General features: G+C 28.6%; 3 protein-coding genes and 1 long non-coding RNA gene across 4 annotated transcripts; 2 read left to right on the top strand and 2 right to left on the bottom strand.

Annotated features, from left to right (window-relative positions):
* Positions 1 to 788: 788 nt before the first annotated feature.
* Positions 789 to 1,244, top strand: LOC135923163 (coiled-coil domain-containing protein 86-like). Its single transcript, XM_065457759.1, has one exon. The coding sequence runs from the start codon at positions 789 to 791 to the stop codon at positions 1,242 to 1,244; it is 456 nt and encodes a 151-aa protein (XP_065313831.1).
* An 11,893-nt stretch (positions 1,245 to 13,137) lies between these two features.
* Positions 13,138 to 25,333, bottom strand: LOC135925434 (mucin-2-like). The gene is made up of 6 exons (XM_065460751.1): positions 25,189 to 25,333; positions 18,321 to 18,572; positions 16,641 to 16,718; positions 16,217 to 16,261; positions 15,711 to 15,797; positions 13,138 to 13,579 (listed from the first exon to the last, which is right to left on the bottom strand). The coding sequence occupies exons 1-6, from the start codon at positions 25,235 to 25,237 to the stop codon at positions 13,239 to 13,241; spliced, it is 852 nt and encodes a 283-aa protein (XP_065316823.1). The 5' UTR covers positions 25,238 to 25,333; the 3' UTR covers positions 13,138 to 13,238.
* Positions 25,334 to 31,568: 6,235 nt separating this feature from the next.
* Positions 31,569 to 33,562, top strand: LOC135924771 (uncharacterized). Its single transcript, XR_010571398.1, has 7 exons — positions 31,569 to 31,818; positions 31,861 to 31,977; positions 32,023 to 32,042; positions 32,090 to 32,175; positions 32,220 to 32,350; positions 32,397 to 32,520; positions 32,678 to 33,562. It is a non-coding gene; the product is annotated as an uncharacterized LOC135924771 (long non-coding RNA).
* A 5,707-nt stretch (positions 33,563 to 39,269) lies between these two features.
* On the bottom strand, positions 39,270 to 50,597 carry LOC135925477 (baculoviral IAP repeat-containing protein 7-like). Its single transcript, XM_065460819.1, has 7 exons — positions 50,121 to 50,597; positions 49,903 to 50,078; positions 49,666 to 49,850; positions 46,265 to 46,325; positions 44,394 to 44,566; positions 43,085 to 43,217; positions 39,270 to 40,581 (listed from the first exon to the last, which is right to left on the bottom strand). Exons 1-7 carry the CDS (start codon positions 50,465 to 50,467, stop codon positions 40,382 to 40,384), a joined length of 1,275 nt encoding a protein of 424 aa, XP_065316891.1. The 5' UTR covers positions 50,468 to 50,597; the 3' UTR covers positions 39,270 to 40,381.
* Between the last annotated feature and the right edge of the window lie 21,492 nt (positions 50,598 to 72,089).

The raw sequence follows: 72,089 nt of genomic DNA, 5'->3' as shown, positions 1-72,089 counted from the left end.
CTGGAGGGGGTGAGGCATAAGCGTCATTCGTGTAGAAGGGGAGGTTGGTGGAAAGTATTTCATACTTCAATCTCTAGCAATCTTCAAATTATTTTTTAAATTTTTAAAAGGGATATTAAATTTAAAAGCATTTAAAATTCATAATGAGAAATATTTTAAAAAGTTTGAAAAATTATTTTTTTATAAAAATGAAAAGAAAGAAAGAGATTTTTCAACATTAAGCGTTTGTGATAAATTTTAAATGAGCGCTAATTGTATAATATTAATTTTATAACAACTAATTATTTTAAATTTGATTTTAATAAACGTTTTCATAATATTTTATTTATTGTAATAGGAATCGAATAATTGATAATTGATGTTGTCAATTATAAATATTTTATAAAAAGTCACTATCCTTTACAATCTCAGCAACAGGTTCCACAAAAAAAATTTTCCATAAAGACTTTGTAAACTAACTTTTCAAAATAACATCTTTTTTAAATAAAATCCAAATTTTTCAGAGAGTTTTTTAATGGGGGGCTCGAGCTCCTCTGCCCTCCCGCTTAGTAATATTACTAAAAAGATAATTTAGGATGCGCTAATGCGTAGAATCACTTGTGAACTGTGTATTAAAATCTAAATAACTAACTTGCACACAAGAACTGGTTATAATTTTAAAAAATATGAATATACTAACGGAGTACAGTGGCTAAAATTTATTTTATTTTTCACATTCCCTATTGGTTGAATATATCACATAAAATAAAATTATCTAATTTACACATTTATGTGTTGGGCCTTTTACAATGAAAACTAAGAAATCGAAAAAAATTAAAAATCCAACGTTAAGCGGAATTATAAGTGATACGATTCAATCCGAACCCTTGATCAATGATAAAGAAAATAAAATTATCAAAGATAATCAATACTTAATTTACAAAAACAAAAATTGGAAGAAAAGTCTCCCTCAACCTAAATTTTCAACTATGAGATCAGGGAAAGCATTTCATTCTAAGTGGTCACAAAAAATGGAAAATAAATACGCATTATCCAAAGTCAAAGAAATACAAAAGCAAATCGAAGGAACAAGAAAAAAATCAAAAGAAGATGCTAGAAAATGTAGAGAATTAAATCTTCTGAAGAAGAAAGAAAATGAACGGAAAGGTGAAGTTGTTCAAATTATCAAAGATACAACCAAAATTAAAAAAATGAAAAAGAAGCACTTGAGGAATATTGAAAAAAGAGACATATTAAATTATTGATGTTTCTAAGGTATGTGATTTTTAAAAAAGCTGTGAAAATATATTGTAGACATTTTTTTAATAAAAGGTGCATATATTTGTGTTAAATTGTAATATTTGTTGATATGGTTATAATTTGTTTAAATATTAAATTATTTTTATAAAATGTTAAGAGTTTGAACAATTTAATATCATTTCATAGTATAACCTTATATATAATCAATATTAACAGCATTATTCCAATTTTTTTTCTCATATAAATTCTTGTTTTCAGTGAGAAAAAGGAAATTTTTATTAGTTGTTTGATTTTGTTAATAATATCTATACATATGTAATTGCAAGCAAGAGAAAATTTTGTCAGGGTATCCTAACCAACCATCAAATATTTTTAAGCTTTAAGGAATCAACTATTATTGTATTTAAAACTACATTTTTATTTTATGAAGAGATGTACTGATATTTCTGATATTAAATATTCAATTTTAGCAAATTAAAAATTATAATTGATTTATAAATATATTATTTTTTTTAGCCTACATTTAACCATGAATGGACCCTATTTCTTTCCCTTAAAAAAAATTATTTAACACCTTTGAAAGAAGATTTTATTAATTCTTTTTCTCATTTATTTTACTTTTGTAAATGATAATATTATTAAATTTTATAGTTATTTTTTTTCTGGACACCTTCCAGAAAGGGGGTTAAAATAAGAGGTATGTTGAAATAAAATATAAATCCAAGAACATGTATATGAAATTTAAAAAAAAAATGTTCTCAGACTTTATTTCCTCTAAAATATTTTTGACATCTCATTGGTTTAAATTGTACAAAGCCAGGGTCTTTAACAGAACCATTCATCAATAAATAAACTTGTTAGTCTATTCCTAAAAAAAATCCCGAATCCCTTATATTTTTAGAACCTCAAAGATAATCTCAGAACTGTCCCATATGCTATGAGTAAATTTCTCAACTGGGATTATACCTGTGTTGCCACTTTCCACACAAATACCAATAGCAGTGCATTCACCCCAAGCCGAAACACAAAAGGATAAACAAATACAAAATATTTGATAACCTTATTTTTTACTCCAATTGCCACATCCACCAATGACCATTTTGCCCCTAAAACCTTCCATTTAAAAAAAAACTGGTCAATAAAATACGAATCCACACTTTGGAAGCCAATGATTTTAAGATAAAAGTGGCTCAATTATGTTTTCAATAATAGTGTATCACTCCCTTAATATAATCTTGTTAGGGTTTAGTTTCTTTTTAATAGTATATGGTGTATAGTTTTTAATTGTTAATAAGTATATTTGAATATAAAAAAATATGATGTAAAATTTAAACCATAATGCCCTTTGAGATTTAATTGAAATTATGATCATCGATTTTCTTGTATGTTTATTCTCCACAATAATGTTAATCCCACAATAAAAATTCTTTAAAAAAAAAATTGGAAAAAGGATTAACTCCATCCCCCCTTTTTGTTCAACATCAATTTTCTATCCAATTATGTGCCAGCGGATTTGAGAAATCCGACACATTTGGATTATATTCAATAAAATAATAATACAGTATCATATGTTAAATGTTACGTATATTTTAATTGCTATTTTAACATAATAAAATATCCTTTGGAAGAAATTAAAAATTTGGCATTGGAAACCTTTCATATATAATTTTAATAATGATTGATTGATCTTTAAAAATAATAATTGTTTTGCTATTAAATTTTTTTTTATATATATATAATTTAATACTATGATAAAATAAATTGTAAAAAAAAACCAGATTCATAGCTAACACCAAATATCTATTTTAATATAATTTTTTTTATTACAACAATCATAATCAATAATAGCAATTTTTGAAAGAATTAGAATTGGTATTTTAAATATTTTTTTTTTATAATTATCTCAATATTTATCAGAGAACTACAGGCCCAGCCGCGCCTTATATTTTAAAACCGAATATTTGAAATCGCCATTTATTGGCTATAAAAATCAAAAAATAAATATAGTATATTCTTAAAAAATCCGGCCAAGTGCGAAAATCTAAAAACCGGGCCGGGCCGAAAAAAAATTTTGAAAAAAAAAATCCGGATCATGACGTGCCATATTATACCTCTGCATGTCTCCGATATTTATAACTTACTCTAAATATAAAAAGTATCTTTTTCTCAAAATATAAAAAGTATCTTTTTAAGTTTCTTTCTTTCTTTCTTTCTTTCTTTCTTAGAATAAGACCTCCCAAGACTATCAACGTCATCGCCTTTAAAGAAATAATCTGATTTATATTTTTTCCATAATTAAAAAAAATACCTTATCTTAATAAAACATCATCGCATTTTAAAAATGATTAAATTTTTTTTTGATTATGAATTTAATTTTATGAAAGGTTTTATTTATGGTTGGAACTAAACTATACAAATCAAAAATAGGTCTTTTTCAATGATGTCTCTCTTCCACTAGTGTTGTTAAATAAAATAGCCCGTTTTGGGCCGATTTTTTAAGATAGTCCGATTAAGATGTTAGCTAAAATAATAATATGTAAGCATCGAAATTTGGCATATAGATTAGAGATCTGCAAAAGGAGGTCCGGCCCAAAACCGGCCCGGCCCTAACGGGCTTTGGGCCGGGTCAGTTCGAGCCTTAGAATTTTTTTAAAAATATATCTAAATTTATCAATTTTATGGTTGAATTTTTTATGTAAAATAAAAATATGTGTATTTATAGAAAGTAGACGCTAAATAACATATATCGTTGATTTTGAGTTATAAAAATTAATTTCTATACTCGAATAAATTCGCGGGCCGGGAAAATTTTTTAAAAAAAAATTTCGGGCCGGGCCGGGTTTGAAAAATTAGGCCCGATGCAGATCGCTAATATAGATGTCCAAGCAGTTCTGCCAGATATGAGCAAAATCTTTAGGTTTACATAATGTTATTTTGGTTATTATCTTAATCGGGCCGGTTTTTAAAACCGATTCGAATCGGTTTTTTTAACGACACTACTCTTCACCGTTCATATTTAGCGCCCAGCCAATGTGCATTATTTTGGATTTTAGAAATACCCGAAGAATTGTATGATACGCTAAATTTGATGGCGGCATACAGACCCACCACAAATTAATTATAAAACAACATCTTTTAATTTATGATTTGATTCAATAATACGGGTCAATTGTCAAAATCCTCAATTTATTTATTAATATTAAAATAAAATATTAATTTTGTTATCCGAGTTAGTAAAAAAAAAAAATTAAATAAAGAACATATCAGCTCTTCCGCTTCATCCTAATTTAAATTAAAATGCGCGACATTCATAACTGACAGTCAGTCGATTTGTCGCAGATTTCTATGAAAGGTTAAATTAGCAAAAATTAAACGAAACTTACAAGATCCGTGCACCCCCACTATAGTCTCTACTTTCTATAACTACAAGTACGAAAATTTTTCTTATTTTTTTACAGGAAGATCGATAAAATTAATTATACCCAAAATGTTCAAAAAGCAGAATCAAAGTTTTCCGATTGGCTCTAAGTTCACATTTTTGGACTTTAATCCACTGTGCCACTTCCTCTTCCTCCCATCATGTCGAAAATTCTTTTTTTTTAAGTTTAATAAAAACAAAGTGAAAAAATAATAATCAAATAATTTTTATAAATATTTTTTTTAAAATGGATCTAAAGAATAAATCTTTTTCGATTAAACAAGTCAAATCATAATATTACGTAAGAATATTCCATAACGCAGTGTTGTTAAAGGAACGGCTAACTCAATATTTTAGCCAGAAAAAATATTTTTGAGTCCACCTCTGAGCAAAATCATGAGACTTGCATAATATTTTTTTCCTAATAAAATACTGAGTTAGCTGGTTTTAAATTATATGTTCTTATACTCATTACAAAAGTACTTAATAACAAATCCCCCTTAAACGAAAAAAATAATTTGATTTTAATAAATAAATTTGTATATTTGGAAAGAAGAAATAATATTTATTTGTTTTTTCTTGCCTTTTTTTTCTCCCTCACACTCATAATAGTGTTGTTAAACGGCTCAATTTGAGCCGATTTTTTCAAAACCGCTAATTCAACGGGTTATCAGGGGATAATGAATTGTTATGTGATCCAGAAAAAATATTACTCAAGCCTGAAGATTTAGCTCGTAGATGGCGCATTGGTCTAGACATCTATTAGCGAAATCTGGAGCCTTGGGAAACATTTCTTTGCAAAAATATTGAGTTAGCCGTTTAACAACACAACGTCATAACCATACCTCACCTCTAATACTATAATTGGATAAGCACAGCTCCACTCACTCATTTTTGATAACTATACATCTGGATTACAAGGCTTGTTGGTATCCTTTGAGGAAAAAAAAATATAATCGATATAATTATATGTATGGTGAGCCTCCATATAATTCACGTCCGCTCTTTGGGCATCTGTGACCAACGTAGAAGGGTAGATAAGATTAAGATCTAATTTATAAATCGATATGTCCAAATTTCTTATCCTTGATAAGAATAGTAATAAAAAATAAACAAATACATTAACATTGAAGTTGGCGCCCTCTCTCGGTTCAAATTATATTGTTTTATAAAAAAAAAAATTCTAGTGTATTTTAATCAGGGACCCAAACCGTTATTTATGATGGTTAAGGGTTTTAAGAAAAAATTTACAAAGGTTCGTTTTGAGATTGTATTTATTTTCCAAAATCTAAAAAAATCCCATAATCAATAATAATAATATTTCAGGAATTATTATATTCGAACTATTATACTCAAACTTTTATTTTCTTTACGCCGGGGTGGCCTAATGGGTAAGATGTAGGCTTGGAAACACGAGCATGAACAAGGACGCGGGTTCAATCCTGGTAAGAACCATAAAAACTTTCAAGTTTTTCTTCGATGACTGATGCGTAAAGACATATGGTATGATGAATTTCGGAGCTTAGAGATGACACCCCGGTCACCGACAGGCCTGGACAGCCGGGTGCTAAGGATACCTGTCCAATAAACAAAATGAAGGACACAAATGAAAATATGAATATGAAAGCTAGGGCGTTCCCTCCATGCGACGCGCAGGGTGTAGACCTCCATCCTGTGAAAAATAAAGTAAAGGTCAAAGCAAAGAAGACAAGACTGGCAAGTTTGAATATTGGGACGCTTAAAGGTAAGACGAGAGAATTGGCATCAATGTTGAACAGGAGAAAAGTTGATATAGCGTGCATACAAGAGACGAAATGGAAAGGACAGAAGACTTTGATGATTGGAGATGGGTATAAATTGTACTATAATGGACTTGTTAGCAATAGGAACGGTGTCGGCATCATCCTCAGTCAAGATCTAACCTCCTCAGTTGTAGAAGTCAACAGGATCTCTGATAGACTAATGAAGATAAAACTCTGCATTGGTCAATCAATACTACACATCCTATCAGTATATGCTCCTCAAACGGGTTGCAAGGAAGAAGAGAAAGATGACTTTAGAGCTATCCTTGATGAAGCCGTAATGGAAATCCCTAAGGATGACCTAGTCATAATTGGTGGTGACTTAAATGCGCATGTGGGGAAAGCAAGAGATAGCTACAAAAGGCATCATGGTGGTTTTGGATACGGAGAAAGAAATGATGAAGGAGAGCACGTACTGAAATTTGCGCAAGCCTTCGACCTTGCCTTAACCAACACCTACTATAGGAAAAAAGATAGTCATTTAATAACATATGAAAGTGGTACTAGGAAAACACAGATAGATTACATGCTAATCTCTCGCAGAAGATTAAAAGATGTAATAGACTGCAAAGTCATCCCAGGAGAAGATATCGCCGCGCAACACAAGCTACTAATCATGGATTTACAAATCTCAAATAAATCCACTCAAAATAAGATAAAACTGGAACCATGCATCAAATGGGGCAAATTAAAAACAATGACAGATGCCTTTGCAATCAATGCAAACATTGAAACAATAAATTGCTCACAAGTCAGTGAAAAAATATGGACAGACCTTTCATCCAGATTAATAGACACTGCAAAATCGACGCTAGGCTTGACAAGAGGAGGCAACAAATCACACAAAGAACTATGGTGGTGGAATCAAGAGGTACAAACCACTATACAGGAGAAAAAAGCCCTTTATAAAATATGGTACAAATCCAAAAATGCAGATGACAAGTCAAGATACAAAAAATCCAAGAGATTAGCTACAAAGGCGGTGGCTAGGGCCAAATCTATGGCATACGATGACATGTACGAAGATCTACATACCAAAGAAGGGCAAAATAAAATATACAGATTAGCCAAACAGCGAGAAAAGAACTCTAGGGATATAAACGGAGCTCCGAAAGTAATCAAAAATAAAGATGGGAAATTGATAATAAAGGAAAAAGAAATAATGAATAGATGGAAAGAATATTTTCAGGAGCTTCTCAACTTTAATTCCCACATATTGCATCTCGACGAACACTCCCCTTGTCAGAACCTTGTACAACCTATAACAGAACAAGAAATAATCACATGCCTCAAGCATATGAAAAACAACAAAGCTAGGGGTCCAGACGATATTCCAATAGAAAGCCTTAAAGCACTAGGAGATGATGGAATACATCTCCTCACAAATCTGTACAATAAAATACTTGGAAATGAAGAGGTCCCCCAAAAATGGAGGCAGAGCTATCTAGTTCCTATCTTCAAAAATAAAGGGGATCCACACAATTGTCAAAATTACAGGGGCATAAAACTAATGTCACACTGTCTAAAACTATACGAAAAAATAATAGAAAAAAGATTAAGAGATATAATCGAAATAGGAGAGACACAGTTTGGCTTTATGCCTGGAAGATCAACAACCGATGCTATCCATGCAATTAGGCAAATGAGTGAAAAATACAGGGAAAAGAACAAAAAGCTACACATGGTCTTTCTCGATCTAGAAAAGGCCTTTGATAGAATCCCAAGAAAACTTATCTGGTGGGCGCTACGCCACAAAAAAGTTCCCGAAAAATATATAAGAATAATAGAGGATATGTATATGGGACATACAACAATGGTCCGTAGCACAACAGGTACTTCAGCAGGCTTTACAATAGCCGAAGGAGTTCATCAAGGGTCGGCTCTCAGCCCACTTCTCTTCATTACAGTAATAGATGTATTAGCACAGTCTATACCTCAAACAGTCCCGTGGAATATGATATTTGCAGATGATATTGTGATACTTGCCGAATCCAAGGATGAAATGAAAGAAAGGTTAGTGAATTGGATAAATATCCTAGAAACGCACGGATTAAAAGTAAATAGAGAAAAGACGGAGTATATGGTGATAGGAGGAGATGAAACGGAGAGTATTGATATAAATGATTGGCAGATATCCGCAATTGAAAGCTGCAAATATTTGGGCTCCACTATACAAACAAACGGCACAATAGAAAAAGAGATAAAGAATAAGATTAATCAAGGGTGGTTAAAGTGGAGATCTTTATCTGGAGTGCTATTTGACAAAAGAATCCCACACAAATTAAAGGGAAAAATTTACAGTTCCATAGTACAACCAACTATTCTATATAGTTCGGAAACATGGCCAACCAAAGAATCAGACGAGAGAAGTCTACAAACTATGGAGATGAGAATGCTGAGGATGATTGCTGGGGTAACAAGAAAGGATAAGGTGCGCAGTACAAGAATACTAAATAGTTTAAAGGTAGTGCCCATTAAGACTAAGTTAATGGTAAACAGACTTAGGTGGTATGGGCACACAATGAGAAGGCCTATGAACTACATAGGAAATAAAGTTGAAAGATTGGAAGTGATGGGCAAACGTAAAAGAGGAAGGCCAAAACTTCAATGGGGCCATAAAGTTAGAGCCAATATAAAGAAGTATAAAATAGATAAAAGAGATTGTACGAATAACATAAAGTGGAGAGAGATGTTGAAGGAGCTTACCACCAGAAAAGGTGAAAGCTAAAAGAGAAAAAAAAAAAAAAAAAAAAAAAACTAATAAAAATTTAACAACTCAAAAATTGATTTCCAATAATAATAATATTTCAATACATGAAAAAAAATCAATAATATTTTTAATAATAATAAAATAAACAAACATATGCCTAGAACAGTTCGGTTAGGCTATTTATAAAGATTCATAATGGCTTATTACGGTTAAATTTTTTTTTATTGAAGCAACACCATAGTCTAATTTATTTATTATAAGTAAAGTATTTTAGAATATTTGAAGTAATGATACGAGTTTTCTAAATATAAAAATAAAACCATAAAGTTTTCTAATATAAAGATTGTTTATTTTATTTTAAATTAATAATTTAATTTTTATACTATATATTTTAAAATTTTACATTTTTTTTTTAAACTAAAAAAAAATCTGCTTTATATAACAATTTTCATATTTAATATATCAAAATTTATATAAAAAAATCGATCTATCAATTTATAAAAAAATCAATTTATATCAACATAAAAAAAAACAATTTAAAGGTTAGTATTAATCGGTCATATTAACAATAAGCATCTATGAATTATATACAGAAAAATATATAAAATTATAAAATAACTCATTTTTTAAATATATTATTTGAAACGTATAAATAATATAATTTCTAAATATAAATGGATTCATATTTGTTTGTTGTGACGATAACACAAATTTTAGCCCCGAAAAGGCCCTTTCTACAGAAACTTATGTTGCAGGCACCGCCAGTACTATAAGAGCAAGTTTATATAATTTTGGATATTCAAATTTTTTTTTGATTCCTAAAATATAAAAAATTGAACCGGTTTAACGTTTTTTTATAAAGGTTCTTTGTACTCCTTCATAAAGTAATTATATCGGTTCGGTTACGGTTTTGATATTTAAAACGGTTTCTAATGATTTAACGGTTCTTTACGGTTCACTTCGGGTCGCTGATTTTAATAAATGTGGTTTTGAAAGTTAAAAATAATTTCTCCAACGTTGAATTCATTTCTTATTGTTGCATTTATTTAAATGATAAAAAAAATAATAATTTTTTGAAGTTTTCTAAATTTAATATGCAATTGTCCATAAGGTTTACTCGTAATAGGTAAACAAATTTAGGAGATTTTATTCATCAATTTAAATTACAATCATATAAGAATTTTTTTTAAATTTTATTTTATTTAAAAATTATTTTATTTTTACTAAAAATGTAATATATTTTCATGCTTTTATAGCTTGTAAAAATCAATTTATATAAACGAAAAATCAATTTAATAATTTAAATAACCGAAAATTAATTTAAATCAAGTTTGTATCAAGTTAATAACGAAAAAGTAATATATATATAAAATTATCAGGTAATCCACCTATACATCTGGGTTACAAGGTTTGTTGGTATCCTTTTAGGAAAAAAAATAATCGGTATATTTATATGTAGGGTGAGCCTCCATTTAATAACGTTCGCTCACTTTGGGCAGATCTGTGACCAACGTGGTAGGGTAGATAAGATCTAGATATAAATCTATAGGTCCAAATTTCTTATCCTTGAAAGAATAGCAATAAAAATAAATAAATACAGTAACATTGAAGTTGGCGCCCTCTCTCGGTTAATTCCTTGAAAGAATAGCAATAAAAATAAATAAATACAGTAACATTGAAGTTGGCGCCCTCTCTCGGTTAATATTATATTGTTTAATAAAAAAAATTAAAATTTTTTTCTAGTTTATTTTAATAAATGCGGTATTTGAAAGTTAAAAATAATTTCTCTAACGTTGAATTCATTCCTTATTGTGCATTTATTTAAATGATATAAAAAAAAAATAATTATCTCAGTGTATATACAAAATCGATAAATTATCTATAAATATCTGACAATAAATAAGAACTTAAAACTCTTTCTAAAAATAACTGTCATATTGTTATATAATAGAAATATTAATAAATTAAAGTATTGTTTAATTATATAATTTTTGTCATTTAAAGTTATCTTATCTATTACTTAAAATATATTAATTTGTTTAATCTTTACATTATAGACAATGGAAGAGATAAAAAAAATCCTGTAAACATTATTCTAACTTATTTTTGTAATTTTGATTTAACCCTCGCATTATTTTATAATTTTTTTTTCTTATTCAAATGTTTTACTTTAAAATTTCATATTAAAAAGATATCTTTTTATTTTGATTTCTAGATATAAATTATATATTTTTATTTTGTAAATATTCTATCCTCCTAAAATAAAATCAACAAAATTAACATACATTTATATATATGTCGTATGAGATTCAGAATCTCTTGATTTTAAATCCTTTACATAAGGCGATTTAAAAAATTTTAAAGTCCGATTTAACCGGGAATGTATTTTCGCATGTGTAGAGTAATTACCCTTTAAATTTCAGCCGTAAACATTTTGGTATTTTTTTTAATTTATATGAAAAATCCGTATAAAAATTAAATATAAATTAGAAGTAGTTCTAAAATTCATTCTTCAGGTTTATCAAAACCCTCCTCTTAGGACTAGTGTTGCTAAACGGATCGTTTTGAGCCGATTTTTAAAAACGGCTAACTCAATATTTTAGCCAGATAAATATTGTCTAAGTCTCTAGATTTCGCTAAGAGAAGTCCAGACCTTTGCGCCATCTATGAGCAAAATCTTCAGGCTTGAGTAAAATTTTTATGGATAAAATATTGAGTTAGCCGTTTATCGCTCAAATCTTAAATCTATTTCGTACCACCACACATCTATAAGCTCATCTTCACTGAAATCTTATTTTACATTTATGGAATACATAAAATTTGAATTGGTTAAAAATAACCATTATTACAATTACAATTTTACTATGGAACAAATCTTAGTTTAACAAGTTTATAACTAAAACAAAGCAAAGACATAAATTCAAAACACCTTTTATTCATTTTTTATTAAGAATATAATATTTTATATATATATATATATATAATAATAATATTATATAAATCTTTAAAAATATTATTTTATTTAAAAAAAAAAAATTAAAACGGGATTAATATTTGTTGGCAAAAGATGAGTGGGAATCGAGAATTGAAAAAAATAAAATAATTAAAAACTTTAAATATTATATAAATGGTAACCAATATGGAAATACACATAATAATATATTTTATAAAAATATGATGTGAATTTGTTACATGTTAAAAAAAAAATCATTAAAAAAAGGAGGGGGAAAAAAGGCAATATACAAATATTGAATCATTGCGAATCACCTATTTAAAACATTATCTGAAGGCACAATTATTCAAATGACAGATCGAGAGAGATTAAATAGAGTAACAAATTATGTAGAAAAAAAAAGAAATTTAAAAATATGCATTATCTTAACATTATTTCTTAAAATCCATTTTAAAAAAAACAAGAATAATATATTTGTTATTTGAAGTATTAAAAAAATATCTATTCGATTATTTGACTTTTATTTTTTATATAAAGATATATTAAAAATTATATATTATATATATAATTGTGGGAAACTTTTGATTTAAATTTATATAAAGCACGCACTTAAAAATGATACGATGCCATAGCCTATAAAGTTTGCAAATGATGATTTTTTGTTTAAAAAAAGAAGAAGCAGATACTATAGCTCCATTTGTTCCCATTAAAGATATATGTTATATATATATATATTGCGACTTAAAATAAAATAAAATGTCTTCCAGTATTCTTTTCTTTTATAAAATAAATATTCGGTAGTATGGAGGCCTTATCGGTGAAAAAAAATATGTACGTAATAAAAAAGAAGGCAACTGGGGGGTGGGGGAATGGGAAAATCCAATGTGATTTAAAAAAAAAATGTTTATAATATTTAGTTAAAATAAGAGCTGGTAGATGCTAAAAGAACTCATTAGATCTTAGATAATACAAAAAAGGAAAATTTAAATGGATATTCACCGTTTAGATAGATAGATTATATTTATTTTTAATTTTTAGAAAACTGGAAAAAAAAGGAATAAAGACATTATAAAAAGTTCGTTTAGCATTATATTTTTTTTTCTCCCAGAGACTATCTCAAAATTGTCTATACCGGGCCGCGTTGGACCGGTAATACTTGGTACCAAAGTAAATGAGGGTAGATATGCCGGCCATGAGGCACATGCCCCCTATGAACGAGGAAAGGCTAAATTTGTTCTTACTGTTATGAGACGGAATAGCAGTGGGAGCCGTGATTGGGGTGATGGTGACATTATGGGATGGTGTTGCGGTGGGATTAGATGATGTGGTAGGGATTGTTGAGTTAGTAACGTTAGTAGGTTTGAGGGTAGTCACCGTGGGAACAGTTGTAGCATTGGTGTGGGAAGGAGTGGTGGTCGTGTTGGGGTTGACGGTAGTGTTTGTGACTGGCGTAGTTTCTGTTATTAAATATTAGAATTGTATAATATCAGAATACCTTTTAATTTTCCAATGTGTAGTAATTAATCGATTGTTGCGCTTAGCGAAACCTTTAAATTACTCACTTGAAGTGATGGAGAATTATAACCCCCCCCCTCCCCGAATTGGAATGCTATTCAAAATTTCTTATAGATTTATGAGCACCTTATCTTACAAATCAAAATATTTAGGTGCGAGAAAATTTAGGAGCCTGTCATTGTATTTAGGGCGATTTAATCATCACCGACCTCAAAGACTAATATATATTAAAAATTTCAATGGTAAATCCTAAAAAAATAAATAAATACATTTGATTACGTATCCCTTTAAATATTGTTCTTGGGGTTGAATCCCCCCCCCTACTGGTAATAATTAGGTTTAACAACTAGAGATGGATGTGATATAACAAAATGAGACATTTTAGTGAGTATATATATCAGTGGCGTATCCAGGATTTTCTTATGGGGGGGGGGGAATTTTTTTTGGGGACTTCGCCCTCAAACTCTCTTAGCTGGCTTTCGGCCAGCTTTTCCCGGGTCTTATGTTTTAGCTTTTCTATAAAATTATTCATAATTTAATAATAATTATATATCTATTTTTAACTTTTATTTACTAATTTGTGCATATCGATATTACAAAGCCTATTTTTTTATTATTTTAAGTTAGGTATGTTATATTTAATAAAGTTTTTTTAAATGTAAAGTTGAAATAAAGTTTAATGTCATTTTATTTTAAAATTTGCTTTAAAAACTAGCCTCAGCTTCAATTCTCATACAATATAAGTAGAATAAAAAATTTTTATTGTGCACAGTGTATAAAATATTGACTAGAAAATAATTTAAAAAGCAAGTTTTTATAACTTCTATCAAAAAGTTTATTAAACACTATAACTATAATGTAATTTTTAATTTTCGTGGATGTTGCCAATTCATCTAGAATTTCGTTCGTCGTTAGAACTAAATCTCTATGAATATTTAACATAGCCAATCCATTTAGCCGATATTCTGAAGTAGTACTTCGTAAAAATGTCTTCAGCCTCTCAAGTTTGAAATTGTCCTTTCATTCGTGCATATTGTAATGGGCAAACATGCAAGAATATAAAATAACTTCAAAATATCGAGAAGCCAACATGCTCAAGACATATTTAAATTTTGTATATCTTCTGTTCTAAAGAAAAATTAGATATTTATTAATAATTAAAATATTATTAAAAATAAATTTTAACTCACTAACTAATAATTTTGAATTTCACAAAATAAATATATTTAATAATAAATTATATACCGCTTGATTTCAATATCTTTGTCTTTGACTAAAAATTTCTCCATTTTTTATTAATATTTTTGAATGGAAATTTAAAAAAAAATTATTTATAAAAAATAAGTTTTATGTTGGAAAATTGATATTCAAATATTTGTAAAATTTTGTTTGGTGGGGGGGGGGGGGTGGGAGGGTGGAGTAAAATTTTATGCAATATTTAATATTTTACAGGATTGTTTCCGAATTTAAAATATTTATGAAAACAGTCAAATTTGCGATGGGGGGGGGATTTCCCCCTTTCACCCCCATTGGTTACGCGCCTGATATATATATAATAACGAAATAATATGTTCCTTAAAAACTCACGTAACAATAGAGGGATAATCCTGCCAAAATTAGATTTAAAAATTATGAAGAATAATATTTCCCATTTTAACAGATACTCAAAAGATGGAGAATACAAAACTCAAATAATTTTTTTTTAAAATATCGAATTTAAAGAGACGTTCCATCCACTCCTTGGGGACCCAAGTAGGAATTGAGCTTCAAGGCCAGTCACCACCTCGAAAGAAGGCTACGATAGTTTGTCTCGCTAACGTTAAATGATTATTTCAAAGAAGTGGGTTAGTTTTAATGGGATAGAAATGAAACAAAAACAGCTAGAAAGGATGGATGATATCAAGGCCGATTCTACAAACACTCAGCAGTCATAGAGTGTCTATTTACAACTACAATAATCGAAAGATAAAGCTAAATGTTGACTAAAGGAGACTAAATAAAAAAAAGTGCGCAATTGCAAAAAAAAAATGATATTTAGAATATATATATATAATTCATATCACGGATTTAAACTTGTCGTCATCGTCGGGCTGTCCGTGACATTAGCCTCAGGTATTATGGTAGTATTGACGGGCATCACGGTTTCTGACGTAGTATCGGCTAATATTATTTCATTCGCGATATTAAACAAAAAATGAAACCTAAATTTAATTGTTTTTTTTAAAAACTTATTAATATGGTTTCGGATCGAGATCCAAAATATTTCGATTAACCAACCCAAAAAAACAGCCATTTTGAGCCAAAAAAACCTGATCCTAAATATTATTTCCCTTTTTAATTTCGTGTTTATATATGAAAACTGATAAACGTCACAACTCAAAATGAAGATGCCAATTACACCTCAATGATTTTTCGCACCGCTATGTTGTGCACTATACATCAAGGAGGCCTTAGTTTAAAAAAAAATGAAGATGATATTTGTATACACATTAGTTATTAGTTCTTTCTTATACACATTCATACTAAATTAAATATACAAAAAAAAAGTAATTTTATTTTTGTTTTTGATCAAAAGATACCAGGTTTAGTCGTCTTGGTGACTTTGGGCTTGACGATTTCGGGACCTAGATTTCGATAAAGATATTAAAAAAGCATTTAAAAAATATAAATACTATTATGTACAATTGAAAAGAAAGAAAATTCTATTCAGAAAAAGAGGAAGAGACAGAGAGAATCAAAAGTAGTGCTGGTAAAGTTGATTAATCTAATACCCAATCTAAGATACATTAACTAACAAATATCGACGCCATTTTTAAATCTAAAAATCCTAAAATGAACATTTTTTTTAATAATAACTTCGTATAGCGTTAAAAGTAGCACGTTACATTGAAAAGTAACTTAAACAGTGGGTATTTCCCTCCTACCCCTTAATGATGTCAGATTTTTTTACAAAAAAATATCATAAAATAATAGGATATTCGATTTCTACACAATAATTTTTACATTTCGCCGTGTCATTTATGATCAAAGTTTCTTCGATGTGATCAGGGCATGGGACTTCTTGATCTTCCGCATGGCAAACTTTTCCAAAAAAGATTTATATTTTTTTTTAAAAGTATATATTATATTATCATAAAGTCTATTGATTGAATAATCCTAGCCTCGTTATTGGCTAAAAAAAATTTCGTAATTGCGTTCGGTTCAAAAACGAACGATGATTCGTTCGTATTCGATTCCCTTCAAACGAATCGGATAGGGTAATTTACTATTGGTAGATAATACGTTCAATCAGACGTGAATGGAGAATTTTCTATTTATTTGTACGAATACGAATTTGTTTAGAGAAGGGGGGGGGGGTGGATCAAAATTGCGGAAATACCGCTTTGACACGGGCAGTGTTAGATGCCAAATAAACTATAATTGTAGCGTGTATTCTTAGAGGTTGACAAATAACGTTCACCAAATTTGCGCGTAAACTTATATTGCCATTCATTCATTAATTATATTTTAAACGTGCTATTTATAGAAGTGAATTAAATTTAACTCCTTAAACCAGCTTAGAAAATTTGTAAATCACGTGATACATAGCGCTTTAGCCCTCTGACGTCGAAGGTTCAACAGAGCTACGCTAGGGTTTTTCTCAATTTCCATCTGATTGGAACAAATTTAATTTGGGAGAAAAGTACAAATACGATTGATAGAAGTACATTTCCGTTAAATCGGATTTTGTAAATTTAAAAAACAAACGCGTACATCACCAGAAGCCTCATTATTTAGTCAAATTAGGGGAGAAAAGTTTGATCATATTTTGGGGCAAGGCACATTATAGAGGCTCGGGTTTAGAACTGGAGGTTATAAAGGCGTTTTTTTATTGGTCGAAATATCGGCCACCAGTATTGGTCAAAATATCGACTTCCGGTATTAGTCAAAACTGGAGGTAGCCGATAACGATAATCGATATCGTGAATGACCGCGTGTATTCGGATTAATCATTTTATTATCTCGTATTCGTTATTAGTTTTTTTCATCTCTTTAAAATATTAAAATCGAGTTAAATGCAGTTAATATCGTATTTTTCAAATCGAATGCGGTTAGTAGCGGTTTTTACATTTTTTTTAAAACAAGCTTCAGTTCCGGTTTCAAAAAAAAATGAGAAAATCGAATCTTTAAAAATTATATATTCCGCGCCGGACCCAATAAACTCTTCAAGTTTTTTTTGCAATAAGTATGCTTTAAATAAAATGTGGTCGATACCATTCACCGATACTTTTTACTGTCGATACAAAATTATCTAACCATCTTTAAAAAAAAGTGTATAGTAGAATAACTTTTCAAAATTCAATATTTCGAGCTAAATTCTTTTTTTATACGTCAATATTTGGCGACTGAGATGGAAAACCGCTCCATTTGAGGCGAATTTTTTAAAACGGCTTAATTCAGAACATTATCTAGAATAATATAACGCGAATCGCGAAGATTTTTCTCATAGATTAGCACAAAGATTCGGACATCTATTAGCCAAATCTCGAGGTTTAAACGATTTTTTTCCTTGGCTAAAGTATTGAGTTAGCCGTTTTTTAAAAAACCGGCGGAGCGATTTTGCGTCACTATTCGGCAGTATCGGTATTCGGACTGACGTATTCCACGCTTTATAAAATATGAAATATAAAAAAAGTTACTCACTAGTGAACATCTGATTGCTGGCCTTGGCCTCGTAGCAAACCTTGAAGTGGCAATTGGAATAACTCTGGTACCCCAGTTTCTCGATCTCGTCAACCCTGGGGTTTTCCATGTGATCCCTTAGACATGATTGGCAATCCTGCCATTGGGCACAAAAGTTGGGCATAGTAGTGGTGGGCGAAAGGGTTGAACTTGGGGGTGAAGACGACACGAGTGACGAGGTTAGGAGTAGGAGCCATGAATAAGCGAGAAATTCTGGAGAAAAAAAATAACAAATGTCAGGCAAGTTATTATTAAAATTCTCAATTTGAAACCGGAAATAAAATAGAACCCTGGTTTCCGTTCTTGAAAGAAGGAGTATAATATTCAAGAGATTTTTAAACAATATGTATACGTCGCTTAAGTATTAGAATGTTCTAATTCCATCCGCTACTACATCCACAAATTATATTAACGAGGAGGAAAATTGATTTGTAAATTGGGTCGTCAAATACTTTTTTTAAGGCCTTTTTGTATTTATTCGGTTTTTATAGTGCGCAAAAATTGAGCGTTTACGTTTTGCCGTAATTCTTAAATTTAAAAAAAAACGTAACACGTCCTTTGTTACAATTTGAGGTTGTCTTTCGAAAATTATATTATCGTCTGCCTTCTTATTTCTTTAAATTTCTAAATATTCCTTTTTTTTAAGGATATATCAGTAAGTTATTTATATTACATATTTTAATTATATAATATTTACAAAAGCTAAGAATAAAACTAAAAAATTATTTAAAAAGCAAGCATATTAGAAGTTTTTGTTTTAAATGGTGGCTGACGCCAAACGGTAAATTGCACGAGGCCATTTGAAATACATTATTTGCGCTACGCAACATTTGACACGCTCAATTCGTTCGCACCCTTATGCGAGTTAATACATTTCGATTTAATTATTTTATAGGCCTCACGTACCGTAAAATTAATATATATATATATATGTATGTAACTAAATTCATAGAAAATATTTAATATTGTAAAGATTTTTTTTTGCTTCTATCCAAGTTCTCAACGATAATTAAAAGGAATAATCATTTATCCGTATCGCACCTGTGATTGCCTATTTAAGATGCGATAAATTCTCCTCTAATTTGATAGAACACTCTAATTCACAACCAACCATCGTTGTTCTGGAACCGGTTACCGAGTATTTGCCCCGGTTTCCACGGGGTTGTCAATCATTATAACTGCCCACCACCCCCATCCTCCTATAGCCCGGCTCGTTAAATAATTTTTTACATGTAAAAAATTCGGATGCCACGTGGTGCGGTCTAGCCCGAGAAAAAGTATCGGTCGATACTTTTCAAACGTTCGTTCCGCCAACCCCCCCCCCCTTTATTTTTTGATATAATCGTCTTCCCCCTACAGCTGCTGCCTTTCAATTTCGATGGCGAATCTCGAGTCATGCCCAAAGCCCCAGCTGGGTACAAGTGGGCGGTGCTATGCAAATTCAATTATTTTTTGGCCTAGGAGCGAATATTTTTTAAGACTTGTTGCATGTAAGGCAAATTCTAATTTCTCATTCTATTTTTGATAAAACAAATTGCAAAACATCATTTTTTTTCCTTAATTTTTCTTTAGCCGTTTATTAAAAAATAGAATTTTCAAAGATTTTTGATCTTGTTTTGTGGATTTTATGCACGAAAGATAAAAAATCTTTAATGATTTTTTTAAAAAAAAATCTCTCCAATTTTTATGGATTTTCAAAGATTTTGGGCGAAACAAGATATTACTTTGGTTTTTAATTTTTCAAGCTCGAGTCTGACTTAAAATTTTCTTTTAGAACTAATCCCGGATTAGGACCAACTGACAGCTGAATAAATAGAAAATTCAATAACATTCGAAAATGTAGGATATAAAGAGATTTTTTTTTAAAAAACCCAGCTGTTTTTAAATCATCATTCTCTATACCCTGTTAGGGTAAGGTCCATTTTTTTTAGCGAACGTAGTTAAAAACGGACTAAAAACAAGTTCATAGCCGATGTCACTCAACTTTGAAGAAAACATAAAATAAACTCGATTTCGATGTGTCCGTTTTCGACTATTGATCTTGATTATTTTGTAAAAAAAATCTTATTCCTTTACGGCTCAATATTTTCGTACGAGTTTTTCTGATCATGCGTACAAAATATTTTGCCCGGTGGCCAATCAGATAATAGAAAATATTTTTGAAAACGTTTCCGGCATCCTCGAGGCATTGGGCCAAACGGAGATCAGCTAAGCTTCAAGAGCGCCAAAACGATTTTATTTTCCTCTTCAGCCTCAAACCTTGCGCGAATAAAATAAATAATATTTATCAACATCATCTCCGAGTATACACAAGCGTGGAACGGAGGAAATAGTGTATCATATTCATCATTCATTCATTGATAAATCATAAAAAATAATAATTTTAAAAAAAAATTCATAAAATAAATTATGAGAAGGAAGTGAAAAATTAAATGCGATAATTTGTCTAATTGCAAATTTTAATATTTATCAAAGCAAAGCCTACAAAGATGGCCACAACCCTTTTTATCTTGACCACTTTCGATTTGGCCAGGTAAAACTGTTATTTTAAAAATAATGGTTCTTAAAGGGTTGACCCAAACCAACAAACACCCAACTGCCCTAAAGTGTCTGGTCATCTTACGGAGGTCTCGCTCAATATAAACATTACGGTTTTCGATTATTAAATTAGCCTTGAAAAAGTGTTGTACAAATATTTAATATAAAATATAATAAATTTAAATATCAAGATATTGTTAATACGTGATTCTACAAAAAATAAAATGTTTTAAGTTTTAGGTGTAATGTTATCACCAAATATAGATACTAAGGATAAGTATCGACTGACAATGGTTAAAGTAACAAGTTATATTTTTTGCAAAATAAAAAAAAATAAATGTCATAAATTTTAACGACTTTAATAATGTTTTTGTAAAAAAATTTTTAATATATTTTGAAAGAATTAAAATTATCGAATTTTTTTAAAAATGTACAATATTAAAAAAACAAAATGGCGCTTACAAGGAATATTTAAACAAAAATTGATTTCATTAAATTTTACAAATTCGCGAAAGTTTTGAAACTTTTGGATTTTTTTTTAAAAATGATTTAGGACACGGCCTAAAGAAAACTTAAAACCGATTAAAAAAAAAATACAATCAACAATTCGAAATCGCCCAAATATTATTTTTTATATCCAGTTCCGGTGTACCGTGTCAGCAATGTCAGAACAGCGAAATATGAATAAGTGCATATTTAATGTACCACCTCCCCCCCCCCACTTGAAATGATAAGATAGAATTCATCTTATTTGCGTAGCAACAATAAAGTTGCCACGTCATTACATTCCGATTTTAGAAAAATGGCTAACTCGATATTTAATCCAGAATATTACGTAAGGCCGAAGATTTTGATCATAAATGGCGCAAAGGCTCGAACCATCTGTCAACGAAATCTCGAGTCTTAAAGAGTGGGAAAGGATCAAAAGGCAACTGGCATACCCGAGAAACCGAAAGCAAATATAAAATTATCCTATGCATAAAAAAAAATGAAGGGATGTAACTTAATTATTCATTCATACATTTAAAAAGTATAAAATGATTATAACATGTTATTTTATAAAAATATTAAAATGGAAACTTTAAAAAATATTGATTCAACTTTTGATCAGCCTATACAAAAATGGCTACCACTTGAATAAATAAATGACGTCATTATTCTTTTCTTTTCTTATTTAAAAAAAAACAAAATTATACATCGATTTTCAAAATATGTATATGTACATATTTATTTACATAAGGTAGAATTTGGATTTGAAAAATAAAAAGTGAATCCACCTGGAAAACGTGTTCATGTAAATTATTTATTAAACTCGCGGTATTAAAGTGCAAGAGGGCAATAAGACAGAAAAGAAAGTATTTAAAAAGTCGAATATTTAGGGTGGGTCAGAGCTTTGGCTCGAAAATTTTATTACGTTTTTAAACCAATCACTGATAGGAATCTGAGGGTTCAACTCAGCATTTTATCCAGAAAAAATATTAGGCAAGCCCGAAGATTTTGTTCAAAGATGCCAACAAAAGGTTTAATCATCTTATTAGCAAAATTTTTGAGGTTTAGGCAATATTTTCCTGGCGAAAATACCGAGTTGGCCGCTTTTATAAAATCGGTGCAAATCGAGGCACTTAACGCTAACCGCAAATGAGCCCGAAATTTGGGCTTAGGTCTCATTTTTATACATACACCCAAGTCAGGCTTTAAAAAACAGATTATAATTTTAATTTGCTTTCATTTCAAAATAACAGTTAAAATGTCTCGCGAATTAAGACAAAACTCAATATAAAAAAATTTTTTTTTTTTCTTTATTCAATTTTAAAACTTTATACAACAACAGCAAAAAATGTGTTAGCATTTCACACTTTCCCATTAAAAATTTTTTTTGGATAAAATCAAATTGAAAAGTTTAGGCTAAACTGAACTCAAAATATTGATGCATTTCAGTTCAGACCAGGCAAAGGATAAAAATTAGTGTAATTTGTGAAATTCTAGAATGAACCTAAAATATCTGCAACATCTGTGCAACGTACACTATAACATTTTACAAACAGATTAAAATAAGGTAGCCTTTTTTTTGTGGAAATTGAAAGCGATTTCTTAAAATGCGATATTCGTAAAGGTTTATGGACAAGTTCAGAAATCCCATCTTATATATGCAATTTATTAAGAAATATTGAAATATTAAGATAAGAAATATCCATATTTTTAAAATTAAAATCAGTTTATTATATTAAATTTATTTCTATATTATATATTCAATTTTAAATATATGATAAATAAAAAAGACTTGAATCAATTCCTATTTGAGCTAACTAATTTTAAAGATTTAAATGTTTTTTTTTCTTAAAGCTCATTTCAACAAATATTTTTATTATGTTTATAATATTGACATTCTAATAAAAAATAAAACTGTTTAATACATCTATTTCATCCTGTTTTTCTTTATTAGCTTAACTCGATTATATGTTTGGACCAGATATTGGTATGCTTATTCAAATTATAATAAAATCCTGAAAGATTTTTGATTCTATGAAGATTTATTAACAGCCATTTTTTTGTAAAAATCTTTCATAATGAAATCATAATTTTAATTGGATCTTCTTTATAAAAAAAAATCTTCAATTTTGCTATCTTATGAATTTTGGGTAAATCTTTTCTTTCAAGCTCTAATTGGATAGTCTTAGATTTAATATTATTAGATTACAAAACTTCAACATCAATGTTGAGAGTGGAATTAAGTCATAAACTTAGAAATCAAAAAAAATCAGTTGGTATATTTACCACTTTTTGGCTGCCTCAATAAAACTATCCACTTTCTTCTGTTTGGTTACATATTATATATATATTTTTGATGTTTCCTGAAATATATGATTAGGGTTATTAAATATTTTAGCCAAAAAATACCAAGCAAGCCTGGAGATTTTTCTCATAGATGGTAGAAAAAGCTTGGACATATACTAACAAAATCTTGATGTGTGTGTAATATTATTTTGGCAAATACTTAATTTTAAATATAAGAAATCGCATCATTTAAAAAAACTTATAGTAAGTCCTAATAATCCATGATTGTATTTTTTTTGAATGATGTTAATATTAATAAAGAAAAATTATATATAACATAACATAAAATTATAACTTTAATTTTTCAAAGGGGTCTAAAAATTAATATTAAAATTTTAGTAAACTTCTAACAAAAAAATTATAAAATAAATAATGCATAAACATATTTATAGGTATTGTACACAATTTTTATTGATATAATCACTGGTTGTAAAATAATATTTGGATAAAAAATTACAAATTGGATTATTTTCTTTTATCTTATTTAAAAAAAAACACCCCAATTTGCAAATTAATCACTATTTTCTTTTGTGAGTTATTAATTTTGCCGTACTTTCTGGCAGCAATAAAGCTCATAACCAATAAAGTTACACGATTCGATTTAGTTTGTACAAAATAATATAAGTTCAAATCAGCTTTTAAGACCTGCTTTATACCTTTTTGCCAGATGTATAAGAAACTCAGATTTTTATTTTATAGCTAAGTTTCAAAAAAATAACTAGCAATATTATTATTAAGCATATAGAATATTCCTTATTTACAAATTATAACAAATATCCTGTCTGCCATTGTTTTCAAGTGGTTACGAGGGCATAAAATACCTAAACAACATTTTGTTCTCTTTTATTATGAGCATCATATAAGAACATAATAATAAAATCAATATCCCTACTTGTGCCATTCTTTAAAATTCTCATTTAAAATGAACATTTATTTAAAAAAAATTTAAATTAATTAAAAATTATTCATTAAAAGTCAGCACAATATCTAAAATTATTTTTAAAAATTGAATATAAATTTATTTGCTTAAAATAGTTCTGTGCATTAATGGGTATAAAAGTGAATTATAAAATAATATACATTTTTTAAATATAAATATCTTATTTTTTTTATGTTTGAATTGAATGAAAACATATTATATATTTTAATATTTAGGGTTCCAATAACTACTAATTAATTAATCTTTTAAAGAGTTGATATCAAAAAGTTCAAGCCTATTTTGATGTTCAGTTGATTTCATGTCAATTCATAAAATAATAGTTAGATTTAGTTTGGATCGTTACTATAAATTACAAATTAGATGTGCCAAAATAGCCCATTAATAGCAACTTACAAAATATATAGCACACATCAACCTAAATTTACAAGGTAGATGTTTGGGGCATTATATAAAATTACATTTATATTGATAATTATAAATAACCCTTTTAAGAAAATATTTAATAATAGACTTTACCTAATAATAAATAAGGCATATGGTTAAAGTTTAATAATGATTTCTTCATTTGCGAGGTTGAGAATTTAAATTGCAAGCTGCAAATCGTAACTTCAAAATAAAAACTTAGAATATAACAAATTAGATGGAATAATTTGCTACTCAAATTAACAATTTAAAAAATTTAATTAAAATTTCCTACATTAATTCAGAATTATTAATTATAGGAACATTTTAGTAAAATTTTAGAAATAGATTCACTTTATTCTTAATTATGCCATGATAATTAATATTAAAGTCATGTAATATTTTGGAAAGAGATTCATTTTAATACATAAAAAAATTAATTCCATTTAATATAAAAACATTCAAATTTGCATAATATGCTATTCATTGTTATTAAAATAATTATATTTTGTGGAAAGCCTTTACGAAAAATAGGTGCCATTGTGCTACAGAATATGACAGCACATTCACTAGTCTTTTCTAGCAAATTGACTAATTCCTAAAAAGAGTCCACTAATAAATATATCGGAATTTTCTTATAATTTTATCAGGGTATCAAAAGTGTAGAAGAATTATATCATAATATTAAAATCATTTATTAATAAAATACATCATAAAAATATCAATATCAAAAATCCTCCTTTTTAAAAAATGTTTGCTATATATCTATTTTTTTAATCAATAAAATAGATAATAATCAATCATTAAGATACACAAAACGAAAAAAAATATTCCTTGTTTAAAATTAAATTTAACTTAAGTGATAAAGTAATAAATGTAAATTGTAATGATTTAATAAAATGATAATATAAACTGTTTTTTAAGTTAAGAAACAAAATCTTTTTTTTTTATTATTGCCGTTAGGTATAAAATAAATATCTTTGAAATAAAACGAAAGCTTAAAATCATTATATCAAACACTAATAAATTAAACCTCAGGAAAAAAAATAATAATAAAGATATTTTCTTAAAAATTTAAATATAAATAAATCTGCAAAATGCCACAATTAATATCTATAGAGGTATTGCCCCCTCCCCTCAACTAATAAAGACACTATTACATCTTTCAGTATTATCATCTACACTATCCAAGATTTTACCCACTATTCTCTTTAATTTTACCCACCATCCCCATTTTAATCTATATCCCCTTCTAAGTCCTAACAAGTCAAATTAAAAAAAACATAATTATTTACCATCAATTTTATTCTCAAAATAATATCTATCCTAACTCTTCACATGGCAATTAGAATCTTACTATCCAGCCAGCCCCCCCCCCCACCAGAGTGGAAGTTTCTGAACAAGACATCCTAATTAAATCTCGGGGCCATCCCATATCAATAATTCCAATAAACTTAACAACTGGATTACTGGAATGAGAAAAATTAGATGGTAAATTTCATTTTTTATCAGGAAACAATTTTCAAAGTCTTAAAAGCAAATTTTTATATATATATTAAGTATAAGATACGAGTAATCAGGATGGACATAGAAGAAGATATTAGAATATATTTGGGGATTAAATATCAACTAAGAAATTAAATTGCACACTTAATGATATTAATTATAACAAGAGATTTATTATAATGTATAAAACAATCATCATAAATTAGTTATTATTGTCAACGAATCAACTTCTTATTTTATATTTTCCTTTGTTAAAAATATATTTTAGTTTTTTCCTTTACCTATCATTTATTCAAAAAAAATATTTATAGGTTTTTTTTTTATATTTTTCTTTTTTCTTTCAGTATGTGCACATATAAATATTTATTATAAGTTTTCTTAAAAAGATATTCAAAACTGCTTTTTATTTTTTTTGAACATATAATTTAAAACTGTTAAAAATTTTTATTTTATATTTAAAACTATAATAAGCATGATGTAAACAATTGGAGAATAGATTGAAATAACCGGCATATATATAAAAATATAAATAAATAATTTACTATCACTTTATTTCATGATCCAACATAATTCTAAAATAATAAGACATAAAAATTAAAAAGCAAAAGGTTTAAAGCTAAATTGAAAAAGAATTCTTTCCAAAAACTGGAAAGTGGTATAATATTTACAAATTCTCAATTATATATATTTTCTTTAATAATAATTTACTTACATAGATAAAAAAAAAAGATTCTTTTGTTCATTAAGTTACAAAATATATTATTATAATAGCCTCTCTTTGTCACCATTTATAATAATTAATATTAAATAATATCCTATGAATAAGACATTTTTCGTTTTCATCCAAACAATTACAACAAAAAACAATCATTGTAAGTTTTTTACATTTCATTTTACTTTTATGAAGTCATTCAAAATTAAACTTTTTAATATATTTTATTTTACCTTCATAAACAGTTCAGTTATTCCTGATATCCTAATTATAATTCTGGTTATACATTTATTTCGAATTTTGTAATAATTTGTATTTTATTATTTAGATGTAGTAAATAGTTACTTATTATATATTTATAAAAAATAATGGAACAATTTTAAAAATAATAAAACGTTGTAATTTAATCTATGGTAGTTTTTCTAAATATCTATATTAGTCGTTTTATTAATAATATGTTGATTGTTGATATGACCGATTAATACTAACCATTAAATTGTTTTATTAGAAAACTTTATAATGTATATAAACAATTATATCTACTCACTGTTGTAAGTTGTAACAACCTAAGTTTTTGGGGATTTATATGATCTACTAAATACTCAGCTTATAGAATCCTAAGAAAAGTTAAATGATAAACATGCTTGAAAATTAATAAACAAGCTTAATTTTCGTCTTGAATTTTTATAAATAAAATCTTTCAATTTTTCTACAATATTTTTGTCCACGTGATAATGTTAAATACTTTAAAATTAGATATTTCCTCCTATATTTATTTAAACATTCATTCTAATCTTACTCCTTTTTTTTGTTTATTCATTGGCACACGTCAAAAACGAGTTATAAATTTAAGTTTTTAGGCTATGGTATCTTGAAAAGTCGTCCATTTTTGACTACATTTAATTATTAGTTTTCAGAGTTGTTAAAGATCTAGATATAAAAATGCGGTATTTGTATTTGTATCTAGATAAATTTTTGATTAAAATATCTGTATCTAGATATTATTTTAGACGATATATCTATATCTAGATCCATTTAAAAAGTATCTTTTAACAACTCTGCTCTTTTCAGTTACCATTGCCTCTGCTCTTTCCCCTCCATTTCCATAGATAGCCGAAATTGGCGCAAATTTCGTAATAATTATTTAATAGTATTTCCACCATTTTTTTAAATATATATTTTTAGTGTATTAAATTTATTAACTTGAAATTTAGTATTAATTTTATTTTTTATTAGTTTTTTGTAGTAATAAACATATCAATGTGTTTCTTCCCACAATGTGTTATTTTTTTTTTTAACTTTAAATAAATTTATTTAAAAATTTGATTTTACCGAAAATGTTTTCCAGCATGTTTAGCTCATGAATTATAACATTAATATTATAATATTGCGGCGAGGTATTGAAAATAAATTTTAATATTATATCTAGTGATATGCATCGGGCCTAATTTTTCAAGCCCGGCCTGGCCCAAATTTTTCAAGCCCTGCCCGGCCCAAATTTTTTTTAAAGTTTTGCCTTGCCCGGGCCGATTTCTATGGCCCGACCCGATCCGGCCCGGTTTCTATGGCCCGACCCGATCCGGCCCGGTTTCTATGGCCCGACCCGATCTGGCCCGGTTTCTATGGCCCGACCCGATCTGGCCCGACCCGATCTGGCCCGACCCGATCTGGCCCGGTTTCTATGGCCCGACCCGATCCGGCCCAATTTCTATGGCCCGACCCGATCCGGCCCGATTATCTTAAAAAATATTCGGGCCGGGTTTGGGCCGGGTACGGGTCGGGCCTACTTTTGCAGATCTCTAATTATATCATTAATCTTATTATACATTTGATGGCCGCTATAGGTAATAAGAATTTACACCTCTCAGGACATAAGTATAAGAATTAAAAATTCTAATATGCTAATTTTATAAAAGAAATTGATGATAATCCCTCAAATGCACTTTACTCCTTCTGTTTAAAAAAAAATAGTAGTGACCAAACTCTGGCCACGAAAAGCTTAGAAAGTGGTGCCAAATGTCAACATTTTTTAATAATAATAAATGATTATTTAAAAGAATTGTTGCCCCGTTATTCTGGAAACAGTTAAGACAGCAAAATTTCTACCTTAGATTGATGGCTCCTAGTTGCCCCGGAAATTTAGAGAAACTTGATTCATATATTTTTTCCCCCCTTTCCTATAAAATATCGTATAATAATATCATTCGCAATTCTTTTATAATTTCTAAATTTTATATTATACAAAAAAATATTATCGATATTTTTGGTTAAATTTTGATGTAATTCTATTCCAGAAAAGTAATTTTTATTATTTTATTATTATTATAGATTTTGACTTAGTGTGATTAAATGTCTTTTTTTATAAAATTTTTTTTTTTAAGACTCTAATAATCGGGCATGACTAAATACTGCATTGCTAAAAAAAAAGAGCAATTAAACTGCATTCATAGTAGTGTTGTTAAACGGCTCAATTTTAAGCCGGTTATTAAAAACGGCCAACTCAAAATTTTATCCAGAAAAATATTATCCGAGCCCTGAAGATTTTGCTCAAAGATGGCACGCACATAGGATTGAACCTCTAATGGCGAAATCTCGTCGGCTCAAACCGGGCCGTTTGACAACACTAATTCATAGTGAAGACGGATCCGTTTTTTTACATCCGTTTCGTCAAAAGTATTCAAAAACGGATACGGCTAATTAATTTTTTTTTCCATAAACTGGACTATTTTATTTCACGATTAAATTTCTCCAAACTTCAAAATTTTTTTTTGAAGTTTTATTTTTCTACTTTTATATATATATATATATATATACATCTATACAATAAACTAGTGTTGTTAAATGGCGCCATTTTTTAAAAATGGCTAACATTTTTGTCAAAATTATCACGTGTAAGCCTGGAGATCTTGCGTATAGAAGGAAGAAAGTAGTATTGTTAAACGGCTAACTTAATATTTTAGCCAGAAAAGTATTTGCCCCTAAGCCTTCGAGATTTCGATAATATATAGACTAGACTTTTGTTCCTTCTATGAGCAAAATCTTCAGAGCTTGCGCAGTAATTTTTCTGGATGAAATATTGAGTTAGCCATTTTTTTTAAAAAATCTGTTCAAAAAGAGCCGTTTTACAACACTACCCGAGATAACTATACGCTTATCTTGCTTATCGATAAAAAAAAAATTAATTAAGAATCACTACTGCAAAATTTTGAAGTCATAAATATTTTAACTTTTTGATCCGGCAGATGTTTGAAAGATCGTTTAAGAAAGGTATATATATAACATTTATTTAAAAAATTTTTTTAAACCTTAACATGGTAGTAATGTTTTGTTAAATGGCACGTTTTGAGCCGATTTTTAAAAACGGCTAACTCAATATTTTAGCCAGAAGAATATTAGGCAAGCCTGAAGATTTTGCTCTTAGAAGGAATAAGGGTCTAGGCATATATCATCTCAATCTCTAGGCTTAGGCAATATTTCTCTGGCCACAATATTGAGTTAGCTGTTTAAAAAACGCGGCTCAAAACGAGCCCTTTAACAACACTACATGGTAGACGCTTATAAAAATAAAAAAAATTTTTTTAAATGAATTTTAATCTATTGTGTTAGGGGAATGTCAAGAAATCAATTTCTTTTTATTATTATTAAATATGAAATTATACAAAAAAAGAAAATATTTTATTTAATTAGACATAATTTTTTTACTTTTTATAATTAAATCATTAAAAAAAATTTTTTTTTTTAAAACTAGTACTATTAGTTTACTTGGAAGTAATCTTTTCCGAATCACTACATTTCTCCCTATAATTAGTATAATAAATTATGTGTTGGAAGGGAGGAGGTCAAAAAAGGGATGCCGTGGATGACGATACAGTTAGATCTGCATATATATATATCAATAGATACACGCTGTCGAAGATAGAAGCCTTCCTATCCACCAGTGATGGCGCGAATATTTTCTTGCCAAGGGGATCTGAAGAAGGTTTTCCGGAAAAACCGGTTAAGTCGGATACAATTGGTTAGGGAAATGTATTTGTTAATTTTAGCCTTTTCCGCTGGCGATCGCTATATTTTGTAATAAATAGAGGCGGCTGCTTCCAAAATCATAAAAATAATAAATAAACAAAAGAATAATAAATTTTAAAGAAAAAAAATAACATAATCTATTTTTTAATGTAAAAATAAAATGGTGTCCAATTTCATTTTTTTCGGTATTTATAAAAATTTAAAATTAGTAAATACAATACTTAATGCTGTTTATTTTTTTTTATAAACTTACTAACCCAAACGATCATAGCCTTTTATATTAATATATTTTTTTAGTGTCAGAATATAATTTTTTGGAAAGCATAAGAGTGTATACAGGAACCTCTGGTACAAAAATAACTTAAAATTCAGAGATTCTGTAGAAAATTTGAGAGGAAATTGGAAAAAGATATAATCTGAATTATGATCTAGTGAAGAAGAAATTTTTAGCCTTGTTAAGGCTATATTTAATAAATTATATTCTCTCACCCAACAAAAATCTGGTAAAAAAATAATTATATTATATTATCTATAAATTTTAATAGGTGCTAGGGCTATTAACATAAAAAGTAAAGTTTGTTGAAGATTATTTATGGTTAAAAGAGAATGTTGATAATATTACCAAATATTCTGAGTCAAGTTTTAAATTGACACAGACAAATGTAAAATATTAAAAGACAAACATATAAAATAGTTTTTTATTTTAGGAAAATCTGAAAATTGCCATGTGGGAATAGTATTATTGTATATAAAATTATATATTTTATTTAATAGGCTGCACAATACCATAATGAAAATTGAAAACCCACTTGATCAAAGTATTGAAATTGTTTCATTTGAGGATAGATACTATAATTTCTGTATTTTATATTCTATTTATTTGATATTTATTATTGAATAATAGCTAGATCAAGATATTGCTAATAAAGAAAATGCAACCCCCATAAATATTAATATAAAATATTCCTATTCCATCTATTAAAATGAGAAAAAAATTAACAATTATTGAATCTGAAAGAACAAAAATATTAAAAGGTATAATAATTTTATACTAAATAATATTAATTATAAAATAATATAGATATTTTAGATTCTCAAACTGGAGAAGATCAACGATAAACACCATATGTGGGGCTTTGTCATATTTAAATCAAACAAATGCAACGTCAATAGAAGATATATTTAAAATTTAAAAAATTATTTAAGTAAAATATTTAAATTTTGTATTGTATTATTAACTCATATATATTATAAATTTATATATAATAAGTAAAAAAATTTTTGATAAGTAACGTAAATCTGTCCAAAATATCTTTATTTTTAATTATTTCATGCATTATTAAATTTCACAAAATGTTGAAGAAAAAAGCACACAATCAACACAACAAAAACCACCTAACTTTGATCATCTCTATTGTGACTCCCTCGACAAATATTGCAGATAGAAATCCTGAAATCCCTATTTCCCAACCTCATAGAATTTTCCATCCTATGTTTATGCTTTTAGCCTAAAAAATTGAATTAAGTTTCTACGCTGAGCTGAGTTAGATTATTTTTGGTTATAAACAGGGCTACGCTGTTTTATAGTGGACTAAAGTTAGGTAGTTTAACAACATTACAAAAACCATTAAAAATATCGTTAAAAAAAATAATTGACAACATCTACTACACGTCCATCCTTCGTAACAATGACATATATAATTTCCTAGACTGACGATTCATTCATTAAATTTGAAGAAAACAAGTTAATTTTTTGTGTTTTAAATAAATTTTATTTTTACTTTTAAAAAATCAAATAATAATAATATGTATAACAATCAACTGGTATATATAATAAAACATTTCAATAGATATTCAAATTAATATTCAATTAACATTAAAATAAATTATTTCAACTGATAACATATTTAAATTAACATGACAATAAATTATGTAAATTGAACACAATTAACATAATTGCATTTTTAAGCGTCGTTAAAAGCAAATCAGCTGGAGCCGCCATTTTGGTAACACATAGTAATTATTCTCATGTTAAAACTATCATTAAATTGATAACTTGCTTCCCTTATTATCTAGATGATCAGGCAATTCTCTAAGTTAGCTTCAGGCATAGTGATAAATTAGGCTCTCGTTTAAAATTAATGATTAGTGTAACCAAAATGGCGTCTCCAGCTGATTTGCATTGATGTAAACTTTTAATGAATGAATTGTCAGTCTAGGTATTATATATGTCATTGTTTCATAAGCACAGATACCATCTAATTATCGTAATTTGATGGCATCGATCATTTCTTTTGTCATTTATAGAATAGTACCGTTTGAATTTTATCGACTTTTAATTCGGTTAATTACACTCCCTTTTGAATTGCAATTTGACATATGAAATGTGAGGAGTTATAATACAGGTATTTTATATGAAATAATTAATATAATATGCTTTACAAGTGTTTCATAATTACATATTACTCGTTTATTGATTTAAACCAACCTTTTACTTTTAATAGGTCACAATACAATAAAGCGAAATTACATATACATACAATCAAAATAATAATGTCTAATAATCCTTTTATAAGCACAACGACAATTTATTTTGTTGTAAATTTAAAACCAAACAACACATGAGGTTTTATGGTATCATTTACAGTGTTGTGATGATTTAATGAAACATATTGACGATTAAATTAAAACCCATCCATATAAAATTATAATCTTTGCAGAAATAATTAAAATAACAAAAGGAATAATGAAAGAAATTTCAATAATGCTTTGTCTATATTTTTTGCAAAATTATAATTTTATATGGATGGGTTTTAATTTAAGTCAATATGTTTCATTAAATTATCACAACACTGTATATATCGTTTCAACTAACATATGTGGTAAATTTTAATATGATACTTTCACATTGGTGATCTTATCAAACTTACAAAAATTAAGTTAAAACTAAAAGGACATATATAAGTAATAATACCACTTCATCAAGTACTATCCTTTTACAAATATTTATCATTCCTGAAATTTTGTACATTGTCCTCTCAATATTTTCACTATTTCTGCAATTAATTTGGTATGTTGGGCTTAAGATTACCCTCATATATTCAATTCTTGAAAAAATTTAACTAATGTTAGCCATATTTTCTTTTAATTAATTCACTAACAATCAATAATTTATATTATCTTCATATTATATGTATGTATATTCTATATTTTATTACCCAAAAAAAAATTGTGTTTAATCACGTATGCTTACTGTTATAAATAGTTTTATTATTTTTTTGTATGAGTCATGAAATATTTTTTTTTGTTTGAAATTTTATTTTTAATATTTTTTTTTTGTTTCGCGCAGTCATCTTGAACGTCATTATATAAATATTTTTAATATTTATTATGTAAAAAAAAAAGTGGAAATTTTTAATTTAACAATTATATTTTTTTATATTTATTGTTTTGAAGAAAAATAAAACCAATTTATTCAAAAAAAAAAAAGGGGTAAAAAAAAATAAATATACTGTTAAGTTAAACATTTCTGTACGGTGAAATTTTGAAATTGGTGCCGTGTTTATACAAAGCAACCTGGTTAGTGCGGTTGTCGTAATATCATATAGTGGTATTTGAGTCTTCGAGTGGAAAATATCATATAGTGGTATTTGAGTCTTGAAGTGAATTGTACATCGTCTTCATCTACATCTACGGTAAAATATCATATAGTGGTATTTGAGTCTTCGAGTGGAAAATATCATATAGTGGTATTTGAGTCTTGAAGTGAATTGTACATCGTCTTCATCTACATCTACGGTAAAATATCATATAGTGGTATTTGAGTCTTCAAGTGGAAAATATCATATAGTGGTATTTGAGTCTTGAAGTGAATTGTACATCGTCTTCATCTACATCTACGGTAAAATATCATATAGTGGTATTTGAGTCTTCGAGTGGAAAATATCATATAGTGGTATTTGAGTCTTGAAGTGAATTGTACATCGTCTTCATCTACATCTACGGTAAAATATCATATAGTGGTATTTGAGTCTTCGAGTGGAAAATATCATATAGTGGTATTTGAGTCTTGAAGTGAAGTGTACATCGTCTTCATCTACATCTACGGTAAAATATCATATAGTGGTATTTGAGTCTTCGAGTGGAAAATATCATATAGTGGTATTTGAGTCTTGAAGTGAAGTGTACATCGTCTTCATCATCGACATCAGCTGTCCATTTATTTTTTTTTCCTTTCTCTGCTCTCTCAAAATAAAAAAAAAGTCTTATCGTACGGAAGTGCTGTCCGAATTTTACGAGTTGTAAATCTGTTACACAAAATTTGCCCAAATTTTTGTCGTATCTTTAGACTTATTAACTGTAGATGTACATGTGTATTATTGGGTTGTTTACACTATTAATAATATCATATCTATTAACATTACAAATAACAAAAATTTTTATTTTGAAATTAATTATAAATTTTTTATAAGGTCGAAATGAAAAGTTTAAAATTTGTAAAATACTGGGAAATACAGTATAATATTTTTGGGGCATTGGTTATATTAGTAATATGGATGTGTAGCTTGATATGGGGAAGAAAGTTGAGAAGAAGTCGAAGTGTGAAAATAAAGGGGCAGACATTGACTATAGAAGGACATAATGGGGAAGAGGATGTTATGGGAAAGGTAACATGGTTCCCAGTGCAGGAGTTGCGAATGCGGTGCCCCCGTGGGCCAAATCGTAGGCAAGACTTAAATGATAATAGGGAAACGACGAGCCACAGAAGCCGAAGCCCGGGAAGGAGCGACGCACGCCCAGTTAGGACCATTTTGCCGCCTTTGAAGATAGAGGCAATGCCGCAACAAGATCCATCCATAACTGCGATGGGGCGACCGGTGGGGATTATTGAGCCGTTTCGAGAAGAAACGCCGGGGGCGAATCCCAGGGCCTATTACGCTGAAGAGTGGCCGATGGTTGATTTGTCGGCCTCTGAGATTCAGGAATTGTTGGAGGATGTAATGGGACCAGAATAAATTTTACAAATTTTGTAATAATAAAACATTTTTTTTTTAAATATCATTTTCCTTAATAGATTTTCGGGAAAAATACGATAAGATATTTTACATCATATATTTTTTTTTATTTATGTTAACATATGTAGAGAATAATAAATAATTACATTTTGATTTTATGTACAAAACTCCCTTGTTTATCTTTGTTAAACAACAATTTTAATTTTTTTTTGTATGTTCAAGGGTTTTCATTTAATGGAGGCGTGTTATAAATAGTTTTATTATTTTTTTGTATGAGTCATGAAATATTTTTTTTGTTTGAAATTTTATTTTTAATATTTTTTTTTTGTTTCGCGCAGTCATCTTGAACGTCATTATATAAATATTTTTAATATTTATTATGTAAAAAAAAAATAAATAATAATTTAATATTTATAAAAAAAATAATCTTATATAAACTAAAAAAAAAAGTGGAAATTTTTAATTTAACAATTATATTTTTTTATATTTATTGTTTTGAAGAAAAATAAAACCAATTTATTCAAAAAAAAATAAATATACTGTTAAGTTAAACATTTCTGTACGGTGAAATTTTGAAACTTACATGATCATTATGACGGATAACAGTCACCCCATTTTCCAGAGTTAATTGGCTTAATTTAATAAGGAGTTGAGATTTTTAAGAAATAAAACATTTAAGAAGTATATATATATTGAGGAACAAAACATTTTACTATTTTGAGGAGCAAAACACTTAAGAAGTATGTAGATTGAGGAACAAAATATTTACTATATTGAAGAGTATATATAGGAGCAAAACACGACTCAAATTTTATTTTTTCAATTTTAAAATTAAACAAATATATATCCATAAGAGGGCGTTAAATGCATTAATATGAAAAACGTCTTATTAGGGGTAACCAGAATGATTATTGGTTAACGTTTTTTTAAAAAAAATATTATTTAGGTGAAAATACATGTGAAAAAACGAATAGATTTCTTTGAATATTTAAATTTATGAGTATATTTAGAATCGTAAAATAATAGGAAATTCGTAGTGTTGTTAAATGGCCCGTTTTGAGCAGATTTTTAAAATCGGCTACAGAACAATATCACGCAAGCCTGAAGATTTTGTCTGTAGAAGGAACAAAGGTTTGGATATCTATTAGCGAAACCTCGAGGTTTAGGCAATAATTTTTTTATGGCTAAAATATTGAGTTAGCCGTTCAACAACACTAAATATTTGTAAGGCACATATTGCTGGCGTTATTGATCAAAAATCATTTCATTTTTGTTTTTATACGAATATGTATATTTACGTGTTAAGCATTATCCTAAAAAAATTTTTTTGAAAATATTAGACCGTAAGCCGAGCTCAAAACCGACCACTCACTAAATATTCGATTGACCAAATTCGCTAGTTAATATCAATTGAAAAAATGTTCATTTTTTTTATTTTATATATCTTATAAACATGTGAAAACATTATCCCAAAAAATATTTTAAAAATATTGTGATTTGACGGATAACCGATTTGAAACCGAATACTGCATTGCTGGCGTTATCCGTGGAAAATTCCGTACCGACAAAACTATCTGTCTCATCGTTAACTATTTTTAGATAAAAAACTGGTTGTTATTTATAAGTATTTTAAACTGAAAGTCTGTTTTTTTGAATGTTATAAATATATTTGTCAGCTGGTCTAAAGTTTATTTAAATTTTATCGAAAATGTATGAGCCAGAATCCTGGATCGGGGCTTTTTTTTCGGGTACGATCAAAATAATAGAACCGCCTTCAGTCGAAAATTTATATTTAGAAATAGGCCCATTGAAGATGGAGGTAGTGCCTCAGATATAAACATGGGAAGGAGACAAATGACTAACTATATAACTATTTTTTAAAATAAAAAATAATTATTAAGTAAAATTACTTATTTATATAGTAATAAGTTACTACTGGAATGATGCATAACCAGTTACTTTTAAAAAAATAACTTTTAGCCACACTAATCGTTACCCTCAAAGTAATTTTAAAAATGTATCATTCTAATCACTCATTGACCGCTCTATAATTCTCCTTTTTTTAAGAGGGCGAAATTCAAGATGTTAGAAACCAAATGGAATATAATTTATTTGTCAGTGAGTGGCCTAAATCCATCCAGGTACTTGAGTTGCCGAAGAAACCAATTCATTAATCCTAAAAGTGATACTGGGGGGGGGTCAAATGATGTATCAACGCCACATTCAAGAACTAGTGTAGTGCGTTTTTTTTGATAGTAAAAATAATATAAAACTAACTCTAAATTTTTAAATCAGCTGATAACTCTATCTCTCCGATTGAAGATGCTGTTCATGGGTTTCTCATTTATTCTAAAGTTACATCACCAGAAGTTTAGAAGCCCTGACTAAAAAAAGGGTGTTTCTGGTCCTTAGATTTCGCGAGGTTTTGAGGGTCCGGGATTCTGGTTCCTAATTGTGTCAAAGCGAATCAATGATAAAAACAGGTTCCGAAAATGTATACCATGAATTTTAAAATGACACCTGTTTCCGGTTTCCTAATTATTTTAAAAAGTTTCAAGGTTCGCGTTTCTGTGAATCTCAAAATGGCTACTGATTCTGCTTTCCTAATCATTTTTAAATAAGGTTTTAGGTTCCGGAAAACCAATTTCTGTGAATTAGGGTTTCTAATTCCAGTTCCTCATTTTAAAAGAAAGTTCTACAGGTTTCAATGAATCTTAAAATGGCTTCGAGTTCGGTTTCCTAATCATTTTAAAAGAAGGTTATTCGGTTTCAGAGAATTTTAAAATGGCCACTGGCTACTGTTTCTATATTTGTTTCTAATTCTGAACTCTGATATATATATATATATATATCGATTAGTGCACTACTTTCAAATAAAAAGTTTCTAACAGTTGTTTATTTTTTAAAAAAAATGCTATTTAACATTCGAGTGCCACGTGTCACGAACAAATAGTTATATATATACACATATATATAAAATGCAAATTTCTCCAAAAATATAAAATTAATAAATATTTTCTCTTTTAAAAAAACATAAACATATTATAATATAATAAATTCGACGCAAACTAATAAGTGGGTCGATATTTCGATATACAAAAAATAAATGCGTGTGTATAATTTAATTGGTCCAAAAATTTCCCCTATTTCTATTGGATGCCCCTGCTCATCTGCAATTTCTGTTAAGTTCTCTCCTAATCTACCGAAGTCTAGTAGTATAGTTTGTCATATACGAAAATCTAACAAATTAAAATGATTATTTTTCTTGTATTCCAAAAAAAATTTCCCAAGGAATATTGGTCTCTTTAAGATTTATTATAAAAAAAATTTTTTTTTCCGTTATAATAATATATGAATTGTTTTTTATTTAGTAGTAATTTTAATGCATCATTTATAATAATTTATAAAATATGGAATTAAATGTTTCTTTTAAAAAATGATTTTAAATATATATAAAATTATACATGATATAAAAAAAAATAGCCTGAAATACATTAGCCCAACTTATATTTTAATATATTTTAATGTAATTTTTTTTAAAAAAATAAAATATTATATAAAAAAATTATCCTACTTTTCACGAAAATAATTATTTATATACATACTTAAAAGAAAGTATTTGTTTGATTTCCCATGGATAATATCGAATTAATACAAAAAAAGAAATACGTGGCAATTAAGAGATTCATTAATAACCTTTCTCCTTCCCTGTTATCCTACCAGCTTACGATTAGATCATTATATTAAAAAAACGCATTAAATTCAGGGAACTTATAAAATAAATCATTATTGAGTATAAACTTAAAATGTCTTCAGGGTATAAGAGATGAGGCCCACTGTCCCTGGGAAAATATACATATATGCATTTTAAAAGCAATGATAAAGTAGTCACGTGGGTTGCTAAGCCAGGAAAATTTGCTAAGGAGAGGATTTAAAGAAATTTTTTTTAAAAAATGATGAATATATAAAATAATTTTTTCTTAGGAGACAGATCGATATCTGAGACATGAGAACAAAAAAAACATGGGGATTTAAAAGAGGAGAAAAAGGTTTATGATAAATAAGTTCTGACGGTTCCCCTGATGTCTTCCCTGCAGATAGGACACGTGTTCAACATCAAAGCGCACCTGGAACAGGAAGCAAAATGGCCGCAGTTGATGAAAACGACCTCGACCTCGTTCTCCAGGCATATTTTGCAAAATCTTTGTTCCTTGAGGAGCTTGTTCTCGCTTTCCAGCCTTTGCAATTTATCTTTCAATTTCGTTTTGAGAGAGAGGGGGGGGAGAGAAAAATGAAAGAAAAGTTAGTTTTATTTATTTAAAATCGTTATAAACCGGCAACAAATTATTAAGTTAATGTAGATCGGTTACGATACTTATGTCGGAACCGGGTAAAAACCGGTAGTATCTGTAAGAGCTCGAATAAGTTCGGTTCGGATCGAGTATCCGGTTAATGCATTTTCCTTTGCATATATTCTCCATTTTTAGTAATTGATCGGCTGAGCATAACAGTGTCCCTATTTACATTTTATTTTAAAATTATTCACGAGAGCATTCCAAAACTTACATTTTGTAAAGGAGAAAGGAGATCACACAAAGGAGGATTTAATTTATCAACCATATTTTAACATCTCTTTAGGTTGGGTATATAAGAATAAAGTATTGCGAAGAATTCGATCTTAAAAGGTGCATATAGAACATTATAATACTCGGTCGACGAATTATAAAATCGACCCTTTCGTGATTTTGATGAATGGTTTAAAACTTTGTAAAAAAAGTGTTGAGTTTTTCTAGCTATCACAAATTAAATATTGTTTGTCAAACTGCGAAACCTCGAAAGTGTGGTGACATTTTGTACATTTACCAAAAAATAATAATGATTCAGGGAGAGAGAGACCCAAAATTATAATAATTTTTGTTATTTCTTTATTATTGTTGTTGTTGATAATAAATTGCGACATCTGATTTTGAAGCCCCCCCCCCAAAAAAAAAAATAGATAGGGGCAGCCATATTTCTTTAGCAGGAAAGGGCTATAGACTATGGGTTTATTAGCCTGGGTAGCGAAAAACGAAAATGCTAAATTAAGTAACCGATATTAATTCTATTGAGTTTATCCCATAATTTTTAATTTTTATTTCAGTTAATGTTTTTTAAAAAAAAAAAAAAATTATATACATAACGTGCCTATATTTTTTTTTATAATTTGAATATTTTTTTCTCATATGAACTTTATTTTTAAGTTTTTCTTCAAATTAGTCTTGTTAAACGGCTCGTTTTAAGCCGATTTTTAAAATTGGCTAACTCAATATTCCATTTATATTATGCAATCCTGAAGATTTTGCTCATAGAAGCAAGCAACAAAGATTCTAGGACATATATTAACATAATCTCGAGGCTTAGGCAAAATTTTTCCGACTAAAATATTGAGTTAGCCACACTACTCTAAATAATAGATTCAAATATATAAAAAACAAAATGTTTTAAAATTTAATGTGGTTTAAAAATATAAAATAAGATAAATGCTTACTTACTAAGTAGCTTTCATATATTATAAAAAATAATTTTTATAGCTTTATGCATCAAAAAGATATGAATTTATAGAGTTGTTATGTTAAACGGCTAAATTTGAGCCGATTTTTAAAAACGGCCATCGCAATATTTTATCCAGAAAAATATTATGCAAAGCCTAAAGATCTTTGCACATAGGATTGAACATCTATTGGGGAAATCTAGCTGGCAATATTTTCCTAGCTATAATGTTGAGTTAGCCGTTTAACAACACTACGATATAAAAACAAAATAAATAAAGTACAAACATAAATGATAACACTTATGAGGAATCATATCTTTGCTATTTTTTTTATACATAATAGTTATCATTTTCATCATGGTATGTAAGTGTTGTTAGAGAGCCCCGATTCGGGCCAACATAAAATAACATTTTTGCGAGACTAAAGATCTGGCTCATAGCGGGCAGATGCTTGGACATCGCCATCTCTTTGTTTAGTTTAAAAAAAATCCTAATCGGGCCGTTTAGAAAAACCGAGCCAAAACCGGGCTTTTTAACGACACTAATGGTGTCGGGTATTGGGTGGCCAATAATTTATTATACTCTAGTAACATAATTTGCTATTCCTGTTAGATTTGGTATCAGTGTTGTTAAACGGCTCTCGTCTTGAGCCAATTTTTTCTAAAAAAAAGGGCTAAACTTAATATTTCATCTAGAAAAATATTACGCGAGCTTGAAGATTTTAGAAAGGAACAAATGTTTCTAACATAATATTATCGAAATCTCGAGGCCTTAGACAATATTTTTCTGGCTAAAAAATATCGAGTTACAACACTAATTGGTTTATTTACGAATAGTAAAAAAATATTCGATTCGGTTAAATGAATTTGCAGGTATCCGCCGATCCCCTGTTTGTATTGGTTAATAATTCGATCCACGTTAGGATAGGTAAAGTCTCGGATATCAGCCGATTCTCTGATTGGTTAAAAAAAACGATTGCATTAATTGGAAGAAGAATTTTTTTTAAAAAAAATGTAGGATACGAGGTCTTGTACGAGAGCCATAATATGAAATTTTTAAATCTGGGGGGTATATTGGACCCTTCCATTTTTAGTTGGGTTCGAGTTCAGAAAAACTTGTCACAGCGAGCATGTGTTGTATTACATTAAAGTGTCGCGACATTTAGCGATAATATCATAAAATTCCAAGTGGTTCAACCTGAAGATATAAGAAAATAGGTTAAACTTGATTTAGGGGTATTGTCCAAGATGATCTGCGCGTCGGAGGCAAAATTCAAAGAATCTGGAGTCTGCGTAGGGGTTAACGTGATGGTGGAATTCTGGGAGGAAGGATTTGTATCGAACGCACTGCTGTTTTTCTGTTCCGAATGATGGGTATGGGACAATTTTAAAAAAAATTTAATATAAGTCAAAAAAAAATCTGCGTCAGCTTTAGACATTTATATCTTAAGATATTATTGCTTGACAAACTCAAGCCGACATTTTTTTTTAAAAAAACTTTCGTTCCACTGGGAGAAAAAGTATTCGATGACGTACATTGCGTGGAACGTCTAAACCGATGAAATTAATAACTAACCGCATTCATTTAAAAAAAATAAATAAGGGTCATTTTAGATGGGAAACATTTCGGCGAAATCCCTTTCAATGGCGTCTACCATAGCCAACGATATAGACTACAGCTGACTTGAATGGGAGTACATTTTTGATAGCAGGGTTTCCCATCCAAAAAGAAAGGTAAGGAAAAAGTCAGATCAAAAAAGAAAACCAACGAGAAAAGTAGATTCAATTCAAAAAATGAATAATTTCCTTAAAAAAATCGAATCCTGTAAATGTCATCACTGTCACTATTAAACAATTTTCGAAATGTCAAATTCGACGATTTTGCCGCTGTATAAGAGATATCAGAGCTGATGGTTTTTTTATTTCCCTCCTTTGTTACTTGGTTACTCATCACTCCCTTTGTCAGAGACCTCAACACTGTCCTAAGCCAATGAAGAATCACCGACTTCTTACCACTCTCCTATATCAATGTTAGCAAAAAAATAAATCTAAATTAATATTTGGTTACCCAACCGTCATGCACCTCTAGACTCCCCTAAGCTAATAAAGGTTTACACTTACGCTCTTACCAAATCAAAATTGGCAAATTTATTTTAAATTAATTAATTCTCTTTTTTATTTGAAAAAATTAGGATTATGAATTATGTTATATCTTAATATCTTATATATTTTAAAAGGTTATAATTTGAAATATTATATTTGTAATACAATATTATAACTTTCCTACATTTCATATTATATTATCGAGGTTAATCAAATTGCATACTATTAGAAGTTAAATTTGATAATTATATAAAAATATATTCAAAAGAATTAAAATGAAATCATTATTGTTGCTAAACCATAATCGATATAATAAATTAGACCTTTTAAAAAAATAATCCTATCGGGGAAGTTATGTAATAATGTTTGAATAGTTTTTTGGGTTTTTGAAAAATTATTCAAAAAAAAAGAAGATGGCGTTTGTTTTGTACCTTGGAGATGGCTTTGAGAAGGGCCTCCGACGATTCAAAAGTAATCCCATTTTTGTAATAAGAGTAGATGGCGTTAAATATCGTGTCTTTGGGGACCCCTATGGCGAGGATGGACTTGACCATCGGTTTGTTCATCTCGTTGTCGATATTAGATTGAAGGTTAGTATTTGGAACTGCGAAAAAATGGGTAGTAATTTTAAATTATATACATTATATTATATATGCTAGAATTAAAATTCAGGGCTAATTTATTGGGGAACATAAATCATATTAAATTTTTGAAAGTAATATGACCAATATAAAATATGTCGTATTGGGATCAATAATGTATCTATAAATACTAATAGACTGACGATTCATCCAATAAATGCATTTAAAACCATACATAAGGAGTAAGCTGTAACGCCATTTTGTGGTTTGCACGCCATTAAATAGGAATCTATAAAGGAAACATAAAGAGGGTTTTCAGTATCATTCATCAAAGCATAGTTAGTACTGGTTGGTCATGGCTACAATACCCCCTCATCATATCAATGTTAAAGAACTGGTGGCCATTTCCGCAATTCTTCAAGAACCCGAAGGGGGAGAGGGGTCCCCAAGATATGCACCAATACTATGGTAGCCCTCATAATCATAAGCAAATGAAGTTCCAGAGCCAAGAGTGCGAAGTTATCGTCTCCGGCCTAATGAGATAGATGGACTTCATGGATTTCGTCACCCTAGCCCGCCATATCACATGGGGTTCTCACAGCAAATAACCCTGCAAAGTACCTAAGAGAAATTGGATTAGAATGGACCAACGTTTCACTTTCCGGGTTGCAACTAAACTGGACTCCTTTACATCAATCATATAGGCGAATCACTAGCACACACACCTCGACCCCATACACATCAAAGACCTTCAATGGCCGGGTATGGGCCTCGGATCAGCCCGGCTAATGAAGGTCTATGATGTAAATAAAGACAATTAATCGGTGTGCAAACCACAAAATGGTGCTACAGTTGACTCATATGTATGCACTGTTTTAATTAATGAATAACCAATCTAGTAGTTTATCTATACATCATTTAAGATTTGCCTGGGAATTTATTCTAGATATGAATAGGGAAGTGTTGTTAAAGTAATTAGTAACTGTTAACTTGTTAAGTTTCAACAGTAACTTTTAAAAACACTAGAATAGAGTACTCCCACCTAACCATGAATTTAAGACTATTTTTTCCCGTAAACTTTCCTACTTCCAATTATTATTTTTTTTCGTAAAAATTTGGAAAGAAAAATAAAATGCTACACAGGGTTTATAATGGCAAAATGGTTATCAATTTTCTAATCGAATGGTATATAAGTCTTCAAATTCTATTTAAAAGAAAAATAGGCCCTTTAAATTAAGGATTTCGATAAAAAAAATTGAAAGACCCCCAGCTCACCATACTAGATGATACCCGAAAAAAACCCCCAAATTAGAACACGTCATAAAAATCAATTAGGTATTTGATAAAAACACTATAGGGCGTGGCCCTAGTTGTACTCGTTACTAGTGTTGTAAAACGACTCCTTTTGAGCCAGAAAAAAAAATTCTCTAATAAGCCTCAGATATTTCGAATATTATGTCTAGGTCTTTGTTCCCTTCTATGGAGCAAAATCTTCAGGCTTGAGTAAATATTATTTTTTTTCTGAATGAGAGTTTGCCGTTTAGCAACACTAATCGTTACTGAATAGCCTAAATATTAAGTAGGAGAAAAAAAAATGGCTACAATACATTTTTAAAAACAAATCAAAAATAAGGGTACTGTTAGTTAAAAAGCTAAGGTCTTAACAGGGGCACACGCATAATAAATTTTTATAAAATATATATATATAGAATTGTTCTCACCAGCATTAGAAGCTTGTTTGTTCGCAGCAGTTTTTTCATCCTCTTCAACAATATTGTGTTCCTTTTTTTTGTGGAAAAAAAAAAATTTTATAACCCTGTTTCCTGTTTACATATTTAAATATATATGTTATTATTCTTTTAATAAATTTAGCTATTTTTCCCATATTGCGTTTTCCTCTACCCCTTATCTCACTTATATTTAAGTTCCCGCAAAAATTTTCTATAGTTCTAGGGAATTTTTTTGAGGAGGGAAAAAAAATAATACACCTTTTAGAGATCAGTTTTAAAAAAAAATCAAATAAAAACTTATTAAGCCTAGATTTTTATGAAAAATTAATAAGTAATTATATTGTATTACTTAACATATTTTTCTGGTGCAAATAAATGCATTTTTTTTAATGCAATTATTTCCTTTATTATAAATTATATTTCATTTAAATTCCTTCAATCATGATTTATAAATAGAAAAATTATTTTGTATGAAAAAAAAATATTATGTTTAAAATGCTGATTTATATTTTTAAAAAAAATAAATAATATAGCAACTTGTAATGTAACTGGTTACTTTTAAAAGGTAATTGTAACTGATTTTAAAAAAACTAATAATTAATTACTTTTTAAGGATGTAATAATTACTTTTAAAAGTAACTTTTAACATCATATATATATATATTTTTTAAAATGTAGTATAAAAAATAAATATAATAAATTCAAAAACAAGCAAAAAATAAATAAATAATTTTTTAAAAAAATTATCTACAAATCTATGCGTAAAAACTAACAACATTATTAACAATTATTTTCTATTTCAAAAGGACATAGAAAGACTGCCAAGTGCCAAAGGCTGTACAAATATTAAACAGATTGGGGCATATATTTACAGGTTAAAAATAGGATTGGGCTAATATTTTCAAAATTATTTAACTTATACAATCATTTCTTTTTCTCCATTTAATAACGATTTTCCAGGTTTACCCAGGTTAGCCAGTTTCCCCTCTGATATTTCTTCTCCATTTTTGACGGTCCTGAGCATCAATATTAGTAAGAATTGATTTTCCTCATATCCACCACTATCACCTTTATCCATGTCAGCATTCCTTGATGTCTAGATTCTTCTACTTCCATCAAGGTGCATCTCTTAACCCAGTCATCATCCTTTGTCTTACGCCCCACATGCCCCAAACCAACTTAGAGTATTATTTCTCATTACCCCTCCAATCACTTCTATTCTCATATTGATACTTGCTCACAATTCCTTGCTAGTTTCTCTCTCTCTCAGATATACCCCACACATCCATCTAATCACCCTCGTCTCTGTTCTTTCCAATTTGGCTTCGTGAGCCACTTTCATTGCTCATGTTTCACTGCCATAAACTTAGCAACTTCTCACACAACTTTTATGTAGACTTTCTCCTCTAACTTCAGACATTTTCAATTGTTAGACAGAATCTCTGAACTTTTTCTATGCTTGCCTGACCTATGTAATAACCTCAGGGATTGCCACCTGTGTTTAGCATATCACCCAAATAGCAAAACTTTTCCACTTTTCCCAGGGTTAACCCATTGCCAATATCAAACCATCATTTTCTACGTTATCATTATTATGTAACCCTTTTATCCATGTTTTACAAATAAGTCATTTCTCTATTCCCGTTACATCTTTTATGCACCCATGTCATCTGGTGCGATTGAATTCTCAGCAACTCCTTTCCCACATATATCACAAGGCCAGTAGTCTGATTCCTCCATCTTCATTTTCCAACCCTTTGCCTCCATAGCCATCTTCCATCTAGTAATTTTATCCCTCGATTCCTTATAGCTGTTTGCCATTAATACAAGGTCATCTGCATATAATAGCTCCCATGGAAGTTCTTCACTGAGCTAAATCCTACTTCTTTTAAATATACACCCAGCCAGGTCCCATCAGAACTGTATAAAAATATAGATAAATTTATTTGTTATCTTCAATATAATTAATAGACCTTTAAAAATATTTTAAAATAATATTGGGAAGGAGGCCAGAAGAACTTGTATTTTTTGAATGTAATGAAGCAGAACTGGCTTTATAATAAAAATATTCCTTTTTTCCAGATAATTTTGTGTATTTCATAAGTTCAAAGTAAAAAAATATATTCAAATAAAATAAAGAACGCAAACAAACATACCAAATAATTTATAAAAAAGATTGGGTAGTCAGGTTAAACAAAAGTTAAGATAAATAGATAGGCAGGTTAGGTAAAATTTTTATTCAAAATAGGTTTTAAAAAATATTTTAAACAAAGTGCTAGCATATTAAAATTTGCTTATTGTAGACTAACTAGTACCAATACTTCATTTCTAGTAAATACCTATATTAACAAAGAATTGACCAATAGAACCAATACCAAAAATGATTTTTTTAATTTTATTTATTTAAACTAAAAAACCAAAAATATATTTCATATATTATGCTAAATTAATTTATAAAATTAAATTTTGAAAAAGAAATTCAAATTTGTTATTTAGTAATTGTAATTTTCATGTGATTCTTTAAAAAAAATCTAGAAGTTAATGTTGTCTAAACTGTTTTTTTTAATTTATGAAGATCAATTTAAATTAGTAGAGTTGTTAAAAGATACTTTTTAAATGGAACTAGATACAGATACATCGTTTAAAATAATATCTAGGTACCGATATTTTATTCAAAAATCTATCTAGATACAGATACCACATTTTTATATCTAGATCCTTTAACAACTCTGAAAATTAGTGTTTTTAAAGGCTCAATTTAAAAATTAATACTAATCCAAAAAATATTATGCAAGACTGGAGATTTTGCTTTTAGATGGCAGAAAAATTTGGACATCTAATAACAAAATCTTGAGGTTTGTTGTTAACATTATTTGAGCTAAATCTTAATCTAAAATTAGACTTGAGCCATTTAGCAACATCGATTATCATTTTTGGGTATAGATCACATGTATTGGTTAAAATTTAAATCAGCCAATACTAGCCCTAGTAACAATATTTTTTTGCTAGTACATTTGTTAATTAAATAATCTATATAATCTAAGGGATACATCCATTCCATCTTTGGTATATCTGTTTTTTGTTATAAAAAAGGGATATATTTTTTTTACAAAATTTGAATAAAAATAATATTAAAAATTTAGATATAATTTTTGCATTCTTATGAGTTTTTATTGAATATATATATATAATTTATGTCACTATATTTTATAATGTATATATTGTTTTATTTTGTATTAAAATGATTGAACAAAACCCAGTGAACATATTTTTTAGATCTGCCTATATCTGAACCCTGCTTAAGATCAAAAAAGGCTTAATCCTATACTTTATATACTAAATAATCAAATACTATTCATCAATTTGAATAATATTGTTAATTAAATTATTACTTTTGTATTTTCTGCTTTGTTGATATAATTGATATTGACATCTTGTACAAACTTTTCACCCTTAACAATTTCTATAAAAGGACACTTCGAAAACCATTTGGCATGTTCAATCCAGGGGTCATGATCAATTTTCCAATTTCTAAGGCCCCCATCACAATAAAAGCATTTAACATAATCTTGATAACCTATGAATTGCAATGATTAAAGGAGTTTTATATATATATATTATAATAATACCCAAATAATAAAAACCAGCATCTGCCATTTTGGAAGGTTCCAAGGATGAACTTAAAGGCCAACAAGCAAATGTTTCAAAACGAGAGTCATAAGATGTAAAAAACAAATTTTTAACCTGACTAAGTTTCAAAATCTCACTTTGATCTTTTATGGGTTGTATTGTGCAATTGATATTACTAAAATTTTATAACATTACAATATTGTATTTATCTATCTACTTAGTAATTGATTCATTAATAAAGTTGTGCCCGTCATCAGGGTTCAAAAAGGCATTACAATTGTACATAGGATTTGGTTCATCCTCTAAATCTAAAATAAAAGGACAATGAGGAAAATGTCTTCGATGCTCTTCCAAAGGTACATCTCCAGGTTCCCACCTTCCTAATACACCCTTGCAAAATGGACATTGAACAGTATCCTGTCCATTATAGAAAAATCCTGCTTTGGCCATTAGATCTGCTTTGATATAAATATTGGTGCATTTCTGGAAGCTTAACATCCTGTCGCTTTCATTCCTCATTCTACCAAGAATAGATTCTGCACAATTCAATGGAAGATCTTCCATATAGATTTAAAAGGGTTCGATGGGTTGCCTATATCGATCTCCTAGTGGCTATAAATAAATAAAATTTATCATTGTTAACGTTTATTTGAAATAAGGTGTAAACAATAAAATAATTATTTATTTTTAAATGAATGCGAGACTCAGGAAGCATTCTGGTCTACGTTTAACGAGTAATGATATATATATATACCTTAAAAGATGAAATAGGAAGAGAATATAACTAAGCGTCAATATAAGTATGAGCTTGTAATATTTCTTAAACAGTCTCAAATAATATTATTTTACTTTTTACTAGGTTTAACAAATTTAATATAAAGATTTTTACATTAAAAAAAAATAATACATTGCTCTTTTTAACTAGTTGCATTCTATGATTTATAAATTAAACTCAAGGTAATTTTAAAAGAATTTTATATTGATATGCCGATAAGATAATTAATATGTCTATAATAAAAGTATTAAATAAATTACAGCTATATATTTTGCCCTATGTATTCTAAAATTTTAATTTTCTACCCCCTAATAATCCTCAGCCCATCTTCTGCCCTCTAAACACCCTCACTTTACCCCGTTTATGTAGACGATGATTCAAAGAGAACATATTCATAATATTATCAATAAATTGATTTTATCCTCTTAGTATTTTTCCTGATGATTTAAGACGCATTACATTATTATTAATTAACTACACTGAAATCTCACCCCAGAGTTGTACCAAAAATCTTCAAAGAAGATTAATTAGCAAGATCCTTGAAGATCGTAAAATTTGAAGTTTTTTTTTATTTTAAAAAAATTCCACGCAACTATCTTGAAAGATCTAGATCTTGAAGATTTTTTATTTATAAATATTTTTGATCAACGATCTTAAAAGATCTTCATATAATAAGTTGTTATAGTTTATTATTTCTATAATATTTGTTTTAAAATAAATGGATTAGTATTGTTTAATGGCTCATTTTAAGCCGATTTTTAAAAACAGCTAACTCAATATTTTAGCCAAAAAAATATTATGCTAGCTATAAAATTTTGCTCATAGGTTGCACAAAAGTTTGAACATCTTTTAACTAAATCTAGAGGTTTAGACAATATTTTTCTGGCTAAAATATTAAGTTAGCCGTTTTTAAAAATCGGCTTAAATCGAGCCGTTTAACAATACTAGTAATATTAAATTAAATAAAAAAATCAATATACAATCGTTATTTTTTAAACTTTTTTGACACACATGGGTAAAAAAATTTTTATTAAAAAAAATGTTAAATTAAAATTTCAATGAAAATGTTGTAACAGAGAAAAATGACATTTGTCATGACATTATTTTTTTAAACTTTTTTTGAATTATCTTGACGCAAATGGTTAAAAACTTATATCGTAAATATGTTAAATTAAAATTTCAATAAAGATGTATGTACCATAGAAAAGTGGCAATAATCGTTATTTTTGATTTTTTTTTTTGAATTTTCTTCACATGGCCTCGCCATAGAATTGGAGTACTCCACTCGACATTTTCAAAATTTTTGAGTTGAAGTGGATAATAACTTATTTATTCACATATAAAAACAAAAACTAGATAAAAATTAATTTTTTTCAAAGTTATCGTCATAATTGATCAATAACTTTTTTCTATATTTTATTTTAAACTTTAATGTTGATTTTCTCATTTTAAACATTTGCGCAAGTGGAGCACTCCAATTCTAGACCGACAATGGTAAATTAAAATTTAAATAAAAAAATGATGTGCCATAGAAAAGTGGCAATTGTCATAATCGTTCAACAAATATTATAAATAAATCTATATATTTTAAACATGTTAATTGATGATTTATCCTTATAGATTTTAATGATAATCAAGGCTCAAATATAGGTTGTGATGTTAAATAAATTTAAGTGTAGTTTATAAAATAGGAATCAAACTCACTAACTAAAAGCAAGAAGTTTATACTTTACTTGTATTCATTATAGAAAAATTACATATTTTTATGATTTTGTCATTTACATTTTATACATATTTAATTCAATCACAATGCACATTTTATTTTACAAGGAAGTCATGAATGGATAAATGATATCAATAATCTATTAGGAAGTTAACCAACAATTATATTAATCGTAAATATATATATAATCATATTCAAATGACGAATATAACACATAATATGTAAAAAGAATATTACAATAAATTACTCCTTTACCACACATATTGCATCTTTTTTAGGGAGAGAAAGGGGAGGGAAGCTAAGGACAAATCTTTTGTTATCTAATTATAATACTTACGAAAACAAGCAAAATTGATAAGATATGGGGTGCTGCTTGCCCCTTTTGATTATGTTACCATTAAGAATGTATTTAAAGGAACTTGTAACTTTTTTCAATGATTCATTTCTATTTTTAAAAATATGGTTCAACGACTAAGCCGAGCCACATATCCCCAAACTTAATCATGTCTTTAGTTTAAAAAAATAGACTTGGACTAAAGCCAGAATTTGGTTGAATCTGCTTAAGAATTCATTCGAATATAATTATAGATCTTAGGTTATTTATTTGCAATTTGGATATTTTAAGACCATAATAATATATATTCTCTCATTGCTCGGGTGGCACTATGTAGATCTTGGTCCTCTTAAAACTTTATTACTAAAAATTCTTTCGATATTTTTACCTGAATCTTTTGGGTAGCTTACCATTTTTAGGTAAAGTATATGTGTGCAAAATTAATTTTGATTTTTTTTAATAGTTCAAGAGTTTTGAAGTTTTTTTGGAGCTTAGGGTCACACACCGTTTCAACTGTTTGACCGTTTTTTTCATCTGTTTTTGGCATTGATTATATTTTATTACATAATTTTTATTAATTAAAAAATATTTTTTATTAATAGAATGAACCTTAGATTATACGTATCAAAGCTGTCATAAAATTATTAAAATAACAATTAAAATCATAAAAATAATAATTAAAATAACAAAAATCATTAAAATAACAATTAAAATCATTAAAATAACAATTAAAATCATTAAAATAACAATTAAAATCATTAAAATAATAATTAAAATCATTGAATTAAATAATTGAAATAACAATTAAAAATCATTAAAAAAACAATTAAAAATCATACTTATATTCAATATATCTTTTAAAATATGATAGCTTACAAAATTATTTTATTTCAATTATATAGTGTTTCTAAAATTGGGGTCTGAAGGTACTCCACCTATTTTCTCGCGTGATTTTCTTCCCACCCGTTCAATGATGGGATTTTAGTGCACAAATGCCATTTTTATATAATAATAATTAAATTAATATTTTTTAAAAAATTATAAATATATATATATATATAATTACATAAATAGACATAATTAAAATAATTATCTTATTCTTTAGATTTCCGGGTAGGGAAAGGGAAAAATAAAACAGAAATCTCCAAAATTTATATTAAAATAAAACTAAAAAAAAAGGATCTTCTTTCTTTCTTTCTTTCTTTCTTTCTTTCTTTCTTTCTTTCTTTCTTTCTTTCTTTCTTTCTTTCTTTCTTTCTTTCTTTCTTTCTTTCTTTCTTTCTTTCTTTCTTTCTTTCTTTCTTTCTTTCTTTCTTTCTTTCATAGCCAAATTTATTTTGTAAAAAATGAATTGATCTAAAAAGTTTTTATATTTCTTTTTTGCCTACAAGAGGGAACTAATTGAACGTTTCAAATGGAACGTTTCAAAACGCAAATAAAAAATAGGCTTAAACGCAGCAATTTTCAAATTGAAGCGTTAATTTTTTTAAAAAACAATATGAAACGTCTTAAAAAATGCTGTCCAATTTAAATGAATGCATTTAAAATGCGTTATTTGCGTTTTTGAAAAAAATCAACACCCTTTCCCGCCATCTTAAATTTTTTCAATTCATTTTAAAAAAAATTTAAAAGGCCCGTTTTATAAGATTATAATTTATAAATAAAATAAGGTTATGCAAAAGCCTTAAAGATTTTGCTCATAGCAGGTAGGAAATGCTTGGAACATCTATTTACCCAAACTTCGATGACTTACATTATATTATTTTAGCTAAAAAAATCTTGATCTGACAATTCTGAAAAATCGACCCCAAATTCAGGGTTTTTAACAACGTTAACCAAAACCTATAGTTCACAAATGTCAGTTCGGTCGTTGGCAATAGTTGATGAATGTATAGTGTAAGTCGGAGTGTTATACCAATAACGTTAAGAGAAGTGATTATGGCCATGATTCATGCTGGAGACATCAAGGAATAGAATGAAACCGTTTATATATACTTTTTATAACAACCACCAAATTGTTTTATATATATTTTTTTTTAAAAATGATTTAAAAAAAATAATTTAAATACATTATATATATAAGCGCATTTTTATAACTTAATATTTAAAAAAAAACATATTTTTTAAATCCTTAATATTTGCAAAGCTAATTTTGAAAGTTCAGATGAAAGTTTAAGGAGCAAATCATTGTATAGTTTAATTTTTTTTTAAGAATGAACAAGTAATTAGTATTTTCCTTATGGATAAATCAGAAATAAGCCTATACAAGGTGGCGAATCAGAAATTTACCTTATTTTGATGATGAGAGTTGATTTCCAAAATTTTTATTATTCTTATAATATATGAAGTGAAGTGCATATACATATATATATATATCAGTGACCTACCATTTATTCGGCCCGGCCTGGTCCGTTTTTTTTTCAAAAATTTTTATCGGCCCGGCCCGGGTTTGTTTTTTTAAAAACAAAATTCAGGCCCGGTCCGGTTATTTCTAAAAAATAATATTTTATTTATTTTAGATTTTTACAGCTATGAATGCCGATTTCAAATATTTGGTTTTAAATTATACGGCCCGGCCCGGCCCGGCCCGGATAGATACAAAATATAAAAAAATTGGCCTGATCCGTCTAGCTGCATTCTATATGAACAAATAAATATGTTGAACAACATTCTCAGTTATCATCAGTCACTTTGAGTATTAAAATAAAAAAAATTGTGAAAATTCCAAAGAATTTTAAAATGATATTCTTATATTTTTTTTTTAGAAAATAAAAATTTTTTTTTTTAATTCATTGCTAATTTAGCATGGTGCTATGGCAAAAAAAACTCACCGTAATTGTTTTTTGACTATAATGGTGAATTTAATAGATAAGACGTTATATCCTTCATATAACCGATATATAAATTGCAACCAGGGATCCAAACCGAACTTGAACCGAACCGTTAAACCGCTAAAAACCGGTATTTTTAATCGAAACGAAACTGCCAAACCTGAACCGAACAGCTAAAATGCCTCTGAACCGGTTCGAGTCTCATAATTTTATGCTTATAAAATAATGTATAAGTTATTACTAGTAGTATATTGCAAAATTTTTAATTATAATGAAATTGTTTTAAAAATTATTCTAAATCACATTTGATTGATAAACGTCAGCCATGATTTTTATGAACTTTAGTATATTGCCATTTTACAACATTTTTTAAATATTTTAAGCTTATAAATTATAATGCCTACCAAAAAAATTAAATCTAATATACAAACTATTTACATATAGTATTATAAATGACACATCATATCTGATATCATATTGGCAATGCCAGCTACCCAAGTTAGTGTAGAAAGATGTTTTTCAACAATTAAATTTATATTATCTGAGTGAGACGAATTTTGAAAATATATTAATAGTGCGGCTTAATAAAAAAATTTTAAGTAATTGTTCATATTAAAATTAATCATTAATATATTTATTTGTTATATTTATAAATAAAATATTATTTTATAATGTGCAATTAATGAAAATGAAGGTTTTTATTTTAATTATGAAATAAAAAAAAATTTTCTTTGTACATAATCCTAATCTAGGTTTGAATACAAAAGTGTTCAAACCGGTTATTAGAGGTTCGAACCGAACCGATATTTTTATTTTTTGCGAACCGAACCTGAACCTTGAACCGTTATTTCCGAACCTGAACCGAACCGATATTCGTTTCGGTTTCTTGCCATTTACAAGTCACATTAATCCCTAAGAATACTGGAATGACTATTCAATCTCCCGGTATCCCAGGAAAGTTCTATGGCGTCTGGAGGGCTCCGAAAGCGAAGATGCTTCCATTGCCACAGCGATAGTCATATTCGTAGCCAATGTCCAAGTTTGGGTAAGTATGTTCGCTAACCTCTAGCCACAATCCATGACAACTCTACCGGTCGATACGTCAAACATCATCGACGTAGACTGGGTGACTCAAAGCAAGTGCAGTCGTCATTTTCTCCCAATCGTCCGGCTCCGTCGGCAAACCGGGGTGAACTAATGGGCACATCCGGTGGTCCTTCTAGCATCGCATCAACCCCATCGATCGAAGATATTCTCGAGAGAGCTATAGGCAGTATTCGTGAGCCCGCTCCGTCGACATCAACCTCCTCTGCGGTATCCCAACGTATTGACGCAATGGATTTGTGGGAGAATCAATTACTGTTCTCGTGATGACTCCCACAAGGTCCGCTGTATTCCCATTTATGGATGCATACTGTATGTATATATGTCGACCATATTTTTTTTTAACCAAAATATATCTACCATTTTTTTTGTTTGTAGACATGCCACGGGCCCATAAAGGGGTGGCATGTCATAAATGATACATTTTTATAGTAACTGTCAATCATTTGATATGAAATATTTTTGTTTATCTATTTTTTTTATATAGTTAACATGTCAGTTATTTTAAAAATCATTGATTTTTTTTTATGAAATGATTATTAACTTTTTTTTAATGAGCCATGAAATAATTATTAATTTTTATAAAATGACTTATCAATTTTTCTTGTTTTATGAAAATATAATTAATGTTAATTGAAATATTTTTACAATAAAGACTTTATTTGTTGATTTAGTAGTATTTGAATAAATTTATTTAGAACATTTCCTAGGTCCTTTATTTAGCTATTTATTTTTGGCATTTTCTTTTCAGTGTGTTTCTTTTAATTTTTGATTTTTAAGTTTCGTCACTTTTGACAGTTATTATTTTTTTGTTTTTTATTTTTGGAATTTCGTTTCGTCATTTTTTATTTTTTGACAGTTGTTGACCGCGACTACAGGATAGTTTTGATTCCAGGGTTATTCGGTATTTTAAGGTAAAAAATATTTTATTTTATCTTTTGTATCTCTCCTCAGGACACAACGCAATCACATTTTTGTTTAAATTTTTTTTAGAAGTTTAACACGGCCGATTAAAGTAATATAAATTTTCCATATAATGAGATGGGCTTTATGTTTAATTTTGATATTGAGCCTAGCTTATAGTCTTACTTATCAAAATTTGCATCAAATGGTTGATAAATTTGATGTAAATAATGCGTTAGTGACAATTTTTTTATTGATCACACTATATGGGTTATCTATTATAATAAAATTTTTGTTTGGAAAATGTACTCTGGTTGCGACCAGAGTATATGATAATTGGAAAATAGACACTCCGGTGCCGGCTGATTGTTGGAAAAAAATTTCGGTCTTGGAAAGTAATTTAAATATGGTTTTAAATAATATCAAGAACGGCAGACCAGAAATGGTAGAAACTTTGGAATGTAATAACGATGATCGTTTGGATATTGTGGAGAGATCTGTAATTATCCTCCAGGAATTGAAAGAACTAAAAGAAGTGATTAAGATTATGTATCAAGATATAAATAATTGGTTATAGCGAATAGTAATAGTAATAAAGGCCAAATATGGGGTCCGACAGGGTCAAATGGAAAATGGTTTTTCTGGTCATAAGAAAAACTTAGAGGATTTGAAATGTACCCGCTGTGGGTATAGGGGCCACAAGGCAGAGACCTGTGTGGTCAAAGAACAAAATTTTCGTGAAGGTTTTCCGTTAAAGTAACTGACATTCGAAAATGCTAATGTTAGAAAAATTTCTGGTACCAACACGAATAAATTTGAGGTTCTACGTTCGAATTATGGTAAATCCCGTTTGTGTTTTAAATGTAACAAACCGGGACTTGTAGCCATAAATTGTATCGAAAATTGACTATATGATTGCAAGTGTAATCATATAGTAAGTAGGAGATCGGGAGGGAGAAATAATAATAAATTAAATAACCATGCTGAAATGAGATATGATTCTCATAAAAGCCGTGGTTTTAACCGAAATTTTTTTTATCCTGATGATAAAAATAAAAATAATAAAGATTCTAATGATTTTTAATGGGAGAAATATCCTAAGGGTATTGTTAAATATTCCGATGAAATGAATGTTAATACTTTCAGATGGGAAAAATATCCCAGTTATATTACAAAAAAAAATATGACTATTGTTAATGAACCACTAAATTCCGAGTTGACTTTATGTTCAAATGGGAATTCTCATGAAACTGATGTTTCAAATGAGATTAATATTGATCAGTCAATTAAAACATATGAGATTTTAATGACTGAGAGATTAGTCGAACCTTGTCCTTGTCCAAGAGTTACTGTAAGAGTTGACTCAAGAGATATTGACATGTTGTTTGACACAGGGGCAAGCATTTCCATAATGTCCAGAAGAAATTATTATAAGTATTGGCCTGGGGGTAAACTTGAAAAAGAATCTATGTGTGTCAGGCAATTTGATGGGTCTGAAATAATAGTTTTGGGAAAAACTAAGTTGGGAGTAAGTCTCCATGATACCACATTTTACCTAGATTTATGGGTAGTAAAGAGAGATGTGGAAACCATCATGGGGTGGGATTGGATTGTTCAGTTAGGTCCTTTCAATAATTACTGGAATATTTTTGCCATACCTAATGGTTCGGTCCTAAATGAGACTAAAAACAAAAATATTGCTAATGATGCTCGAAAAAATATTCCTGAAATAGAAGGGACGGATTTAACCGTAAAACAAGATAATTCAACCCTTAATTCTGATAGGTATGTAAATTCTACAGAATCAATGGTTGAAAACAATATGATCATTGATGAAAACCCAATGGTTGCTATTGGTATTCATGAAGTACATAAAATGCGTGAAAATATATCTCGTTTAATGAAGAAATATGAAATAATTTTCGAAGACAAATTAGGTTGTCTTAACGATTATCAAGTAGATATAAAATTAAGGGAGGGATTTTCACCTATTTTTCTAGCGTGTCGACGAGTTCCTTTTGAATGGAAAAAGGAAATTGACGAAGGATCAGTGGGTTAAAGATGGCATTATTGTTCCAGTGGAATATAGTGTATGGGCAACCCCGTTGGTACCGGTTAAGAAATCAAATGGTAAATTGAGGCTCTGTGCTGATTTCAGAGTAACAGTTAATCGATGGAGAGGTTAAATATCCGTTGCCTCGAATTGAGGAAATTTTGGCTCAGTTGTAGGGAGCAAAATATTTTTCAAAGGTTGATTTTTCGTCAGCCTATTTACAATTACCTTTGAGGGAGGAGATTCGTAAATTATTGATGATCACGACTCCTAAAGGGTTGTTTGCTTTTTGTAGATTACCATTGGGTTGAGTGTGTCGGCCCCTATTTTTCAGCGTACCATGGCGTCCGTTTTCCAAGGACTAGAGGGTGTATTTTATTATATGGATGATGTGCTGATTACAGGGATGATGCCTGAACAGCATAACCAACGTTTGGAGGTAGTTTTTAAAAGAATTCATGGTAAAGGCTTGAGAGCCAGTAAGGAGAAAAGCATTTTGGGCGTAACGGAGGTAGAATATTTAGGTCATCAAATAAATGGGATTGAGGTGAAACCATTACAAAAAAATTTGAAGAATATATTAAATTTGAAGCACCCAATAGTAAGACTAAGGTACAGTCCTTTTTGGGTATAGTAAATTACTACCATCGTTTTATAGAGGATTTTGCGAAGGTAGCTGCCCCGTTATATGAGTTATTAAAAAAGGGTGTTCATTTCGATTGGAAAGTGGAACAACAAGAAGCGTTTGAAATTTTAAAAGGAAAGATTGGGGAAGAACCAATTTTAGTATGTTTCAACAAGAAATCATTTTAGCTGTTGATGCCTCTAACAAAGGTGTTGGAGGAGCCTTATTACATGTAATTGGTGGGTTGGAAAGACCCATCCTTTTTTTCTCACGAGTTTTTCGGGATGTCGAAACGAGATATTCTGTGATTGAACATGAGGCTTTGGCCGTGATTTTCGGTTTGACAAAATGCCGTGAATATTTGATTGGTAAAAAATTTGGAATTTTTACCGATCACAAACCGTTAATCCACCTATTCCGAAAGGATAATAGGGAGTTAATGCTATCTCCCCGGTTACAACGTTGGTTATTATTAATGGGCAGTTTTAACGTGGAGGTTAGATATCGTCGTGGCAAAGAGAATCATTTGCCGGATATTTTATCCAGGTTAGGTTCTGGCTGTGCAGACCCGGAAATAAGTGATAGTATAAGTATTGATAGAGAGAAGGCCTTAGTGCGTTCTCTGTCGTATATTTTAAAAGAAGGTCCTACCAATTGGGAGGATTTGAAAACCAATACTGTGAATGATAAAGATCTAGGTCAAGTAAAATTGAGTTTAACAGGATAACTTGGAAAAACAAGTATGATTCCTATAAAAAGATACAAAAAGAATTGTCTATTGTTGATGATTGTATTATGAGAGGAAACAGGGCCGTAATTCCTTATAAATTACGGAGTAAAATTTTGAAATTATTGCATGCCGGCCATCAAGGTCGAGACAAGATGAAATCTTGGGCTCGAGAATATGTATGGTGGCCTGGTATGGGCAATGATATTGAACGGATTACCAGGAAATGCGTTCCTTGTAATGCCTGTGCCCCTATGCCCCGTAAAGAGGTAGGGCAATTTTGGCCTAAATCAAAGAAACCTTGGGAACGTATCCACATTGATTTCTTCGATCTTGATAAAAAATATATTTTTTAGTGGTAGACTCGTATTCTAAATGGATAGAATATGCAGAAGTACATGGGTATACCACAAAAATTGTTGTTAAAAAATTAAGATAATTATATGCTCGGTTCGGTTTTCCGGACACAATAGTGTCTGATGGGGGTCCCGCCTTTGTCAGTGAGGATTTTAAACAGTTTTGTGTTGAGTCACAGACAAAACACATTCTTGCTCCACCATATCATCCCAGCTCGAATGGACAAGTTGAGAGGATGGTAGCCATTGTTAAAAATTGGATTAAAAAGGCTGCAACCTATAAAGATGAGGCTTACATGTCTCAATTATATTACCTCAATTCTCGCAATCGAGAGGGGGTTACGCCTGTAGAGTTATTTTTAGGTAGGCGAACACGGGGTCCGTTAGATTTCTTAAAACCAAAGAGGAGGATTATTACCTCAATGGAAGTAAAACCAGGGGTAAAGTTTTCAGTGGGCCAGAAAGTTTGTACCAGATTGTTTGACAATCGAGAAAAAAAATGGGAAAAAGGTCGGGTCATATTAAATCGGGGTTCGAAATTAACTGGAATTTTGTTAATAACCGGGGTTACTGTGATCCCTCATCACGATCATGTAAAATTGGGATAAATAAGAGGGGTAAATAATATGAGAAGACATACTCGATATTTTTTACGGTTCATATCGATCCGGATCCCGTATATTGAGTCATATTTTTAATATGTCAATATATGCAAGTTTTTGGTCATTTTCGATTCAAATTATAGTTCAATTCAGACGGGTTCATTAAAAAGTTTTTCAACATTTAATGATATTGGAAAGGTTTCTTTTTTTTTTGGACCGTAAAGGAATGTTCTTTGTCTGCCAGATGATAGGGACAATAAGTCATTTTTGTTAAATGAATAGAAAGTTTTTTTTTTAATTTAATGAATAGATGTTTTTATCTTTTCTTAAATGAATGGTTAAATTTTTTTAAATTTAATGAATAGATGTTTGTTATCTTTTCTTGAATGAATAGACAAGTTTTGTTTTTTTTATCTTTTATTGAATGAATAGAAAGTTTTTTTTTTGGGGGGGGGGGGGGGGTATTAAAATAGCTTTTGTTATCAGTGTTGTTAGTCGAAAAGTTTTTTTTTATCATGATACTGCATAATGTATATTGAAAAGAAATTCTTAAACATTTGGTAAAAAATTGTTGTTGCATTTGTCCATAACTTATGTTATTGGAATTTGCTTTTAATTTTGTAATTTAAATTAGCAATGAATAAAACTAACTTGGGGGATTCGCGTGAGTTAATCAAATTGCATATTATTAGAAGTTAAATTGCATATTATTAGAAGTTAAATTGGATAATTATATAAATGTACATATACAAAAGAATTACAAATAAAATTTATCATTGTTTTTTAACTTTGGATATAATACAAAAAATGTGGTCTTTTTTAAATAATTTTAAATTAATATATAATGAAGGTGAGACAAACAATATATAAAATTAAAATTTCAATTAATATAATTTTATCCTCGCAAGATGGCGTTATTTATTTATGGAAAAACTTAATATTTATATATATATATTTTTTTTAAAAACAAAATCTGGACCGTATTCTAGATAGTCTTTATTTTTAAAACTTATTTCGGTTTACTCCTGACTAACCTGACTTTGTTAGTTATATCCTGATCTATATACTACTATAGATGCCTGGGGGTTGGGGGGGGAGGGTTGAGTAGAGAGGAAAGATAGAAAGAGATATAAAAAAAAATGGATAAAAGATTTCAAAATCTTAGGGTTCTTAGAATTAAAATAATCCACAAAGGGGTCGACGGTTCAAGTCTGGATTGTAAAAAAAATAAAATAATACAGTAAATGTTTTAAAAAAAATAAAATAAAAGAATGTCTGTTTTGTTGATAAAATGTAAATATGATATTTTGTTAAAAGTATTTGGATACAAAACTGCGTTATCTGTATCTTGATACACTTTTGTTAAAATTATCTATATTTAAATACATTCGGAGTTATCTCTATCTAACCCAGATACATTTACGATACAATTTTATTTTACGTTTCTTTATTTTAAAATATATATATAATATTAAATAAAATATAATATTTTGAATTTCATTTTAAATAATGTGTCCAAAACATATTTCATTATAAAAAAATTATAAAAATAAACCAAACAAATTTTATGTTAGGCTAATGGGAATGGCGACTAGTGTTTGTTAAACGGCTCTATTTGTTGAGCCGATTTTCAAAAAGGGCTAACTCAATATTTTAGCTAGAAAATTATTGCCTTTAGCTTCGAGGTTTCGGCTAATAGATGTCCAAACATCTTTGGTTTCCTTCAGAGTTGTTAAAGGATCTAGATACAAGTATCTAGATCCTGTATCTAGATATAAAAATGTGGTATCTGTATCTAGATAGATTTTTGAATAAAATATCGGTATCTAGATATTATTTTAGACGATGTGTCTGTATCTAGATCCATTTAAAAAGTATCTTTTAACAACTCTGGTTTCCTTCTACTAACAAAATCTTCAGGGCTTGCGTAATATTATTCTGGATGAAATATAGGATTAGCCGTTTACTAAAAATTCGGCTCAAAACGTACCGTTTAAACAACACTATAATTTGGCGGACAACACGTGGTAAATTTTTTGTATTTTATATAACTTATTTTTTATTTTATATTAATTTAAATTTAAATTATGATAATTTTTTTGGATCGATATCTCTGAATAAATCTCTTGTATAAAAAAAAGTAGGAATAGAACAATTTTATGTTTATATAATTATTTTTTTTGGAAGGGGGGGGGGCGTAGTAGTGTTGTTAAATTACCTAACTTTGAAAATTTCAACTGTGGTTTAGTCTGGCATTTAGCCTAAAAAAATTGAATGAAGTCAACTAAGTTGAATCTCAACATGAAGATTGATTGGAATATTTTTGGTTAAAAACATGGCTACTATGTTTTATAGTTGACTAAAGTTAGGTTAGTTTAACGACGCCGCTTCGTTGATGATATAAATAATGATATAAGTTTTGACACTTTTAAAATGACAGGATATTTAATGATTGATTATACCGATAAAAAGTTGTTATGGCGCCAATACCCGTTATAGAGAGAGTTTAGCGGGGGGCTAAAAATGACATGGCTTATAATCAAAAGTTTAAAGAATATTTTATTTATGATAATTTGAAATTTATATGTTTTGTACGTGTTTATTTTTTTTTAAAAAAAAGATGGGAAAAAATTATTTTATATATATAATAAACGCTATCTTGCGGGTTGAATATTATTGGTTTTATAAATATCTTATTTGAATATCAAAAATTGTATATTATAGATCGAACGTTAATTTTTTTTAAAATATTTATCTTTTAAATTTTTTTTAATATTAATTATTAAGGTTGGCAGAAAGAAAAATAAAATTAAGAAAGTAATTCAACATTATATTTTATTATTGATTTATTAAAAAAAAAATTTTAACATATAATTTGAAATAATATTTTCATCGTTTATATATAGATCGTAAAAATTGATTTAATAAAAATTGATTTATTAATTTAAAATTGATTTAATAATTTTTATAAACCAAAAATAAAATTTAATAATTTTTATAATTATAAAATGAATTACGCAAATATTAGTTAATATATAAGGAAAAAGTAGTTGTTAAATAGCTCGTTTTGGGTTGATTTTTTAAAACGGCTAATTCAATATTTCATCCAGCCTAATATTACCCAACCCTGAATATTTTGTGTTGAACTTTGACCGACGGGTCCCACCGTCAAATTAGGGAAAACACAGTCCGTGATTGGGGGTCCGGGATGGTCGATAAGGGGATCTAGGGGGCTGGGTTTGGGTATCTATTTTGTCATGGGATCACGCGGACAACGTAGTGTAAATATTATTTTAAAATTAATCAAAGCAAATACACCCGAATTAAGGTTAAACAAATTTTATTTCAATAGTTACAAAAAAAAAGAAAATCATCAAAATCTTTCATAACAAAAACAACACAATCAAAATTTCATTTTTTTCGTGGTCTTTATATAGATAAATTAAATAATAATAAAAAAAAGAAGTTAATAATCCAGGCCCATCTCGAAAACTGGCTAGAACCAGGTTTTGAGGATGAAATCAAAACAAGGTCGGTATACCTTGAATAAAGGAAGATAAAAATATACGTGATAATGAGAAAAACACATCACTTCTAATTGAACAAAGAAAACAAAAATATAAATGGTAATATAAGAACATATGACTAGAACAAATAAACTTTAAAACACAACATTTTACTCATAGAAGGAACAAAGATCCAGACATGTATTGTCGAAATCTTGAGGCGTAGGCAATATTTATCTGGCTAAAATATTAAGTTAGACTCGTTTAACATCACTAGTTAATATATAAGGAAAAAGAAATATAAAAAAAAATAATCAGGACATCTCAACAATAATCAAAACATTCTATATTACGATTTGTCTACACGATATACAATTATTTTAATTGGTCGATTTACATATGTACAAAAAGTCAACCTTTAAAAATAATATCATTTTTTAAAAGATTTAGACAAGACAAATTGTTTTAAGGAAAAACATTTTTTTTTACAAAAATTAAATTTTTATCACTCCTAAAGATAACTTTTTAAGTTCGGCCTTGACAGCTGGGATATCTTTAGCTCCACCTGGAAGCTATTGTACCCGCAATAACACATTAATCAATTTTCTAACCTTTAATCAAAAAAATTTTTTTTTTTAAATACTCATATCAAACCCTCCCCCCCCCCCACCCGTTTTGGAGTATATTCAACTATTACAAAATGCTGACTATTGTAGTGTTTATGAATGGTAATTCGTAACCTAGGAAACCTCTTTTCAGATGACAGTGGTTCCTAGAGTCCGAAACAACTGCTTCAGTAAATTTGAGTGGGGGTACTTTTCTTCTTTTAAAAATTTTTATTTATTATTTAATTATTTTATTGTTACATCCAATATGATCAAGTGATTTCTGGTTTATAAATGTAATAATACGACCCCCTCCCCCCCCTCCAACCTTAGTATTTAATTTAATGTATATTGACGAATTTTGATCGATGTTTAGAAAATTAGGTTGTTATCCGAGATTTCTTGTCATAAATTATTTTTCCAATTTTAAAATATGCCTAAAAATATTACAAAAAAAATACAAATGCTTAATTGCAAATCGCATAATATAAGAGATGATAAATGGACAGATCACATTAGAAAAAGACATGGTGGGCTTAATTTTAACGATATAAAGAAAAGCTTCGAAATAGTAGCTTTTAAGAATGTTACTCAAAATTGGACAAATAACAAAGTAATTTTTTTAATTAAATATTTAATTTTTTATACTTATCATATTATAAAGGGTATTAAATCGCAATTTAAGAAAATTGAAGTAAAAATTCAATGCTGCTGGTATAATAAATATTTTTAATTAATATAAAACATGAGTGAAGAATCAATGGTTTGCGGACCTTGATTAGAGCAGAGGCGCCAAAGGCAGCTTTTATTTGGTGTTATTGTCATTGATTAAATTTAATCATTGTTCAATTATGCCAACCAATTAAAGAACTTGGTTATGTTCTAGGAATACTAGATGAGATTTATATCTATTTTAATGGTGTAAAAAGATATGAGGTACTCAAAAAATGTCAGTGTAATGATCTAAAAAAATCGCAACGATTTCTACGCATCAAGAATACCACTCGGTAATAGTACCTTAATTATTTAGACTTAAAGTGTTTTTTTATTTAGAAGCTAGCTATCGTCATATAAAGCTGTTGTAAATTTTTTTTCTACTTTATGATGCCTTGAGGGCAGCTTAAAGAAACTTAATGGATTCTGATGATCCTGCCACTTCCACTATGGCTAGTGCTATAGTATTTAGAATATAAAAATTTGATTTTATCATATCACTTAGTGTTATGGATAAAATATTGTTGATAATAAGTTTGGCTTGTACAAAATTGCAAACCATTTCGAAGGATATAGTGTTTGCAATAAATCAAATTCAATTGGCAAAAGATTTAATTTGAGTAGTATAATATAAATTATTGTCTTCATTATTTTTTAATCTAATAGATAATAACACAGAATTTTTGGATGTTTTTTCAAAGGCACAAGATTTTATGAAGGAGAGAAATCTACCTTTTGATTTTGAAAGTTCTAGACTTCAAACATTACAATTCAAAAAGGAGAGGTATATATATACTTTCATCATTAGATATATAATTTTTTTTTAGCTTTAAAATAAGTGTGTTTTATGCTGCACTCGATTTAATTATTATGCAGTTTAACGAAAGATTTAATGATGATTCGATGAAATTTTTACATCAAACATCATTTTTTACGCCAAAGGGAATAGCAGAAAAATCAATCATTAAAGAAGATATCGAGGATATCTGTGAATTTTACAATTTAAATTCAAGTCAAATTTTCGAAGAAATGTTGAAGTTTAGATATATTTATAAGATGGCCAAAATGGGGAATGTAATTATTACTCATGACCTAGAGGTTCAGGTATCTAAAGATTTGTCAGATACTGAGAATTGTAAATTTATTTAATTAAAATATTTTTACCAATACATTATTTAGCTTCTTCTGATGATGATGATAATTCAGGACTTACGATTCAGATTGGAAATTCTATTCATTTATTTTAACTTATCGTCTACTTTAAAATTTTTCTGCTTTCCCTAATTTAAGACCTTTATATAAATATTTATTAACCATTCCTACAACCTCATGTACTGCCGAAAGAGTCATGAGTAAAATTAAATTAATTGAAACAAGACTTGGTAGTACCATGAAAGATCCATTTCTCAATAATTTAACCATTTTTTCAATGAAATTTTTTTTTATTTAAACAATTAAATATTGATGAAATTATAAATTCTTTCGCTTTCTCTTTTCCCCTAATTTATCTAAAATTATTAATTTAAAAATAATATTTATATAAAATATAATTTTTTTTGCATTTTATTTATGTTTAATATTAAAAATGGATGCAATAAAAATTATTTTTGAAATTTATGGGTGTCATAAAATAATAATTATTTTTTCGAGAGGGGGGGGGGGGTACTTTCCAAGAGGGTAATTTTTATGGGGGTATCATTCGCTCAGAAAGTGTAGGGGCCACTAAGATGAACAATCAAGAGTTGCCATAGGCCGATTTTGGATGTAACACAGTTCAAACACATACATGCATCAAATATAAAAACAATTATGATAAATTTAATTTTCAGTTGATATTCTCTGTGGAAGGTAGAAGCCTTCTTTTAGATCACCTGTGATTATTAAAAATTTATTTTAACAAAATTTTTTTTATTTTAATTTTAATTGAACCCGTCTGTCAGCATATTATCGAATTTAATAGCTGAGATTTCAGATAAAAGCATGTGTTGAGGTACAATTATGATAAATTTTATTTTATTTTAGATACGCGCAAAAATTATGAATCGCAAGATTTAAAATAAATTTTTTTTCGATAATAATATAAAAATAATTTATTTATTGTTTTAAAAATTTGGTATATAAACGAATGCAACAAAAAAAAAATTAATTATTGTCCTAGTATGTTAACATATATTCTCATTAGACGTCAATCAGATGAATTGTATACATCTGATTTGGAGAAAAAAATTATTATTATTTAATGTAAAAAAAATAGGGGTGGCCTAATGGGTAAGATGTGCGATTGGAAACAAGAGTATGAACAAAGACGCAGGTTCAAAAGACATATGGTATGATGAATTTCGGAGCTTAGAGATGACACCCCGGTCACCGACAGGCTGGACAGCCGGGTGCTAAGGATACCTGTCCAATAAACAAAATGACAGAAATAAATAAAAAAATAATATTTTTTTTGGAAATATATTTTTCATTATTCATTATTAAAGTATGGAAATTTAAAAAGAGAAATTAATAATTATGTTAATTACATTTTTGTTTTATTAAAAAATATTGGGAAATTTGAAATAAAAAGAAATTATTTTGTGAATTAAGAACACGTCTAAATTTTCATTTATTGGACTAGTGTTGTTAAAAAGTCAAGTTCACCCGACTCCGACTCAGTCTGAAGTCGTTAGTCGTGAGCTCGAGTCGTGAACTTGAGTCGTGAACTCAAGTCGACTCAAGTCGTGAACTCAAATCGACTCAAGTCGTGAACTCAAGTCGACTCGAGTCGTGAACTCAAGCTAACTCGAGTCGAGAACATGAGTTTTTAACTTGAGTCGTGTATTTAAGTCAACTAGAGGACTAGTATTTAAAATTAGTATTGTATTGTATTATTATGTTTGTGCAAGCCCAAATTTTAAGCAAAATTTGCTTTGATAAAAATTTTAAATCTTCTTTTTTGTAAAATAAAAGCTAATTTAATTTAAATATCTTTTGACTCAAAGCATTCATTCTTGATCTTGATGATGAGGATGATATCACTTGGTCTGGGGGGTGGGTGAAGAGGGGGAGGGGTAAAAAATAAGTTTTTTTGATATGGGTATCAAATAAAAGGTAATTAGAATATCTTTTTATTATAATAATAATAATCACTTAAAGGGGGCGGGTATAGGTTTTGAGGGGCCAGGAATATTTTTATCAACATAAAATATCGATATGGGTATCAAATAAAAGCTAATTTAAATTTCTTTTGGCTGAAAGAATTTATTCTTGGTCTTGATGGGTATGACTTGGTCTGGAAAATGGATGGAATGGGTAGGGGGAGGGTGTTAAAATTTTTTTTCATTTGATATGGTTATCAAATAAAAGTAATTAAAATATTTTTTTATTGTAATATAATAATAATCACTTTAAGCGGGCTGGTCTAGGTCTTGGGGGTCAGGAATATTTTTATCAACATAAAAATGGGACTATTAAATAGAATCTAATTAAAATATTTTTCTACTAAAATATTAGTATTCACTCTTGGTCTCTTAATGGGTTGGATTAGGTCCGGAGTAGGGAGGGTTAAAAAATAAAAATTTGATATTAAAAATCAAATATAATATAAATGAAACCTCTTAAGACTATAACATTAAATAACAGTAAATGGTCGGGTCTAGGGCTTAGGACGTCAGAATTTTTCTAAAATTTCTATAATATATAAATTGAATGTTAGACGAAGTCATACAAATCAAAACCAAGAATGAATGTTTTCAGTCAAAAGATATTTAAATTAGCTTTTATTTGATATCCATATCGATTTTTATGTTTTAAAAATATTCCTGACCCCCCAAGACTTAGACCCACCCGCTTAAAGTGTTTATTATTATTATAATAAAAACATATTTTAATTACCTTTTATTTAATACCCATATCAAAAAAACTTATTTTTTACTCCCCCCCCCTTCTTCATCTACCCCCCAGACCAAGTCATACCCATCAAAACCAAGAATGAATGCTTAGAGTCAAAAGATATTTAAATTAGCTTTTATTTGATACCCATATCAAAAAAACTTATTTTTTTACCCACCCCCCAGACCAAGTCATACTCATCAAGAACAAGAATGAATGCTTAGAGTCAAAAGATATTTAAATTAGCTTTTATTTGATACCCATATCAAAAAAACTTATTTTTTACTCCCCCCCCCCTTCTTCATCTACCCCCCAGACCAAGTCATACCCATCAAGACCAAGAATGAATGCTTAGAGTCAAAAGATATTTAAATTAGCTTTTATTTGATACCCATATCAAAAAAACTTATTTTTTTACCCACCCCCCAGACCAAGTCATACTCATCAAGAACAAGAATGAATGCTTAGAGTCAAAAGATATTTAAATTAGCTTTTATTTGATACCCATATCGATAATTTGTTTCTAAAAATATTCCTGATCCCCCAGACCTAGACTCGCCCATTACGGGGGAGAGATTGACCTCCAGTTGAATTTTGATTAGCTATCGATTGATACCCTATGTTAGACATAACCCATTTCATAAGGTCAATAAAGCAACATTGAAAATTAATAAATAACAATAAAATTAAAAAGAAATAAAACGAAATGCGCCTAAAACGCTTTTTAAAATAAGATTCCTCTTTATATCACGGTTCAAACTGAAGTAATTTTTTTAAGGAGAGGTAAAGGTTATAGACACATAGGCCTAGACAGGGAGTTAAATAGAGAAATTCTCCTACTAAACCTTTTTTTTAAATATAAATTTAACATCCCCTATAGAGCAGAGTTCCCCCTTTTCTTTTGGTAATCGAGTCAGAAGTGTCCTGGACATGAAGATTCGGACAGAGTACCTCGGACAAAAGTACCCTAAAATTCATTGGACAAAAATAAACCCGGAGATTCATCCTGGCAGAAAGGCACCAAACATAAAGACTTTTGGATAAAAAAGTAACCATTTAATCATTTTTTAAATGTTAAGAAAAAGGGAAAGTTTAAAAAAAATTTATTTATTTTTTCCATACATTCACTAAAAAAATACTTGGTTAATAATTAGTGTTCGCTGGTTTTAAAAGATGGTTCACATATGTGAATTAATGGGATATTGTTATTTAAAGTTTGTGACTACAAAATAAAACTCGTTTTAAAGGCTATAATCCAAAATTTTTAAAAAAAATTGGAAAAATTTTTAAATTGTAAAATTATATATTTCTTTATACTATACATACTTGTTCTTAATACGTAAAAAATTATATTAAACAATTTTTTATAATAAGAATAAATATATAATAAGGAAATTAAAGTAACAAACAAACTTCCGCAAGATGGAGCTTTTTCTAAAATTTATATTTGTTGTA

The sequence above is a fragment of the Gordionus sp. m RMFG-2023 genome, chromosome 2 (assembly GCF_954871325.1).
Source record: "Gordionus sp. m RMFG-2023 chromosome 2, tfGorSpeb1-WG-v2, whole genome shotgun sequence".
Classification (NCBI taxonomy): domain Eukaryota; kingdom Metazoa; phylum Nematomorpha; class Gordioida; order Chordodea; family Parachordodidae; genus Gordionus; species Gordionus sp. m RMFG-2023.
This window is presented reverse-complemented; position numbering and strand designations above follow the sequence as displayed.

What these genes read in the sequence shown, in the direction of transcription:
- LOC135925434 (XM_065460751.1), bottom strand. Translation starts at nt 25,237, where the DNA reads ATGAAGAAATCATTATTAAACTTTAACCATATGCCTTATTTATTATTA. An exon ending in TATGCCTTATTTATTATTAG is followed by an intron (nt 18,573 to 25,188) that starts GTAAAGTCTATT and finishes TTTTTTCTCCAG; the next exon opens with AATTTCTCGCTTATTCATGG. An exon ending in CATAAATGACACGGCGAAAT is followed by an intron (nt 16,262 to 16,640) that starts GTAAAAATTATT and finishes ATCGAAATCTAG; the next exon opens with GTCCCGAAATCGTCAAGCCC.
- LOC135923163 (XM_065457759.1), top strand. Translation starts at nt 789, where the DNA reads ATGAAAACTAAGAAATCGAAAAAAATTAAAAATCCAACGTTAAGCGGA.
- LOC135925477 (XM_065460819.1), bottom strand. Translation starts at nt 50,467, where the DNA reads ATGGAAGATCTTCCATTGAATTGTGCAGAATCTATTCTTGGTAGAATG. An exon ending in ACAAAGCAGAAAATACAAAA is followed by an intron (nt 46,326 to 49,665) that starts GTAATAATTTAA and finishes CACAAAAAAAAG; the next exon opens with GAACACAATATTGTTGAAGA. An exon ending in TTCTCAAAGCCATCTCCAAG is followed by an intron (nt 43,218 to 44,393) that starts GTACAAAACAAA and finishes CATTCGGAACAG; the next exon opens with AAAAACAGCAGTGCGTTCGA.